The sequence below is a fragment of the Erigeron canadensis genome, chromosome 9 (genome assembly GCF_010389155.1).
Source record: "Erigeron canadensis isolate Cc75 chromosome 9, C_canadensis_v1, whole genome shotgun sequence".
In the NCBI taxonomy this organism is placed as follows: domain Eukaryota; kingdom Viridiplantae; phylum Streptophyta; class Magnoliopsida; order Asterales; family Asteraceae; genus Erigeron; species Erigeron canadensis.
In genome coordinates this window covers 37514774-37584632 of record NC_057769.1, presented here as the reverse complement: position 1 = coordinate 37584632, position 69859 = coordinate 37514774, and the positions used below count along the sequence as shown (strand labels likewise).

Below are 69859 nucleotides of genomic sequence, written 5' to 3'. Positions count from 1 at the left end.
AGCTATAAAAACGACATTATATGTCAACTGTATGTTTCCATGTAGAAAGCAAATTTGATTTTAGAAATGTGACCATACAACAGGAAACATGTTATTTTTGGAAAGCTTGTTCAAGGAATTGATGTACTGCGAAAGATCGAAAATGTGGGCGATGAAGATGGAAGACCGTCCGTGACTGTGAAGATCATCTATTGTGGCGAAATAAGCGAGAGTGAGAATCAAAGCTCTGGTATGGGGGATGAAGTTTCTCGTATGTAGTTGAGATTCATACTGTTCTAATATACTCCGTATTAGTCGTCTATGGATTTTTCATCTATTTGTTTTGAAATTATGTTTATTGCTTGTATAGATAAGAAGGCAGCTAGCAAAAAGTTGGGTAAAGATGTTTCGTCCGAGGTTCACAGCCATGAAGTACGGAAAAAGGGTAAACATAAAAAATTATCAAAAGAGCGAAAGAAGAAGAGAAAAAGATATTCTTCATCCGAATCAGATAGTTCTTCAGACATGGAGTCAGATTCATCCGATTCGGAGGATGATTCTGAATCATCCGAATCAGATAGTTCTTCATTCTCATCTGATCTGAGCTCTTCAAGTGATGATAGGCGTAAGAGAAAGAAGAGATCGTCTAGAAGGGATCGGCACAAACGCAAAAGAAGGGATAGAAGGCGTGAAAAGAAACGGAGGAAGCGAGATAAGAAGTCTAAACGACGATCAAAAAGGTAAAAGTTATAACTTTAATGTAATATGAAGTTTTTTATAATATAATTCCTCATATATGTCAATGATAATTATATTACAATTTGATGGTTTCATACACAATTACCTTTGTAGAGGATTGCAACCAGAATATGTTAGTGAATTTCATTAGTCTTAGTAGAAGAGTAATTATATGCATAAAGAGTCGTTTTTTGACGTACATGTTTTGCTATTATCGAATATCCAAGTACCCGTAAGTATTGATTCTGGAAGATTGATATATGGAAAAGCAGGTAGTTTCACCATGGCATGTAGAAATGTCACAGTTTTTGGTGCCCAAAAAGGGTATCGCTGCATTTGTTATATGTAGTACAGTTCTTGTACTATTACTGTAAAAAAAGCTTATATGGCTACAATTTGCTGCTAGCTTTTTCTTGACAATCTTCAGAAGAGTTTACTTGTATCCATGTTTTTCATTATGGTGTGGTTCTTTTTTGTGTTTAAATTTTTGTTTGTTGTACAATAGCATCATTATTTTACGTCATGTATGAATTTCAGGACATCTGATAATGGCGATGGTAGTGCAAGTGAAAGTGAACACGAAGCCGAGGATAACGGTGATGCTAAAAAACCTAATCAGAAGCATAACAACTTGGCTAAGAACGCTGGTACGATGATCAATTCTTCAATGCTCTGACATACGACACATATCTCTTCTTTTTCTTTGAGCTTTTCTCTCCATGTGTGTGTGTGTGTGTTATAATAACCAACATTTACAGAAAAAACTTATAACATTATTTTCTCTTTGCTCTTAAAAAATATCTAGATGGAAATCAAGCTCTGTCAACTGAAGCTGAAGATGGCACTGTTCGTCACAAAACAGGAGATGGATATGATGCACATGAAAGGGAGGAGGGTGAATACCCGAAAGAAAACGGTGATCGGCCGAGCAATGGTGTCGATTTTGTGAAGGTAGCTGAAAGACCTGATGTAGTAGATGACCAACCACACAATTCCAGGTCTAGTTTCACGTTCTTAAATTTAACCGTAACTACTGTTTCACCCATTATATTCTGTGATTTTTCTTTACTTAAAGTATTTATCAAACAGAAGTCCTCGAAGGGCCTTGAGCAAGAGCATGAGTATCAGTCCTAAGAGGAGCCCTAGTGCAAGCCCAAGGCGCAATCTAAGCAGGAGCCCGAGTGTCAGTGGTTCTCCCAGACGTGCCACCATACTCAAAAACCGTAGTCTGAGCCGAAGCCGCAGCCCAGTTAGAAGCGACAGTATCAGCAAGAGTCCACTTAGAAGCATTAGCAGAAGTCCAGTGAGGGGACAAAATGTACGAAGCATTAGCCCAAGCCCAGTTAGATCGCGAGATCCTAAAAGTGTTAGCAGGAGTCCCACACCACCACCACGAACATCTTCAAGGAAGTCCTCAAGGAAGTCGGTTAGCAGAAGTCCTGTTAGATCTTCGAGAAGAAGTTATAGCAGAAGCCCAGTGAGATCCTCGAAACGAAGCTTGAGCAGAAGCTCTGGCAGGGCCCCGCTGAGGAGGAGCCCTAGTAGGAGTCCTGTCAGAGCATCTTTGAGGGGTAGTAGGCGCAGTTATTCTAGGAGCCCTGTTGGTGGTCGTAGGGGCAGATCACCTTTAGGTGATCGTGGAAGGAGCCTATCTAGAAGTGCTTCACCTAATGGGTCACCCAAACGTATTAGAAGGGGTAGGGGTTTTAGTAATCGGTATTCTTATGCGCGTAGATACCATTCTCCTGATCGCTCTCCAGTTAGACCTTATCGGTATGGCAGGAGCGACCGTGACAGGTAACTTACAGTCATTTGATACTTTTTACATACATACTAATAGTTTTCTTGAGACGGATAGTTTTTCATCATACCAACATTTACTTTTTGGCAATTTGTTTCCGCTATTTCTGTAATACTTGCTATCAGCACAATAATAGATATCATAACTTTTGATATTAATTTATATTTTTTAATATTATTGTTTAAAACTAGCAGATTTTATGCATTCAAAATGCGCATCACTTTTAGGCAATTTTTTCTGTTATTGTTTTAATAGCTGGTTTCCGATTGATAACAAAAATCATAACTTTCGAGATTAATCTCTTTTAAGTAAAGAGTAACCTTCATTTTTTCTAACCAATCCTCCTAACCAATCCTCTTAATAATCATAACCTTCATTTAATGCCAAGTGTAATTCACTAATTCTCTTTCCTAATCTCATTCTTTGATTGTACCATGTGTCATGATCATATCCTGAGGATTTTTAGGAGGATTTTTTGATCATTTTCTTTTTATGGTTTTAGCTGGTTTTGTGTATAAAATATACACATAAGTTTTGACTCTTCCAAAAGTAAAGAAGTATATATGTCTCCTGTTTCTACTAGTTTAACCTGATCACTTTTTTGAGCTTAAAAATGGGAGATAACACAGTAACCCAATGTGTAAATGAGTTGACGTGCCCGTCGCCAGATGACGGAACAAAACTGGTTATTCTAACATATACTTTTTTCTTATAGGTATTCAAGCTATAGGCGCCGCAGCCCACTGAGAGACAGAAGTCCGCCCAGGTATTTTGGAATAAATGAAAAGTTTCTAATAAAATAAGCCATCACGCGTTCATATATGTCCCAGTGACAGAAAGATCCATGACCTACATCTCTCATCATTGTGCTGTTTCTTTAAAATAGAAAAACAAGGTATGTCACCTGGGCGTTGCCCTGGGAGACATTACTTATGCTAGACTTTTTGGGTTAGAATTACTATTTGGTTTACAATTGATCCACTTGTTATGTATACAGCAAATATGAGCCACTCCAAGCATACTTTAAAAATTATATTTGTCATCCAAAACAAAATGAAACAGATTATTTCATGCCTTAAACTAGAGGCCCAAAACATAATGTAACAGATTTTGCCAGGTCCAAAACTGGAGGCCCGTTACTGAAGTTTTGTCAGCCCCAAAACCACAGGCCCTTTACTGTAGTTGGCATCATTCGATGAATCGAATTTAATGTATGTATATAATTTGATTTACAGGTATAGAGGTAGAAGAAGTAGAACCCGAAGTCCAAGCGTATCACGCAGCCCAGTGCGTTATCGTCGCCGTTACAGTCGCAGTCGCTCTCCTGTTGAGACATCAAGATACAGGCCATCTCCTCCAGTTGAAAGGAGAAGGGCACCTCGTAGCAGAACGCCGCCCTCTCGAAGCAGGAGCCCATATGAACCCACGTCTTCACCCTCACCGTCTCCAAGAAAAACCAGCAAGTCAAAGTCGAAGTCAAAATCCTTATCTAGATCAAGGTCTAGGTCACCTTCGAGAAGCCCGCCTGCTAAGAAAGGACTCGTCTCTTATGGAGATGGTTCTCCCGACTCTGGTCAGAAGTAAGGAGGATTTTTGGTGAGATGGGATGAGGTCGAGGGATTCACTTTTGCTGTGGCTTTTGATGAGTTGTCCGGAAGTATCGGATGATTGATAGACTTTCTATTTAGGGTGTGTTTTGAATAATGGACTATATTCTGCATTTGTTTTCTTGTGTCTTGTATTTCTCATATGTGGAGGTGCTAGACTAGTTAAAGACGATTGGATGTGTATTCACTATTCAGAGATTTAGACCCGAGAGGATTATTATGCTTTTTTTGAAGCTTCTGTTACATTGTCATTACTATCATTACTATTATTATAGTCATGGTTTGCTTAGATATATAACTGTTACCATAGTTATTGACTCGGTATTTTGGACTTGACTCGAAATCTGATTTTTAGACCTGTGAATCGAAACATAACTCAAATCATAAGAGTTGGGATATTTAAGTTTTTATTGTAGAAATATAGTATTGTATTGATATATTAAGCTAAAAATAGTAACATTATTAAAATTAAATCAAATTTGAAAGCATATAAAAGAGTTATGTTTAAAAAAAATAAAAATAAACTAAAAGTAAAAGAAATATTTTTGTGACTCGTGAATCGGAGTACGACTTGTACCGACTCGCAAAACAAAACACGAATCATGCTACGAGTCTGGAGCAAAACGAGTCATATACTGAGTCGCCTCGTTTTCACTTGATTTTGACTCGACTCGTTATGTATGGTCTCATATGTGCATCGAAATGCATGACCATTGTGATATCCATGGGGTGTCCATGAAGTCATTTTAAATGCTTGTAGTTTTGTTGTCTGCTCCTGGTATGTCTGTCTATTGATATGTGCTCCGATGTTTTAGGAATTACGTGAAGAAATCGTGATGTTTGTTGGATTTTGATCTTTTAATACGGTCAGATCAAAACAGTATTTTTTTTGTTCTTTTTTTAAGATTACACTTGTGAATTGTGATGTCTTTTGAACATATTGAAGACACGTTAAACCGTAGAAGTACATGTATTATTATCTTGAGTTAGTTTCATTACATACCCTTGAGATATATCAAATTATCAAGTTTTATCCTTTTACATTTTCATCATTACATCTCTCTATAGTGACTTTTTGCATCATTATACTCCAACATATGATAATGTGTATTCGGTAACCCCTCATGTATATTGCACATGAAGGTATTTCAATTTTTCAACCAAATCCCTTTCACTAATCTCAATCAATATCGTCTTCATCTTAAAAAACAACAGATATTTTATATATTGTTTTTCTTTCTTTCTTTTTGCTACAACTAAAACTAATACCAAATAATCAAAAACCATTAAAAATCACAATATAGCATCAACAATAAGGATTCAAATTATTAAGGGAAGACTGAGGTGATTTTACTTTAAAAGGAAAAAAAGAATATTGTTCTGTTGATTAATAAGGGAAGTTTTTTTGGAGGGATTTTCTGTTATGGGGATATAATTTTTATATGGATTGATTTTGGTGGGAAACTGTTTTGTTGTTCGTTTTTGAAGCAGAAGAGGGTTTGGGCTATTAATATGGTTTTGGGCTTAGTAATGATGGAATGGAATTGGGCTGAAGCATATGGGCCGATTGTTTTTGAAGTACTGGACTAATTGTGATGAAGTTTTGAGGTTTTGCTAAACGAAGCCCTAAGGGCTTTCGTTAATGTGCATTAATTAGTTGTATACTTACTATAAAATTCAGGGGTGAACTTTTAATATGGAAATGTACAATCTTTTTATGCACGTTATGTGAAGTCCTAAGGGCTTTGTTTAACATTTTCCTTATAATAAATTGTAATAAGCACTTTAAGTTTTTGTTGGTACAATCTTTTTATGCACGTTATGTGAAGTCCTAAGGGCTTTGTTTAACATTTTCCTTATAATAAATTGTAATAAGCACTTTAAGTTTTTGTTGTTTTTGTCTTTAGTTTTTAGTTTTAACATTGGGATGTGCATTAAGAGTTTGTAAAATGCAATCCCCTATGAGTATGCCCATAGTTTTATTTGTATGACTTTTTGTTTCTTTAATAATATTATTCAAAGGGTAAATACCCTTTTACCCAAAAAAATAAAATAAAAATAAGAATTCAAATTGAAACTGCACAATATTTTATCCACAATATATGTCATCATCATCCATTACATATTCACATACATACATATATATATATAAATAATCTATATATACATTAACATACATACATGAAAAATATATGTAAGATCTAACACCACCATAATACCAATATTGTCGCAGCAGTCATCCTAAACAACCACCACAGTCAATTACCACCACCACCACCTCAAACAAAGGAAGATCAAAAGAATTTTGAAGAAGATTCGAAGCAAAATGTCACCGCTCAGCACCGAAAGGAGGTTATGGAGACATTTAAGTTTTTTCAACGACCCGTTCCCATTAATTTAACGAGGAGAATTGAAAGCACTAATCAGTTAACGTAATCTTAGATGGAAGGGTTTGGGGAATTGTTTTATGTCGAGGGCGGGACAACGACAACGATGAGGAAAACGAGGATAACGAATAGTTTAAGTGATATCATATTGTTTTTTTTAAGTGCTAACGTAATGTTATTGTAAAAAATATTAGGATCATATTGTTTTTTTATTAAATTTTGATGGAAGGGTTTGGGGAATTGTTTTATGCCGAGGGCGGGACAACAACAACAATGGGGAAGACGAGGATAAGAAGTAGTTTAAGTGGTATCATATTGTTTTTTTTTTTTAAATGCTAACGTAATGTTATTGTAAAAAAAAATTAGGATTGTATTGTTTTTTTTTTATTATTATTATTAATTAAGACCGTATCTCTTTAAACTAGGATTGTATTGTTTTCTTTTTCTTTTTTTTTTGTTTTTCTAAATTAAGATCGTAATGTTTTTTAAAGTGTTGTAATGTTTTTATTAATAATAAAAGTGTGTATTTAAATGTGTTTTTATACGAAATAACAAAATAATTGATGGTGTAACGAAGTTTTCTTATAAATATAGATAGAAGTCTTAAATGATATGTTGTTGAGTTGGCCAAACAAGTTCCAAGAAATTCACATTCCCCTTAACTCAATTCAACTAGATATTAATATACATAAATTAGTTTTAGAAAATGATAACTTTTAAAAAATAATAACTTAAACATCCCCTTAACTATTATGTATATAAACACACGTAGAAAAATCATAGAACAATAATCCTCATAATTAAATAACCTAATAATCTTTCTAAACATGTGGAAAAATCAGGGTGCAAGTATAGGAAAAAGAATTAGTGGATACCACATGTGACCTTCTTGGTATTTTATGAGGATTTTTAGGCTAATCTTTAGGAGGATTTATCATTTCCATTAGATAAAGATATGTGGCAAAATCGGAAGCAAAATTAAAAAAAAATAAATTATGCTAATCTTTTACAGTATCATTTTCCGTAATGAAATCCATCTATTATTATCATTTAATCTATACTATCTATATTTATACTATATTATAAAACAGATCTACCCTGTCTACATTTTAAGTTTCAACATTTGCTTTCCAAAAATGCCCCATATTTATTCTATATTTACCTAAAATAACTATAATACCCTTTCTCTTTCCTCAAATCTCAATCAATCATTTTTTCTCTCTCTCCTCCATAAATCATTTATTCCTCCAATTCATTCAAAATATTTTATCTCAAAAACCGTACATCGATAAATTATAAAAATTATATGGTTGTTCTTAAAATTTCATGTTCTTTCATTAGAGATGTCGTTCGATATACTTTCGACGGATTTTTAAATCCGAGGGTGGAACCCGGTTAAGGCATTTAGCTATCACACTCTATGACCTATCACACTTTGTGACATATCACTCCCACCATCTCACCGCCGCAATGCGCGGGTACTTACTCTCGTAAAGCAAAAAGCCTCTGTCTAAATTTAAGTTTCAACATTTACTTCTCTAAAATGTCCCTCTATATATTATATATTTACCTAAAATAACTATATTATCCTTTCTCTCAGCTCGAATCTCAACCAATAAATTTTTTTTTCTCTCCTCCATAAATCATCTATTCCCCCAATTCATTCAAAATCTTTTATCTCAAAAACTGTACATCGATAAATCATAAAAAATTATATAGGTGTTTTTAAAATTTAATGCTCTTTCATTAGAGATGTCATTCGATATACTTTCGACGAATTTTTAAATGTAAGGGCGGAGCCCGTACGGCTAAGACATTTGGCTATTACACTCTATGACCTATCACCTTCTATGACCTATCACTTTATGAGCTATCACCCCACCATCTCACCGCCGCAACGCGCGGGTAATTGCTCTCGTATTATAAAGCAAAAAGTCCTTGTCTAAATTTTAAGTTTCAACTTTACATTTCCCAAAATGCCCCTCTATCAATTTTATATTTGACCTAAAATAACTATATTACCTTTTCTCTCTCTTAAAATCTTAACCAATCATTTTTTTTTTCTCTTTCCTCCATTAATCATTTATTCCTCCAATTCATTCAAAATATTTTATCTCAACAACCGTACATCGATAAATTATAAAAATTATATGGGTGTTCTTAAAATTTCATGCTCTTTCATTAGAGATGTCATTCGATATACTTTTGACGAATTTTTAAATTAGAAAACAGAACCCGTACTGTTAAGACATTTGGCTATCACACTTTATGACTTATCACCCCCACCATCTCGCCGCTGCAACACGCGGATACTTACTCTCGTATATTATAAAGCAGATTCCCCTGTCTAACATTTTAAGTTTCAATATTTACTTCCCCAAAATGCACATTTTATCAATTCTATATTTACCAAACACCATTTTTCTCTCCTCAAATTTCAATCAATCATCTTTTTCCCCCCTCCTCCATAAATCACTTATTACTCTAATTCATTTAAAATCTTTTATCTCACAAGCCGTACATCGATAAATTATAAAAATTAGAGTAAATTACACTTTTCGTCCCTAAAGTTGTCACATTTTGCACTTTTCATCCCTTAAGTGAAAAAATTACAATTTTGACCTTAAACTTGACAGAATTTTGCAATCGACATCCCTTGGCCATACGACGTTAAGTTTCAGCCGTTAAGTCCCACACGTGCAAAACACGTGAGGGACGAAAAGTGCAAAAGGTGACTAGTTCAGGGACAAAAACTGAAATTTACATTATATATTGTCATCATCTTCATCTTCTCCGGCTGAGTGGCCGGAAAATTCAAAGGAAAACTTAAAATGCCAATATCTCACTCATTTCTTCGAATTAGACCACGAAACCACCACCAAATTTCTCAAAGTTAATTTCCACACAAATTCTAACCAAAAGATTTCAAATTCAACACTTGCCGGAAAACTCAAAATACCGTGGTTACAAAAACCGAGCGTAATAGAGTAACCTACCCTCCAATTAGATAAAACCGATGCCTTCCATAACGAGAGTCGTGCCTCCACTAAATCAAAACTGTTTTCCAACTCTTGAATAAATACCTTAAGACCCAAATATGTGAAAGGAAAAGTATGACTTACAATGTAGTTTATCCGCTAGCTTAGAAATTTCGTGTCATCAACATTGCTTCCATAAAGATTAGACTTGTAGAAATTGATTTTTCACTCCAAAACAAGAAAAAAGACTCTCATAAGTCTGGTGATACACTTCACATTCGATTTAGATCAAGCAATAAAACGTCATGGTTTCATGTTACTGATTTTCTGTCTCAAATCGATATGGAAATCACAAGGTTTTATTCGCGATAGAATTCTTAGCATGTTGATGTGATGATTTCTTCATTTCGTTGAGTTTGGTCGACTTTTTTTTTTTCCAGCGAGATTTTGAGTTTTCCGGCAAGTGTTGATCTGAAATCTTTTGGTTAGGATTCGTGCGGAAATTAACTTTGAGAAATTTGGTGGTGGTTTCGTGGTCTAATTCGAAAAAACGTGTGAGATATCGACATTTTAAGTTTTCCGGTGAATTTTTCGGCCACTCAGCCGGAGAAGATGGAGATGATGACAATATATAATGTAAATTGCAGTTCGTCCCTGAATTAGTCACCTTTTGCACTTTTAGTCCCTCACGTGTTTTGCACGTGTGAGACTTAACAGCTGAAACTTAACGCCGTATGGCCAAGGGACGTCGATTGCAAAATTTTGCTAAGTTTAAGGTCAACATTGTAATTTTTTCACTTAAGGGATGAAAAGTGCAAAACGTGCCAACTTTATGGACGAAAAATGTAATTTACTCTAAAAATTATATGGGTATTCTTAAAATTTGATGTTCTTTTATCATTTGATATACTTTCGACGAATTTTTAAATCCGAGGATGAAACCCGTAGGCATTTAACTATCACACTTTATCACACTTTATGACCTATCATCCCGTTATCTCACCCCGTAACTAGACTTTCGTCATTTAAAAATTTTTGGAGGATTTTTATATTACAAAATCCATTATTACACTTAGTAGTGAGTACTATATAAACAGCTAAAAAAGACAAAACATTGATATCAAGATTCATTCATTCATCATACAAGAATGGTACATTTTGTATTTAAGACGACACCCATCATCACACTTCATTGATTATTAAGATTCACGATCTTGATCAGATCAATTAAAAAGTTTGAAACTTTAATATCCGGGTATCTTTTATTTCTTGATTGATTTGAAAAAAATGGAAGCAAATGCAGGTTTAGTGGCTGGATCTCATAAAAGAAATGAGTTGGTCAGGATTAGACATGATTCTGATGGAGGGGTATGTGTTTTTTTTTCTTTTGAAATGCCCTTTTGGATTTTTACTCATTGTATATTCTACTCTCTGTGTATAGATCTAAGTGGCTTATAAGTTTTAAATGAAATCAACATTTTTGGATCCAAGTTTGTTGCTTTTGTTTAGATCTGAGTTTTTAAGTTTTTAGTGTGAATAAGCAGCTTAGCAATGACTAATGAGTGATAGTTATAATTATTTTGACTAATTAGTCTTGACACTGCTGACAAGAAAATTCCCATTCTTTTTTTTTGGTTGGATTTTAGATCTGAATCCTGATTGTATTACTTTAGTAACTTAGCCACATTTTGATCATGTGAGGAACTGATGGTGCTTCGTTTTAGAGCCGTATTACTCTACGACGTTGATGGTAATGTGGTTAACTTTCCCCGCCTTTGACGGCATTGGGTATTGCACTATTGTAATGCTGCCGCTGTTTAGTAATTAACTTTAACATATTGTGAATTGTTAACAAATTATCATCTTCTCCGTTATTTTTGAGTAAAAATTATATTCGATGGGTGTAAGTGTATCTCCTTCAGGAACTTGTGTATGATACAAATTCTGCATTCGTAGCTGCCCTAATGCCTCGTTCAATAACTTAGCGTTGCAATGTGGGAAGGTTTTGAGCTGTGAGGGGATTTTATTTGTATAGTGTAAGTTGATCTGTAGAAATGTGATGTTCCAAACAGTGTTTCTGGTGGGAATATAATCAATATATGATGTGCTTTATGTTTATGTGTTCGTTTTCTATTCTCTTTCAGTAAATCATCTCTAAAGATATTTCTAGTACGCTAATATTTGCTAGTTGTAACATTGATCAGCAGCCGAAGCCATTGAAGAATTTGAATGGGCAGATCTGCCAAATATGTGGTGACACCCTCGGCCTTACTGAGAACGGTGACATTTTTGTTGCTTGCAATGAATGTGCCTTTCCGGTCTGTAGGCCCTGCTACGAGTATGAGAGGAGAGACGGAAATCAAGCTTGCCCTCAATGCAAGACTCGTTATAAAAGACACAAAGGTAAGTTTATGTTCATCATGAACTTGTTATGGTTCACTGTAGAGGTGGTGGGTCGGGCGGGTTGGGTAACATGTCCAAATGGGTGATATTAGTACACGGTGAAATAGATCTGTTTAGGTCAACCTACAAGCACTTTATGTCATTTTTATTCATCGTTATATAGGACTAATGTGCTATGTATGATCCATATTATCATTACTTTACAAGAATAATTTAACTTTTCAAATAGAATGATTAAGGAGGCTATATACATACAGTAAACACTTTGGACGACTTTTGACCCGTTCAGCAGTTTCTTGTATACCTATTTCTTTCTTTTACCTATTATGCTTGTTATAAATTAATTTTTAACACGATTTAAGCCATGCATAACTAAACTTGGTAAAAGTTGCCACCTTTCATTCACATTTTGATATTTGGTAGATGATTTCGTTAATAATAAAATATGAATGTTTTAGGGAGTCCTCGTGTTGATGGTGATGATGATGAGGACGATGTTGATGATTTGGAGAACGAGTTTGATTATGTTCAAGAAAATGGAAAGACGAAGCGCCAGTGGCAGGGGGAAGATTCTGAAATTTCTTTATCTTCTAGACACGAACATCAACAACCAATTCCCCGTCTCACTAATGGGCAACAGGTAAGTGATGATTTATGTGGATGAATTGTCACAATATGATATATAAGCATTTCTATATCACATGAAGTTACTAATTATCTTTTATAACCACGATGTTATTTTTAGGTTTCTGGTGAAATTCCAAGTGCGACACCAGACAATCTGTCTGTAAGAAGTACATCAGGCCCATTAGGCCCGGGTGATAAGCATGTCCACTCACTTCCATATATCGATCCCAGGCAACCAGGTATGGTTTTGACTACTATTAACCACAAATTTTCTTCTTGTAAACGGTACTTGTACTAACAGTCCCCTTTAAATAGTGCCTGTAAGAATTGTGGACCCATCAAAGGACTTGAACACTTATGGGCTTGGAAATGTCGACTGGAAGGAAAGAGTAGAAGGGTGGAAGCTAAAACAAGAGAAAAATGTGATGCAAATGTCAAATCGGTACAATGGTGAAGGAAGAGGTGGTGAGATTGAAGGCACAGGATCGAATGGAGAAGAATTACAAATGTAAGCATCTGCCATGATTTTAGGTTACTTAATATCTAACGACAATGTTATAAATAAGTTGGCCCATGCACTTGTAATCATGTCTTAATGAAGCAGTATATATTTAAACTTTACGATACATGTTGATGGGAATTTTTGTGTCACAGGGTTGACGATCCTGGACAATCAATGAGCCGTGTGGTGCCTATTTCATCTTCTCATTTAACTCCATATCGTGTTGTGATTATACTGCGTTTGATTATCTTGGGCTTTTTCTTGCAATACCGTCTGACTCATCCGGTTAATGATGCTTATCCCTTGTGGCTCGTATCTGTCATTTGTGAGGTGTGGTTTGCCTTCTCTTGGCTTCTCGATCAATTTCCAAAATGGTCACCTGTTGAACGTGAGACCTACCTCGACAGGCTTGCGTTGAGGTAAACGGCGTTCAAGTTTCATTTCATTCAAAAACTATTGTTTCTTATATTTCCCATTGAGGCTAGAACTGGAACGTGTTTCCTTTGGCCTATAAAGACTTTCCAGTTCTGAGTCTGCATGTTGCTCAACAAATTGGTCCGAAATTTTCTTTATGACATACATTTGGGATCTTTGTGTGCTCAATTTTATAGTTTGGTACTTCTTACCGATGAAGGATAAATTCCCGAAAAAATTGAAAACTGTTTCGTAGATTGTCAAACGAGAAAACATTGCAGCTGATGTGGTACGTACAAAAAGGGAAGTTGTTTCATTTCCTCATGAGACAACAGGATAATCCAATAACTGGATGATATTCTTTTCCAAATTTACCCCAATGTAATGATTTGAGAGTTGATGTCGATTTTTAGGCTGTGAAGGTTGTTGGTCTGAGTTTCTTATACAAAATTGTGCATAGATTGTTTTTTGATCCGTCTGTTGCATGAGCATTGCTACTTTTGACTCAACATGTTGGTCAACAACAAGCAGCTATTAATGATTTCAATAGTGACTATTTTGTGGACCAAATGCAATGGGATCAATTTCTCATAGTTATAGTTATGGGCAAGTAGGTAAACTGTGGTTTATCAGTTGATAGTAAAAAGGGGAACATTTTGCAGTTTTCATACGAATGTCATGACATAAATTAATGCAGCATCTCAAAGACAAATCTATAACGGAAATTTGATCTTATGTAGGTATGATAGGGATGGAGAGCCTTCACAATTGGCACCTATAGACATTTTTGTGAGTACAGTGGACCCTTTAAAAGAGCCTCCCCTCATCACTGCAAACACGGTTCTATCCATTCTTGCTGTGGAGTACCCTGTAGACAAAGTCTCCTGCTATGTATCAGATGATGGTTCGGCAATGCTCACATTTGAGGCTCTTTCCGAGACGGCAGAATTTGCAAGGAAGTGGGTCCCTTTCTGCAAGAAACATAGCATCGAGCCCAGAGCCCCCGAGTTCTATTTTGCTCAAAAGATAGATTACCTGAAGGACAAGATTCAGCCTTCTTTTGTCAAAGAACGTAGAGCAATGAAGGTGAGTTTCATATCATAAAATGCAAGGTTGCACACAAGTCTTCGACTATTACAAGCTAGTTCCCCAGATATATGTAACTGTGCTTCAAAGTACTTAAAATGCCCTGAATCATATAGTTAATACTATGACAGAGAGAATACGAAGAATTTAAAGTGCGGATTAATGCGTTGGTTGCAAAAGCTCAAAAGATGCCCGAAGAAGGTTGGACAATGCAAGATGGAACTCCTTGGCCCGGAAATAACCCCCGAGATCATCCAGGAATGATCCAGGTATTGAATGATCGTTGCTGAAGCTTTGGTATCATCAAAGTTAAATTTTTAATTATTTATTATAATTATTTCCATTTAATATGATTAAATAGGTGTTCTTGGGACACAGTGGAGGCGTTGATACTGATGGCAATGAATTACCTCGTCTGGTTTATGTTTCTCGTGAGAAGCGTCCGGGCTTCCAACATCACAAGAAAGCCGGTGCCATGAACTCATTGGTTTGTAATTTATTGTACCATGTTAAAGCTTATGTAATCGTTCAAAGTCCTTTTAAATTTTAAGTATTTGCAACCGTTTTGGTAAACCAGATTAGGGTTTCTGCTGTCTTGACGAATGGTGCATATATTTTGAACGTCGATTGTGATCACTACTTCAATAACAGCAAAGCTCTCAAAGAAGCCATGTGTTTCATGATGGATCCTGCTTATGGAAAGAAGACGTGCTATGTTCAATTCCCGCAAAGATTTGATGGGATCGATTTGCACGATCGATATGCTAATCGCAACATCGTCTTCTTCGATGTGAGTTGCCTGCTGTTCTTAACAGTCTTGTTTTACTTTACAAAGTCAAATATAAAACTTTTTTTTAGTTCAAATCCTGACATGGCTAGTTTCTTGATATATGTCTGCAAATTATTTTTATGTTATCATCCTTCTATACAAATAAATGCAATAACCATTATTTTTTTCCGCAATGAAGATGTCTGTCCTTTTGTTAAAGTATAACATCATTTTACTTTTGTAACTTAAATTTGGACTCCGGTTAACTTATTTTCATTAATATAACTCGTTTTTACAGATCAACTTGAAAGGGTTGGACGGTATTCAGGGACCAGTTTATGTGGGGACGGGTTGTTGTTTCAATCGACAAGCTTTGTACGGATACGATCCTGTTTTAACAGAGGCTGATTTAGAACCAAATATTATAGTTAAGAGTTGTTGTGGCTCACGGAAGAAGTCAAGAAGCAGTAACAAAAAATACTACGATAAAAAACGAGGAATGAAAAGAACCGAATCAAACACCCCAATGTTCCACGCCGATGATATTGATGAGGGTGTTGAAGGTTTGATTATTATATTATAATCAATGTTTTAACCATGTTTGGTCGTCAATTTTCTTTCATTGGTCCCGTTGATGTTGACTATATTGTTTGTTGTTGAAGGATATGATGAGGAAAGATCATTACTTATGTCTCAAAAGAGCTTAGAGAAGCGGTTTGGTCAATCTCCTGTATTTGTTGCTGCGACATTTATGGAAATGGGAGGCATTCCGCCCACTACCGATCCTGCTATCCTTTTGAAGGAAGCTATACACGTTATTAGCTGTGGTTATGAGGACAAAACCGACTGGGGCAAAGAGGTAATTTTGCATCAGATAGTATAATATACTGTTCATATTCAATCTACTCCCAAGAAAATTGTTCACTGGAAATTTCAACCTAACATTGTTATAAAGCAATAATCTTGTTCTTTTGTGTTTTATACATTCAGCTTGGATGGATTTACGGGTCTGTGACAGAAGATATTTTGACGGGATTTAAGATGCACGCAAGGGGATGGATTTCAATATACTGCATGCCTCCCCGTCCCGCTTTCAAGGGTTCTGCTCCTATCAATCTTTCTGATCGTCTGAACCAGGTTCTTCGGTGGGCTTTAGGTTCAATTGAGATCTTGCTGAGCAGACATTGTCCCATTTGGTATGGGTATAATGGTAAATTGAAACTCTTGGAAAGACTTGCATACATTAACACCATCGTCTATCCTCTCACATCACTCCCACTTATTGCTTACTGTGTACTTCCGGCTGTTTGCCTTCTGACCGGAAAGTTCATCATTCCTGAGGTATGTCAAATACTCTAAACTTCATTGACTATCCAAACATACTTATTTTGAACTTTATCATTGATGCATTCTTTGACATCTGACCAAGTTTAAAGGTGAAAATAAGATCTTGTCATTTTTTTTGTATATAAAGTTTAGTAACCTTTTGACCTAAAAAGAAAACTGTGTCACTTGTGAACTTTACAATATCCATAAATGGTTGTATGTCTTCGATGCAGATAAGCAACTATGCGAGTATGTGGTTTATTCTTCTCTTTATCTCGATTGCTGCCACCGGTATCTTGGAGCTCAGGTGGAGTGGGGTGAGCATCGAAGACTGGTGGAGAAACGAACAGTTTTGGGTCATTGGTGGTACTTCAGCTCATCTTTTCGCTGTCTTCCAAGGTTTACTCAAAGTTCTTGCTGGGATCGACACTAATTTCACGGTCACGTCCAAGGCAAGTGATGAAGATGGCGACTTTGCCGAACTCTACCTTTTCAAATGGACTGCCCTCCTCATCCCGCCCACCACCGTTCTTGTGGTTAACTTGATTGGGATTGTATCTGGTGTTTCATCAGCCATCAACAGTGGGTATCAGTCATGGGGCCCCCTATTTGGGAGGCTGTTTTTCGCCATCTGGGTCATAGTCCATTTATACCCATTCCTCAAAGGTTTGATGGGTCGCCAAAATCGAACCCCTACCATCGTGATTGTATGGTCGATTTTGCTGGCTTCAATTTTCTCCCTTTTATGGGTCCGCATCGATCCTTTTACGACAGATGACTCGCTTGATGCAATTCAAGGTCAATGCGGGATCGATTGTTAGGTATATATATATTATACCAAGTCATTTGGCACATCAATGTAACACATACTACTATATAATTATTCTTTCTTTATTATTGAAGTTATAGATATTTCACGTTCGTTGAACTAAAGGGAAGTTTTGTTAATTCTATCTATTAATGTGCTTGTAGAGGCGTTATGAGATCACTCTCAATTGTTCATTAGAAATTCAGGTTCTAATTAAATCATGCCATTTTGTCATGGTTTAAAATTTGATAATTAGTCGTGTACACATCTTTGGTTCGATTCTTAGATATCACAAGATTTAGGATCCTCTTTTTTGTTACTATAAAAGCATTGTGTTTTGCATATGCCTTTATATATGTTGTGTTGTGCAACTATGATGTTTTAGAAGGAAATCATCTATATCTAAGAATGAAACAAAATTATACACAAACAACGATGACTACTTTAAATGATATGTATATATATCGTCGGAAATAGGTAGCTAGGAAAAGTACGTACGTAGTTCAATCTGATTACATAAAATTAATTTACCCATCGATATGATCTATGCCACTCCAAAGGAATTGAAGGCATATATATGATCATTTATCAAACATATTTTATATGCATATGATTAAAACTACACAATTAATATTACAGCTTAATTAAATTATTAGAGTAGTACGTGGTCGTCTTCGATCGAGATCGTGTCATATCCTGAAACAAATATATTCAAGTTAAAAAAATGAAAACACGTACGTACAGTTAATAAAACGATGACTGACGACTGAAATAACGGACATAATTAAATATTACGAGTATTATATAACAAAAGAAGTAGAAAAATTAATATTATATATATTGTTATATATGTTTTTAATGAATGACTTACTGTACGTATTCCACGTTGATTTTAGCCCGTGGAGATTTGGAAATAGCAGAGAAGGCGTCGTTAGACAAGAGAATGGTACTGGAAGGACATGGCCGGCTGCTTGATCTACTTTTTGAGCAAAAATCCACCACCCGAACATCAATGGTGCCGTCTTTACATGGTTTGTTACTCCCGCTAAGACATTTCAACCGGTAACGCCTGCCACATGCTGCCCCGTTGTCCCACAGCCCTTCGCTCACCGATACAAACAAGTTCCCTGATGGAAATTGGTCTGCTTGGTCCCCGTTACACTTGGTTGCTACGCACGTACGATATTATTCAAAAACAACTTATTAATACAAAAATTAATAAATCGTGATTGATTTCTTCATTGTAAGTCCTTTAATCAATGTAATACTACTATTATAGGGGTGTTCGTCAAGCTGGTTAAACCAGACCAAACCGCAGTACTTGGATGCGGATCGGATTGAGTTGTTAAAGTCTGGTTTGGTGATTTAAGTTTTGAAAAAACCAGGTTATTTGGTCCGGTTACCGTTTTAGCAAAGAAAAAACTACGGAAAACCAGATGCATATAACTATACTACTTACGTGTGTAAGGAGGGTCATATGAAGAGGCAGTACCAATGTCCCCCAATGCATACTTGAAGTTGCATACAAACATAGTAATAAATATAACTATGTTGGCTGTGTCCATCGCTAATTAAACACACAATCCACTCGATCACACTACGTACTATACGCTTCTTATTTATTTTCTTAACTACTTAATATATAATAATTAACTATATATATATATAAGATGGATGGATGCACCTCTCCTTGGATATGACGTTAATTTATACCGTCTCATGATCTCTCACCAGCCACTGCTACATGCATGACTTCATCAATTAATAATAGTGGCGAGTCCTTGAACTATAGATTACTTTGATAGTGGTGGTGTTGATGAGACTAGGGACCATTTGGTTATAGTGAGACAACTTTTGAGGGTGGAGGACTTTGGACACGTGGCATTTATTGATTGGTTGGGGTGATATTAAAGTGATGTTATAGAGTGCAAGCTAGAGGGGAGAGTGTTGGACGATAGAAATATTCCATCACTTTTGGTTTTGGGGCTTAATCGGCTAAAGGGGGTGGTGTAGGTGGCAAGATTTGGGCGACAAGGAAGGAAAAATCCACTCCACTCCGTAGAGCCTTAGTTCAACTTTTTTAAAAAAAGGGTTTATTTTATTAATTTATATGGTTTCTTCCAATTAATTAAACTGGATGTGAATTAAAAAAAAAAAAAAACTCCCCAGTACGGAGACCGGGGTTTTCACATAATGAGCTTTTCCTGAAACTAATGTTGGATATGTCATATATGAACATGTATATCGCTGAACCTAAATATATACGAGTATATTGTTGGGATATGCTATAGAAACCCCACTAAGAAAACCCTATAACATTAATTTCTAGTCAAATTTTTTATTCATTTATGTTTTCAATGTTTTATTTTAAAAAAAATTATATCAAATATTAGCATTAAATACAACATATTAATTATGTTCAAACATTACATTTAATGATTTAATACATCAAATTCAAACTAATTAGATATCTTTATATATATTAATAATATTAATAACACAATTATATAAATTTTATGTTTTTTTAATTATTATTATTTTATTTGTTATTATTATTATTATTATTATAAGTTATGTGAAAGATCAAAGGATTGATTACAAAGCTAAGACCAAGCTTCTCTTTCAAAAGTCAATCAGTGTGAATATTTAGGATATTAAAATATTTGAAAAAAATAATTATGTTAATAAAAGAAAACTATTATAAGTACTCTCATATATATTAATATGAATTAGTTTGTAAGTTTAATTTTTTGTTTCGCCTATACAACGTTTAGATTTATATGATCAACTTTGTCCGTATAAAAGAGTTTTTATCAATGTAAGTGATTTGATATTTTAATGTCATTATATTTGGTATTGTTTTTTAATAATTTATTTTTTTGATTTATGTTACATGTTTGATTTTTACATTTTTATATAAAAGAATAATATGTATACCATAACATCAAAAAAAAATTTCCTAATTTTATTTCATTAACACAATATATATATATATATATATCTTAATAAGTTTTTTTTTAATAGTGGACTTTTATGGAAAAAAAATTTTATTAATAATATTACTCACACAATTATATATAAAGATAAAAAAGATATTTATATAAAGTAGGGTAATATGGTTATTTTAGTTTCTTAATTACTTAAAAGGGAAGTACAGTTTATTTTATATAGTAGTATAGATAGAGGGGTTTTTTTAGACACTCTCATATATTGTTTATTTAAAAAGAAAATTAGTAAATGTGATGATGGCACGAATTTTTATAGCAAGACAAAGCCTAAACTAAATTCCAAGAAAGATCAGTAATGTCTTCCTACTCGGGGTTAATCGATGGCAATAAACACCCTGTACGTATGTATTACATAGTGGTAACATAGTACAAAAGTATATCCTATATATATAAGATCAGAAATAATGTCACGTGCTTTTATTAGATTTTTCTATGTAAAGAGATGAATTTAATTCTATAGTCCCGTAGGGATCAACGTACGTAGATAAACAACAAATATTGCACTTCATACAACTTCACATCAAACCTTTTTTCTATAGGTTTGGCTAAATAAAGTAGCTACAAGATATTGACACCTAGCTACCAGCCTACCACTACTTGGTTTATTTAAAAAAATGTCCACTGATTTAAACATAAAACAACTTTCATCACCCTTAATAAAACATAACCTTAAAAGTCAGTCAAACTTTGATAGTACTGGCAAATCTCGAATACTATTAATAGGTCTACTTACATTATCTATACTAAGGAGATGCATACGTGCATGAGATTATTAATAAAGAAGATTGTTAGATCACTCCCATCCACAACCTTTAAGTAGGTGAGTCAATGAAAAAAATAAAAAAAAAAGTCACATAAAACATCAACCTAGACTTAAAAGGAGTCACTATATCACTTTATGATTAGTTAAAATTTATTTATAAACCTTTTTGATTTTTCTTTTAAATCTTTCATTTTATAATACTTTATAAAAATATAAAAATATGGTATTTTCTATTTTTTCTTTACGAATATTTTAACATAAATTTTGTTAAAAACAATAAAATTTCAAAAATATGTTTTTGGATACAAAATCTTATATTAAAATATAACTTTATGACACTTGTTATTGTTACATTAGTTCAATATATTATTGGATAAAAAATCTTATCTTTTAAAATTTTTGATGTTATCTAACTTTTTTTTTTTTCTTATAAAAAAAAGTCAATTTTGGTCTATAAATAGTGTATAAAGATATGTACTTGGTTGATTATCTTAATAAAAGTTTGATGTTATGTACTTTGTTTAATAATCTATGTTTACGATGGTAATTTAGTTGATTATCTTAATAAAAATTGTATCATTATTGTTATATTTTTCGGTTCTTTTTCATGTTAAAATTATTAATTTGTAAAAAAATTTTAGAATATTAATATTCTTATCGAATTAACAAAAACCATAAATCATATTAATTTAGTTTAAAAATAATATAAGTTGAGTTGTGAATGTGGTAAAAGGTTGAGTTAAGTTAGGTTGGGTTGTTTAGGTGGAAGAGAGAGAAATTAATTTTTTACTAAAGGTTGTATTAATGTAAGTTGAGAGTGTGGATGGTCTTAGAGCATCTCTCATGGAGGTTGATGAAAGTATTTTATGGAGAAAAAAAAATCTTTTATATACTTAATACCATTAAATGCAAAGAATTTTTTACTTAAAAGGTTGATAATGCTAAAATTTTTAAACAAAAGCTTATTCTTAATGTACATATAAAAAGCTTTTAGAAACAGATTTATATTTGAGTGAACTAGAAAAGCGCCCGTACGATGCAGCGACAATGGTGGTAGTGATGACGGTGTGTCGACGGTGGCAGTGGTGGCGGCGGTAGTGGCGTGGTTGTGAATGTAAATTAATTGATGTAAAAAAAGTTAATATGATTATTTAAGTGTTATATGATCTATGTTGTAAGTTATATCATTAAGGGTATTATATGTATATATGTGAAGATATTTAAATTAGTGAATAAAGAAGATGGGTAATATCGTCATTTCAAAGTCTTAATTACTTAAAGGGAGATGGTAGTTTGCTTGATATAGTAGTATATACTAGATAGTAGATAGAGGTCCGTCCGATGCGGCAGTCGTAGACTCGTAGTGGTGTGATGGTGGTGATTGGTAGTGATAGCAGCGAAGGTGTAAGTTGTTGATTTTAAAAGTAGATAACGTAGTTATTTAAGAGTTAAGGGATAAATTTTGTAATTGATTCATTAAAAGTATTTTTGGTAGACCATGTATTTCAACTGTTAGAGATGTTGATATATTAAGAGCATTTTGAGTATTTCAAAATTTAAATTTTAATACCATAAATAAAAGACACAATTTTAATAAATTTAGTTAGTTAATTAATTAGTTGATAAAATATAAACTCTAAAAGTTTTTTCCCTTTAAAGGAATGAAATCTATTAAAGAAATTAGAATTTATCAAAGGAATTGGAATTTGAAAGAATGGAATTTGACGGAATGTTTTTGATTTTTTGCAAATTAAAGCGTGTGAAGGAATGAGATTCCTTCCTCCATCCCTAAGTAATGGAGATTCCATCGAATGATGGAATGTTTACATTCCTAGGGAATGTGATTCCTCCTTCTTTGAACAACCGAACTCATTAAGGAATGGAGTTCAATTTCAATTCCATCAAATTCTGTAACAAAACGCTATATCTATATCTATACTATATTATAAAGCAGATCTCCCGTGTTTACATTTTAAGTTTCAATATTTACTTTTCCAAAATGTCCATATTTTAATTTTATATTTATCTAACACCCTTCCTCAAATCTCAACCAATCATTTGTTTTCTCTCTCCTCCATAAATCATTTATTCCTCTAATTCATTAAAAATATTTTATCTCAAAAACCGTACATTGATAAATTATAAAAATTATATGGGTTTTCTTAAAATTTCATGCTCTTTCATTAGAGATGTCATTCGATATACTTTCGACGAATTTTTAAATCTGAGGGCGGAGCCCGTACGGCTAAGGCATTTGGCTATCACACTCTATGACCTATCACCCCATCATCATAATACCGCCGCAACACGGAGGTACTTGTTCTCATACTTTTATATACTGTAACTTTTTAGATGGATGGATGTTTATCAAATCCCATTGTTGGGTACGGCGGCTAGCCAGCCGGTGCACACCTTTCTTACTAGTGGCATTCGATAATCCCCACTAACCAAAAACATATGGCCTTAATTAAACAGTTTTAACATTTCTTCTTTAATAATAAACCAAGGAAGAGAAAGTAATCAAGTCGTGTTTGAATTTAATTCTTAATGGATCAATAACTAAGATACATACATATTAAATGTTCATGAGTGAATTGTTGACTATGATTCTATGAATCAAATCAAATAATATCATATTTCATGAATTTTTCATACAAGAATAAAAAAAGCACCTGCTAATTAAGGCTTATACAGTGTTTAAAAGGTCAAAAGAGCACAAACTTGGATAATAATATTGTGTTAGATAAGATTCATTTCCTCTATGTATTTCCTGAACTATTCTCCCTGATTGTAACGCTAGCTCCTCGCTAGCATTTCATGTAAATAAAATCATGAAAAGAGGAAAATGTGTCATTTTTGTTGAGTATTCTTGTTGTAGTACGTCCCTTTAAAAGTTTCTTTTTATTAATTCGAGCTATCAAAATTGAACTCACGGTTCAAAAGTACTTAAAAACTAGTAAAACTTAAAATTATATTGATGATCGCACGATGCAGCGATAATGGTAGTCGTGGTGTAGTGATGGTGGCGGGACTGACGACGACAGGAGGCGGTGGCTGGTGGTGGTGGTTGCAGCGTCAAGTATATATGTTGTAAATTAATTCATTGAAGATATTTTAATAGTCCGTGTTTTTAATTGATAGGGATGTAAAAAGTATATGAATAACCACTTGGTCTTAGATCAAGTGGTCAATTAGGTCCCTCTTTGGAGATTTTGGGGGATGAGATGTTGGTTGGAGATCAGGGATCGAATCTCAATTTCCTATGGTTTCGGGCATTTACTTCTTCGGACATGTGTGGGCCATGTTATAGTACCCTTAATCTACAGGGATGTCTTTGGATTCCAACTTCTAGCATACTGCCCACTTGGATGTCACTGTTAGGGTTCGAATCACTAACCAACTAATATGCTATTCTAAGTGAAAAGTATATGAATATTTTAGAGTTATCAAAGTTGGAAAAAAAATATAAATGTTTTATATGGTAATATAAATATGGATAAGCATGATTATAGACTTAGGGCATGTTTGTTTTTCTAACCATTAAGTGACTGAATTGATTAAGTAACTGAATGAATAAGTATTGTCTGTATGAATTAAGTTAATACAGTTGTTCTTTGTTTATTAAGTCAAAAAACAAACATTATTAATCACTTAATAGATTAAGTATTTTTGATTAAATCATGACTTAATTTATTAAATCTCAAACAAACTCAACCTTATAGTAAGAAATAATGTCACATGTTCTTTTACCAGAATTTCCTATATGAATAAAGAATCAAAATTATAAATATAGTGATCAAAGTAGATTAACAATGAATATTGCATATTTATCATATCTAACTTCGCATGAAACCTTTTTTTAATAGGTCTGGCTAGTTAAAGCAACAAGATTTCAATATCCACCTGTTAAACTAAGTAATTATCTTATTAGTTATTATGATGTGGATGTAAAGAGTGACAAGTTTTATCACATTACCTTTTAACATGATTAAAGAAATAGTGAACTTTGATAGTGCTTCTATGTTTTGGTTTTATGTTTATAAAATGATGCACATGAGATTTTTATGTAAAAGAGTGGAAGATAAGGGTTTTATTTATTTATTTATTTTAAACTGGAATTTGATATATTTTAATATTTTAATCAATTGAATCACCATATCCAAATTAATTATATATTTTTTTAAAAAATTTAAAAAAATTATTATATGAAGATTTTACATTTAAACTTAAATACGAAACAACATTATATTCATTTTTGCTTATATAGAGAGGTAAATATGATGTCGTCTCACATCGAAACTTAAATGTAGAATCTTTCACACTCAAATATTTTATTTATTAAAAACATTGAACACAAATTAATTTTTTTTTAAAAAAAGTATTAAAATGTTAACATGTATAGTAAATGAACTAGGTTATATCCGGGCGTTGTCCCGAAGTATTTTATCTCTCATTGATTTCTCATAAATTATATGCAACAAAAAAGATGGCAGAGTTACAGGAAGGCCAAAGATGGTCATACCAATCCTATAATATGTATAAAGTTCTATATTTTCATTATTATTTTTTAGTATTAATGTAATTTAAAGCTAACTGACCTCCCACCAAAACATATATCTAGAATCTCATACGTTCATTATAACTCAATTTTAGATTATTGGTATAATTTATACACTAATTGACCTAAAGTTATGTCTTTGCCACTAATAGAACTTGAGTAAATGAAAACACAATTATTTATATATACCCAGCATGATTATATACGCATGTGCTGTGTGAGCTAATTATTTATAAATATAAATAGTTGATGATAGAAAGTCGATATATCTATACTACTTCTATAATATATTATAAAATAAATAACACTTTATCATTGTGTAATTGATCTAAAATTAGATGGTTTTCAATATGAACTCGAAAAATATACCAACTGAAACACATATTAATCTCATTAGGTTCCATATATATGTTATAAATAGATAGAAAACCGACATATGTACTAATTTATATACTCGTACTAAAAAAGAAATAAAAGAAATAATTAAAATTTATGAAATTAAATTTTTAAAAAATATATATATAATTAAAAAAAAGATTAAATTTACATGATAGAATACAAATATTGCTCATAATAATTTAAAATCTTGAATTGTCAAGCTTAATGGATCAATATATATTTCAAAAATATCCAAAACACTTCAAAAACTTTCAATAAGTTGTTTTATAATAATAAAAGTTAATATTTCAATTTATTTATTTTTTTAGAGTTTGTTTACCTATTAAGTCATTATAAATTGTAGTTTGTTTAACTATTAAGTCATCGAAAGCTGCTTTCTATAGAAAATTTAAGCTTAAAATAAAATATAGGAATGACAATTGATGTTAAATCCTTCAAAGAACTCAAATCAATTAGTATTTTTGGTTATCTAATAGATCCTCCTCCGGAAACATTACTTGGTCTCAGTGGAGTTGTTTTAGCTTTTGATCATTGTATTGTCATTCCCCTGTATCTTGTTATGTAATTCCTAGCTTCTCGCTAGTTCTTGTAGCAATAAAATTTTCACTGTTTTAATGTTCAAAAAAAAAAAAAATCCCTCACAAGACATTGGCTTTATATATGAAGAAAAATATTGCTTAGAGTTATTCTAGTTTTTTAAGACTAAATAGAGACGATAGATATTTTTATAATGATCTTATATTGTACAATAGATACTACCAAAATAATACTAAATTTCTATAACTACAAATATTAATCAACTTTGAATTTTTTTAAGAGCTAAATTTGGCAATGGATAATTTTTTAATGAGCATATATTGTAAAAAAAAAAATAATGTTAACTAAAAATAGATGTACATATTTTTGATAGAATTAAAAAATTTAAAACAACCTAGAGATCATTTAAAAGCAAAAGTTGTGAATATTAAATGTAAGTAGTAATATGAAATACTCGTAACAAATAAGAATGTAGCTCATGGACAAAGGGTGTTACCCTTGTTCCTGACTTCATGAGTTCGACACCCATGCACTACATGTTTAATTTTTTAGTGTTGATGTGAAAGCTGATGTATGCATATCTACACTTAACGTGGTGGCTGACATGTCACTTGAGTAATATGGAGCTGACGTGGCGGGATCAAAGAGCGTCACGTGAGCACTTTCTGATAGCCTTATATATATATATATATATATAGAGAGAGAGAGATAATGACTCATATACCAATCTACTTACTTAAATACTAGTCTTTTCGTTTCATTTTAAATTTCAAGTTTGAGTTGTAAAATCTTTATCAACTTTAATTTTAAATAAGTTAATATTTTTGCATGTGTTATATAATTGTTAATAAAAAAAATATATCATTGGAGTAAGTTTTGAATTTATTTTCTAATGATATATCAACTAATATATAGTGGAACCCATAAAAAAAAAATTTACAATAAAAATTGAAACAAAATAATTTTGAAATTTTAGAATGAAGTAAATCAAATTAATTGTTACTGTACTTGAAGTACGTATGTGATTAACTTCAAGTCATTAAGGCTGGTCACTAAGCTGTGTCGACAGCCTCTTCCACGCCTTGTCGACGAGACAAGGCTTAGGGAGGGAGTCCGTCGACAGGAGCTTCCTTCGACTTGTTTCGTTCGGACGATGACCATTGACGAGGAGGAGGAGCGTGGTGGTGGGACCTTGTTAACGTTAAGTTGTTTTTTTTTTAATTCAAACGGCTAGATTTAAAAAAAAAACCCTCCTCTATAAAAACCAACTTCTATTCAACCATTCTCATCTCATTCACTTTTTTTCACTCATATATTTTTATACATAACAACACACACTCCTTACATTTTTTCTAAATATGTCGAGTTCCGACAAAGATTCAGTTTCATACATGAGTAAATATACAATAGATGCGGAAATGTTAAACACTTTCGTTACTTTAATCGAAGATGAAGAAGCAGAAGCAGAGAGCCCGAGAATGGCAATCAGACCAAAAATACCGAGACGAACAATAACCAGAAACCATGTGGAAGCCTTCACACGTTTATACAATCATTACTTTGCCCCGCAACCCGTTTTTCCTGCTGATTATTTTAGAAGGCGTTTTCGAATGCCGAAAGAAATGTTTCTTCGTACAGTGAACGATATATATAACTTTGACGTCGTACAACCATTACCGCCCCACTTTGCATTCTTCCACAACGCTCCAACCGACGCTGTGGGTCGCCCGACATTAAACATTTTTCAAAAATGTACTTCCGCTATACGCCAACTGGCTTATGGTTCTACAGCCGACCAGTTAGATGAATACCTCGAAATGGGTGCTCAAACGTCTGCCGATTCGTTGAACTCCTTCTGCAAATGTGTTGTTCAATTGTATCACGCCGAGTTTTTGAGAAAACCAACACAAGAAGATGTTAACCATGTGACCGCTAAGCATGAGGCGGTACACGGTTTTTCGGGTATGCTTGGAAGCATTGATTGTATGCATTGGGCTTGGAGAAACTGCCCAACGGCATGGCAAGGCCAATACACTCGTGGTGACAAAGGACATCCGACGATTATGCTTGAAGCGGTTGCTTCGTATGATTTGTGGCTTTGGCATGCTTACTTTGGACCCGCCGGTTCGAACAACGACATCAACGTCCTTAATAAATCTGACTTGTTCGACCAGCTTCTCCAAGATAGAGCTCCTGCGGTAAATTTCACCGTTAATAGCCAACAGTTTACAAAGGGTTATTATCTAGCTGATGGTATTTATCCAGAATGGGCTACACTTGTCAAGTCTTTCAAGTGTCCCATGGACCCTAAGACCTCTAAATTCAAACGCTTCCAAGAGTCTGCAAGAAAAGACGTGGAGCGTGCTTTTGGGGTACTTCAAGGCTGATGGAGAATCCTTCAACAGGGTGTGCGTCCATTAAGTATTAACAAAATTAAACGCATCATGTACTCTTGTGTGTTGTTGCACAACATGGTCGTTAAATATAACGTGCGTGCAATCAGTCCTTTGGATTTGGAGCTAATTCCCGATAACCCGCCAACGCGTTCTTGGGACGAACGTGTTGACATTCAGTTACGTATGACAGAGGAGTTACGTGATAGGGCGACACACAACAGTCTAAGAGGCGCCTTAGTCGAGCACATTTGGAACTTGCCAGAAAACCAACGTGAACGTTGAGTGTATTTTGTTTTTTCTAGTTGTGTTTTTTTAATTAATAAATGTAATGTATTGTTTTTTTTTAAATAAATGTATTGTGTTTTTTTTTTATTAATGTAGTGTGTTTTTTTAATAAATGTAGTGTGCTTTTTTAATATTTAATTTTAAATAAATGTTGAATTATTTATTTTTTATGTAAATATAAAATAAAATAAATAAAATAAAAAGTGTAGAAGAGGTGTGGAAGAAGGGTTATAGGGAGTGATTGTGAAAGAGGTGAATGAAGAGAGAGAAAAATTGATGTGGCAGTGTGGAAGAGGTTCTAGCTTAGTATAAGGCCTAAAGATGATATGTAGCTAGTGCCTAGTCTATATTACTTTAAAACTAGAACTATTCTTTTCCATTTACAAAATTAAGCATTTTTTTATTTCTAAAATAGTTCTCTATTAGTTTTATCCCAAAATACTTTATAAAAAGAATTACTTCTCCCCTATAAGATTACGGGAACATGTAACCTTAAGGGGAATGATATATCTACAACAATTATTTATCATCCACAACAATATATGTTTTACGTAGCTGTAAACTGTAAAACATATACATTTGTTATAGATGACTAATGGTTGTTATAAATTTATCACTTCCCTTAAGCAAGGGAATAACAGCTTAAGCCTTACTCGATCAACCGAGGACATCTATAATATATGTGTGTGTAAACTGTAAACCAAGTAATTAAGTAAAAAAGAGTAGGTAGGTCTCGACTCTCGATCACAGGATTTGACCGATGCAGTAGAGCAGATGCAGAGAGACTACTCTCATCGGTGTACGTCCAATAACACTTGCAGCCGCTGGCAATTAAGGTCATATAGTGTCGATCGATCTGTCTGCAAAATATCATGATCATCCAGATAGAAACACATTCAAAAATAGATAATGTTTGCTTATTTGTGGATAAAGTTTATATCCTCTGCAAACTCCAGTATGTGTGTCCCAAGCTCTTGCAATGTCCTGAGTAACTAACCAATTCTTGACTCAAAATTAGATCTTACTCTACTTCATTAATCGCAAAAAAAAAAGGCACAAACAATTACTACAACTCTGTATGGACGTTAAAAAGAAAAATACGAGTACATCATTGTGTTAAGAATAAATGGAGTAATTATTTACTACTCGATCACCTTCTCACCAGTAGTCACCACACGAGCAAACACCGTCCTTGAAATGGTGAAAACGATTTGCATCCCTAACGATAATTTTTCGTTTGACAATCTTGGAAATGAACTTGACAGCGATATGACAATCTTCACAAACACGTAGATTCTTGGTTATCCGTATAGGCGTGAAACGTTCCGTGTTTATGATGACAAACACGATAGCCAGCTTCTCACTATGAACCGCAAGATGGTTTCCTTTATCTTCCTCCTCTATGTCATGAAGTGCAGAGTCTGTCTTCGGTACATAACCAATTTCTTTCATCTTCCCTACCAGTACATCCAATTCTTTGTATATCTCTTTAGATTGGGGATGTGATTGATCACCTGCAAGAAAGGTGTGAACTTGATTATGAAGTTCAACATTACTAACACCAGGCTCCTTCTTGACCCCTTTATCTCTCATTAGTGAACGGATGGTCGCTACATCTTTCCATCTACCTGCTTTTGCATAGATATTTGACAACAAAACGTAATACCCAGCTTGCTCTGGGACCAACTGAAATAAATGATCAGCTGCCACAAGCCCGATGTCCATATTAGAGTGAACCTTACAAGCACTCAACAATGCACCCCAAATCCTATCATTTGGTTTCACTTCCATATTTCGAATAAATTCATAAGCTTCATTGATTCTCCCAGAACGCCCTAACAGATCGACCAAACAAGCCAAATGTTCAAGCCTTGGAACCATTCTATATTCATCGGTCATTATTTTAAAGAATTGTTTCCCCTGATCTAACAGGCCAGCGTGGCTGCAGGCAGATAGGACCGGAACAAAGGAAATGGAATCAGGGGTGACACCCGAGTCCTGCATATCCAAAAACATCGACACAGCACTTTGACCGTCTCCTGCCATGCCATAGGCAGACACCATAGATGTCCAGGTTACAACATCTCGGGTTATCATCACATCAAAAACCTTCCTTGCATCATCTAAAGATCCACATTTTGCATACATATCAATCAAGGCATTCTCCACCATTAGATTGGGAACAAGCCTTTTCCTTTTTACATACTCATGAATCTTTCTTCCTAACGATAAAGCTGAAAGATCACCACAAGCAGGCAAGACACTAGCAACAGTAATCGAATCGGATTCAACTCCATAACTTTCCATTTCCAAATAAAGATTAACAGCATCTTTAGGCATAGAATTACTAACATACACAGCTATCATAACATTCCATGAAACCAAACTCTCTCGTGTGTACTTCACAAACATTTCCTTCATCAACACAACGTTTTCAACAAATGTTGAGCTCGTCACAGCAGGTGAAAGACTAGCCATAGTCCCAGCATTCGGTCTCAACCCACACCCTTCTTCCATCATTACCCTACACACGTCCAACGCATCATCAAAAAACCCATTTTGCGCATACGCGGCAACCAAAGAATTCCATGACACAACGTCTCTACATCCCATTTCATCAAACACTTTCTGACTATAATCCAACCAACCACATTTCCCATACATCGTAATCAATCCATTCCCAACAAAAACATTAGAATCCAGACCTTTTTTAAACACGCCAACATGGGTTTGTAATCCGACCGGCAAATTAGCAGAGGCGGAACACGCTTTCAAAACTTGTGGAAGTGTGAAATGATCAGGAGTTACATCAAAGTCAAACATAGATTTATATACAAAAAGTGCATTGTTATATAACTTATTGTTGACATAACTTCTAATCAGAACATTAAAAAAGATGACGTCTTTTTGAGGCATTTCGTCAAACAGTTGGTGGGTTGTTTTGATTTGGCCACATTCAGAATACGCTTTCATTAGTTTTAAAACAACGTGTGATGCTGAAGCAAGGTTTTGATGGATGATTAATCTTGAATGAATTTTTTTTAATAGTTTTATATTTGGGTATTTATCCAAGATTTTTACAAAAAATTCTGCTGATATTGCCATCATTCTGTTATTGCAATTTCTTGGATCATTTAGTAAAAACTTTAGAGTATACAACTATACATACATATAATTATATGATTTTCAGTAATTTTTGTGTTTGAAAATATTTGTAAACTAATAAATATTTTCCAATTATAACCTTAAAAATTAAAAATGGAGATAATAAATAATTGATATTTTTTCATAACTTTTTATGATATCTGATAGTTTTTAGTGGTGATCGTTAGGTACTTTAGGTTTGATGTTAAAAGGTCGGAAAGAATCATAGCATATCATACAGTATGTTCTTTTTTTTTTTTTTTTTTTAATATACTCGTAATAAACTACTGAGATGACTAAGCTTCAAAGTTTTATGTAAGGGAAACAAAATCATTTTTAAGTCTACAAATTGTTACTCGTAGGACGACGCATTATGTGATACCCCAACTAATAAATAAATAAATAAAGAGTGTCATGCGACATGCGTTATGAAATGGTAATTAAGACAGACAGAAAGACAATGGTTAAAATAGCGATCAGGCCATCATCATCATCAAATATTTATATGTTTTCTAATTATAACAACACTTATCATTGGCTTATACGTACTACAATGGAATTATAAGTGCAGACTTTGACTTTACAAAAAATAGAGAAAAACAAGTCAATAAACAAATTAGTACTATATAAAAAAGGTCAGGATTCATATGTCGTCAGTTATTGGTTCATCTGTCATCTTGAAATAATGCCTTGGATACAGGATTACTACAAGGCATACTCCTATCACCTTTCTCTTGTCCAGAACCGATCAATGGAGTCTCACAAACAACACTATAACTAACCCTCCGCTGTTTCTTCCTTTTGGATTCCACTTTCACTTTCATGGACGTCTTTGGCTGCTTGGGAGCCCAAACCCTCTGCAAATCAGGCATTCGGCTCGTGAAAGATACAAACCTTCTGGCCCTTTCTCTCCTCTCACGAGCCTCGTTTAACTTGCGTGAATGATCATCTTTTGCACGTTCTTCATGACTTGTGTCTACCTTTTCAAGTGGATGGGAAGGTTCATCCTCTAAACATAATGAATCTTTAATCCTCTTACTTGCTGTTACATCTTGTCTATCGTATTTATCTCTCCAAGAATGATTGCTATCCTCGCTGTTGAACATGAGAGCTTGAACTTCATCTTCTTCACCAAATGGCAAAAGGTCCATTTGATCATATATTTGGTCCACCACATCTCCAAGATTCTGTGAATACCTGAAAATTTGTACTTACATTTTCATTTCACAGAATTCATAATGCCAATGGTACCTTTTTTTATATGTCAAATGATCAATGGGCTATAACTGGTTACAGAAAATTTTTAAAATACACTTTTTTTATATGTAAATATGTGTACCTCGATTTTATCTTTCTCTCAACATAATCATAAAGACTCAAGTCACCATGAAAGCCTCCTTCCACAAGGTACTGTATGATCTCCAAAAGCGAGCAAATTTGTTTCACAAGTTTCATCTTCATAAACCCTGTGATGCTTCCTGCATATTCTGACTGAAGTATCTCAAACCGAAGCAAAACTTGTAACTCATATCTTGATTATATTAAGGAAAAGGTTAGGATAAATGAAAGTATACTATTTAAGATACACATAAAACTAAATGCATATGACAAAATGAAGGATACTCTCGAACTATGTATTCTGAAGTAGAACCCGTATTATCATCAGTTTGTTCCTTCATATGTTTGGGATCACATAGCAATAATTTAATGATTTCAGAAACTTGCATAGTACAAGACTCGGATTGATTTTCTATTATTTCATGCTTTTGACGTAACCAATAAATGGACGAGCGTACAAGTCTCTCCGCCAAGACCTTCAAATCCACTCCATCAGATTCAAGCACATCCTGAATCATCTTAGGTAAATTACTGAAAAATGCTTCTGATGTTCCAGAACATGATGCAAAAGCATCATCATCCAGAATTCTCGACTGATCAGAGCAAATAGGCATTGACAAACACTCATCACCTTCTTGGTAGCTTGCAGCTAAATTTTCGTTAGTATCGGTGTCTTTCTGATGATATGAATCTGAAACCCTTTGGCGTGATCCATGTGACATCTTCTCGTGAGACAAGGTGTGGTTTTTCACTTGGTTCATCCAGCATTTCAGAAACTTCAACTTCTTTGACCTTTTTAAGAAATTTGCAAAGTAAACCTCAGCTAAATCCAAATCCAAACACTCATAAGCAGCCTTGCAAAAAGAGCTCCAGGTGAGATCACGATATGCATGCTTTTTCATCTTTCTTCTTTTTCCATCACTTTGATGAACATATTTGCCCGATGTACTGACCTTTCTAAAATCAGTGTCACCTTGAGGACCAGTCTCATTTATGAAAAGATTTAATCCACCAGCCTTTTCAATAGAATGATGGTTATTATCAACAAGCATAAGGACAGCAGAATGAATCGTGAATGGTTTGAGAATCCCCGTGTAAGAATCTCCTTTACTATTCGATAAAGATACCAAAGCACAGTAACCTTCATTACATAGAAAACCAAGAAAAATCTGCCAAATTGGAACACCATGTTTCTCAAATGGCTCAAAATTCCCACCTGCAAGTAGTTCGAGAACCATAGCGGCAAAAAAACTATCTAAGCCATCCTTCCCTTTTTTCCCGGACACCACAGTTTGAACTAAGAAAGATTGCGAGGAAAATTCTGTAAACCTTTCACACTCGGTATACTTGCTAACACCCATGACATGCATCTTCACACATCCATCATTCAAGCCAACCGTAAACTTGTCTACAAATCCAACATCCTTCCCGACTTCACTTATTGTAGCCGTATTAGACGACACCCTCACACTCAAAAGTTCAATGTCACAACATTTACACTCTAACGGCTTACCACTGACATCCAAAATCTCAAGACTCAGCTGCCCACGTATCCTCTTACTTAACCTACTACATTCATCTATAACCTTACTCGACATCACAATACTCGGATACACCAACCCAAACGACACAAGTGCAGACCCTAAAACAATCATATCGGTCGAACAAAACCCCCATCCGAATTTCCTAATCTCATCCCCAATCACATCACACTTTCCTACTCCATTAACGTGTTTACAACTTCCCACATCAATCCAACAGAAATGTATATCTTTTCTATCAAACAAATCATTCACAACACGAAAACTATCACGAAAATTAGCTCGATAAAGGTCCAAATTGTGAACACAGTCATCATTCACATCAAAACACAAGTAGTCGGCTAAGGCATCGACGGAATTACAAACAGGGGACAATAATATTATCAAATTATTATTAGTCTGATTACCTGAAGACACGTCACCATCATGACCGTCGATATCCAACTGCCAGTGATACTCATTCCCCAGCTGCAGCAACGAACTAACCGTATTAGAACAGCTCGGAGACGAATACGAGGATTCTCCGGAAATGGAATGGAGGGATTTGGAGAGGGAAAGGAGGGTCTGGGAAGGGGAATCGAAGGAGAGGGAAAGAGAATTGTGATCGGGGAGGATGCGACGGAGGGCGGTGGCGGAACGGAGAGGGGAGAGGGAAGATATGAAGAATTTGAAGGAAAAAAGGGAATCAAAACATAAAATGCGTTTTGAAAGGGTGAGAACTGAATTGATGTAATCAGGGATTTGTAGTAGTACAGGGTTAAGGTCAATCAGAAGGAGAATTCGTTTTGGTTTATTATTAGCGATAATAATTGGGGAGGAAGACATTTGATTCCAGAATTATTATTATTATTAGGGTTAGGGTTTTGAGAATTGGGGGAAAATAAGATCTATCTATCTATCTATCTGGTGGGTGGAGATAAGATATCATAATAATAATAATAAATTGAATAAGGAACAAGTGGGAGCGGGAATTTGGAAATGGCGGGAGAGAGAGAGAGGATATTTATTTCCCATTTGTTTTTTTTGAATCTCAATCAGTCGCCGGCAGTTTATATTTTACTGTATCCTCTCTTACTTCGGCCCGTTCCCGTTATTGTAAGTTTGTAACCTATAATCGTTAAGGTTTAAAACTTTAAATCACATCTGACTATCTGTGAGGTAAAGTATATTAAATGGTTGTTCTAATCTTATCATAAAATTCAGACGTCAAATTTTAATATTTCTTTATTTATTTATGTAAGTGAAACTCTTAAAGCTTCATTTAACATTTTTCTTTATTTAATTACAAACATTTTACAATTTAGATAAACAAAATCACAGCATTATCAAGGTGGTAAAGGTCTGTTTGTATTTTTAACCATTAAGTGACTATATCGTTAAATAATGTTTATACGTAACAAGTTAATACAGGTTTTCTTATTAAGTTAAAAGCAAACAATTATGATTGGCTTATTGTATTAAGTATTTTTTTTATTAAGTCCATTAACTTATAAACAAACAGGACGTTATATTTCCATCTGGAATGTCGCTATTACACCCCGACAACTATGTCATGGTTGCCCCAACTGAAAAACGTCAAAAAGTAGTGATTTGATCGGTGTTAACCCCACTTGATATATACTCGTATATTTTTTAGCGGTTATTTATCTTTTAGAATTTGTGATGCATATGTAGATGATATATAGTTCAACCGTTAAACCAAACATGCTATATATCTTTGAAAAAATATATATTTTATCTTGATTATCATATAATATGTCTTACTTTTTATAAAAGTTATACTCTTCTCAATACACGTTTGGAATTTATCTTAAATTGTTTCCTACAAGTCGAAGACTTGAAGCTAGATAACCATATTTTCGGAAAATCAATATAATGAGCACTAGTAGTATAAATCAAGACTAGATGTACGTCTTCACAATACGGCAATGATAGAGACAACATAGGCGGTAATTGTGACGGCGAGTACTATTTTTTTAATTTAGAAAAGTTAACATAGTTATTATAGGATTTAAGAGATAGACAATTTTTTAATATTTAATATATAATGAATAAATAATTAGGCTCTCATGTTTTTTATAATTTAAAAAATTATCGAGAGGGATTTAATCCAAGTTGGGTGTATAACAACACCACATTCACTTCTCCCATAAATTATTTAACCAAGAACTTTTTTGGTAGACTATATGTTTGAGTTGTTAAGGGGGAAAAAAAGGTGTGTGTGAGATTGGTGGGGAATGGTTTATAAGGGTCAATGGTGTAGTTAGCAAGTTTTATCGACTAACATCGGCTTTTTAGTAAAGTTATAGCATATGTATCGGCAAGTTGGATCAATTAGTTTTGGCCGACGCTAGTGAACGTTGGTGCTGCCAAAAGATACGGAAAGATATGTGGGACCCCCAACATAAGAAAAATGTGGCAGCATCCACATTATTCGGTTACTTTTGGCATTACTCCCTCATATTTTGCAATAAATTAGTGGATTTTGACAAGAAATTGAGAGGATACGTGACACATTTCTATTGGCTTAAAAATTAGCCAAAACTTGAAAAATCTTTGCCCCTAACAAAATATAAAATAATGATTGCTAGTATAATTGCCTAATTTAATCCCTTCTATTATGTCTAAACAAACATTTATAATTGGCTCCTTTTGTATTCTGTCCAAAAAAAAAAAAATGAAACATTTAGAAATCTTTGGTGAAGTGTTTAAAAACCTCGTTTCTTAAATATCATTGGAGGTTATCTAAACTTTGGAATTTGTTACAATATAATCATATAAGCAATCATGGACATGGTTGCAATGTCTATTTTCTTGTTCGTTATTCCCAGTTATGAACTTATGATTCCCTGGCTCAATTTAGCATGGTAGGCCTATTTCTGTCTTGTGTAAGATTGGGTTGTGCAAAATATGAAAAGATCAAACTATGATTTATTAGGTCTGGTAGTCTTCCTCATTTCCTCTTACAATAATAAATTTCCAAACTCTTCCATCAATTTTCGTACTATACTACTATTCGCTTCTATTTTCAAAAGATCATGTTGTATTTACTTCAGCAAGGTAGTTTAATTTTTCCTTTTTATAGAAATTTCCTCCAAAAATATATTATCAGAGTGTAGTAAAACACTACCCATGACCCAACCACTTCATTAGTTATTACTGGGAAGTGATATTCGTACTACAGAATTTAATAAATTTAACACTGTTATGCATTACACACTTGTACAGTATGCTATAAAACATATACAGTAGGAGAGTGATATATCTACATCAATTTTTAGCCAACTACAACAATCGCATATATTTTACAGCACAGTGTACAACTGTTTAATGCATGGATTGTTGTGAATGGCTAAATTTAGTTGTAGATATATCACTTCGTAAGGTAAATTCATCGAAACTTGTGCTTCCCTATTAGTTTGGGCCATTCCAAAATTTATACCCTTCACACATCCTTACCTAGAACTAATTTTGTTGCTCCTATTAGTACAAAGATCCTATATTAGATGCTAACGTGGGTCCTAAAAGACCAAATTTTGTTGTAGTGTAAAACGAACATGAAGAATTTTGGAGAACTTTGTTTCGTATTTTCCCTGATCTAATAAAAGGAAGAGAAAATGATCTCAATATCCAATTTTTCTAAAAAATATATCAATATACTTAAGTTTTTTTGGATTTTCACAAAATACCCAACAAAATCGTAATAATTTTCAAAAATCGCAATGAGATTCATAAAATCACAATAAGATTCCCAAATTCGCAATGAGATTATATAAAATCGCAATGAGATTCCCAAAATCGCATAAAGATTTAACATAATCGCATAAAGATTTTATAAATCTTGTAAAGATTTTGTAACATTCAAAGTTCTTTATGAGATTCTAAGTTCTTTATGCGATTCTGAAAATCTTTATGCGATTTTCAATGTATTTTATGAGATTTTTAAAGTTCTTTATGAGATTTTCAAAGTTCTTTATGCGATTTTCAATGTTCTTTATGCGATTTTCATCATCTTTATGCGATTTTCATAATCTTATTGCAATTTTTCAAACTTATTGCGATTTTTGTGAGTATTTTGTGATAATCTAAAAAAACTTGGGTAAATTGATAAACTTTTATAAAAAATTAGGTATTGAGGTTATTTTTTCTAAAAAGGAATACATTTACATTGATATCTTTACAACAATAACTTTTTTGAGGCAATTTTCTTACTCTCTTTCACTTCTCGGTGTTGAAGACGAAAGGCATTGTTTTCAATTTAGTTCGCCCTTTTTCCTTTTAAGAGCCAACAGATTTGTCTTCAAACGACTTCTTAAATAGTCTAAGGGGGAGGGAGCCGAACCCTTTAACCTTTTCATCTTCTTTCAAATAACCAATCAAATTACTCCACCTCATTTCAACCTTCCAACCTTTTTTCAACCTTTTTTTAGTGGCAACCGAAACTCCCAACCTTTTTTTCACATTTTAATAATTTATCCTTAACATTATAAACTTTACATAACTAACCCTTTTTAATTTATATCTTTTATTAATAACCAAATACATTACATAACACTTAAAAACACACACGTACGTAATAAAAACACACAATGCATAACTTAAAAATAACATAACTACTCTTCATTCTCATCATCGTTGATTGAGATATTTCCTCTCCTTCATAAATCATTTTATTCCTCTAATTCATTCAAAATCTTTTATCTCAAGAACCGTACATCGATAAATCATAAAAACTATATGGGTGTTCTTAAAATTTCATGCTTTTTCATTAGAGATGTCATTCGATATACCTTCGACGAATTTTAAATTCGAGGTCGAAGCCCGTCAGATAGATCACCTCCATCACCGTCATAATGCGCGAGTACCTTTCTCTCGTCAAACAAAATTACTTCAAGTCTTCAACCACTGTTGTTGAACTTTGGTAAATGATGACATAAGTTCTGAAACTAATTTTTTATTTACCAAGCATTATTACGGTTGTGTTGTTTTTTAGAGAAAAAACAAAAAGTGGTCCCGCTTATATTGTTTGCTTTCAATTTGCTTTCATGCTGATATCGTTTATTTTATACATATTTATTTTACATATTTATTTTATATGATATCGTCTTTTTTATGTTTGAATTATGGTCATTTCATAAAATTTTATACTTAATATGTAATTTATTTGCTTGAAGGTCTATGTGCTAAATGAAGAGTTTTTGTGAAGATAAATATTTGAGCCGAAAAGATGTAGAACAAAAGAAGACGTGAACAAAAATATCACGTACGGGCTTGGGCGCTTGGCTAGGAAATAAACTAGTCTATACACTTGATGGCTTAATCTTCACATGGACATCAAGCCCAAAATAAATGGAGCCCATACTTGGGTAATAAGTCAAGATGCTTACAACAACATAAAAAATAAAATAAAAGATAATATATATCATTGATCATTTAATTGGGGAGAATTAGACATGAAGTTGGAGACTTGGAGGTCGGTGAGTGTGGGGCGTGAGGTGCTTAAACGAATAACTGAATTACGTGTTGCACAAATCGTGTGTAAGCATTTGCAACCCAGCACATCGTAGTGTTTTGGATGACCTTTTCCCTAAAAGAGCCATGGAAAGGTCAAATTAAGTAAATGTATACCATTTTTCCATATTAGAAAGCATAAGTGCCATTTACTTCAATCAAAGAAACAGAAAATACGAAGCCAAGCGTAAAAGTGTTCACCTGGATATATACCAACATATATGGTTACACAAGTATTAAGTCGTAATTGGACGACTACAAATATGACACGAGGCCGATACTCTGACTTTAAAGAATTACACCCATGATAAATCAAAAAGCTCACATGTTAAGACCACCAATTTCAAACTTTTAAAGCAAAATAAAAATAAAAGAAAAAAAAAAGAAAAAACGGCAAAAACTACCTTGACGACAGGCTGGCTCTAATACCCTACAAGCATTAGAATGAGCCGTGAAAAAAAGTCACTTGGTTAAGAGCAACAATTCAACAAATTTGACTCGAAGAGTTAAAAACCGAAAGTCCAAAACACAGGCATAACAATAAAGTCTTAACCACCTATCAAAATATTTTTAATAAAGTTATTTACGACATACATCCTTTAACTTTTTAAATAACTACATTATCCTTATCTACACCAATTATATTTACATTAATAACCACATCATCAACGTCGCCGCCACCCATCACCCCCATTACAGCTACCTGCCCATCACCGCCGTTACATTGTGTAGGTACCTGTCTAAGTTCACTCATAAATTAGGTTAAAATCGTCAAATGTAACATACTTTCAGAAAATAATATATATTTTTAATTAGAATAGTATATATATCTTTCTATCCAGAAAAATAATCGTCTAAGTATTATATTTTTTTCATAAACAATTATGATAAAAATATTTTTAAATATTAATACTAACATTTTAAGCGGAATATATTTATATTTAACTTTACACCACCAAAAATATAACGTCATATTTTTAATACAAAACGTTTTTTAAACAATTATATTTTAATATGTCAATATTATAACTATTACAAATAAAAACTTAATATGCTTATTGTTTATATTATGTGGAAAATAATAACCAACTCCAATTAAGTGGGTTGGTCAGGGGTATATTCTACATCCATTATGTGGGATCCGGAGGTGAGTTTTTTCTAAGGTCTCGGGTTCAAATCTTGTGTATCTCAAGGTATTATGGTGGTTAAATTTACCTCCAACGCGTCTGAATTGAAACTAACTTTAAATAATAATAATAATAATAATAATAATAATAAATGTGGAAAATAATCCATAGAAAATAATAAGGTGATGCCCAGCAAATGAACACCTAGATATGTTCAAAAAAAAAAAATGAACACCTAGTAGATATGATATAACATCAATAATTCAATAAATATTATAATATTTAAAGTATTTATTTTTCATGTTTCCAGGTAGTATCTTTGTATAATATTATATACCCCATTTTAGGTGAATTGAGAAAACATGGAGCTGGATATTATCATGAGCAAGTTTGTACCATGTCTTCTAGGAATTCTTATGGCTTTGTTATCTTCATCTTTAACAGATTCACAATTAGTTGGAAATTTTCTCCAGTGCCTGTCTCAAAACTCAAATGTAACAGATTATGTCTTCATTCAAGAAAACACAAAATACACATCTGTTCTTGAGTCAACCATTATAAATCTTAGATATGCCACAACTACTACCACCCCAAAACCATTTGCTGTAATCACAGCCTTGTCACACTCACACGTACAATCTGTAATACTTTGTTCCAAAAGTTTCGGTCTAAGAATCCGAATTCGAAGTGGCGGGCATGACTATGCAGGTGTTTCATACACTTCATATGACCATGTCCCTTTTGTTGTTCTAGACCTTCAACAACTACGGTCCATAACTATCGACTCGGCTGACAAGAGTGCCTGGGTTGAATCTGGTGCAACAGTTGGGGAACTGTATTATTGGGCGTCCCGGGCTAGTCAAAACTTTGGATTTCCAGCTGGGATTTGCCCAACTGTTGGGGTTGGTGGCCACTTTAGTGGAGGGGGGCTGGGTACGATGGTGAGAAAGTATGGACTAGCGGCTGATAATGTGATTGATGCCAAGATTGTTGATGTCAACGGGCGACTTCTTGATAGAAATTCCATGGGGGAAGATCTGTTTTGGGCTATCAGAGGAGGCGGAGGTGGAAGTTTTGGTGTCGTGTTAGCTTGGAAGGTGAATCTTGTTTACGTTCCTGAGAAAGTTTCGGTTTTTAGTGTTTCCAAGACTATAGAACAAGGAGGTTCGAGTCTTTTTAATAAGTGGCAGTACATTGGGCACGATTTGAGCCAAGAATTGTTCATTAGAGTTATAATACAGCCGGCTTTAAATGAGGCAGGGAGCAGAAGTATGCAATTCACATTCAATTCGATGTTTCTTGGAAGTGTTGATCAACACGTTGAAACCGTAACAGATGGCTTCCCTGAACTGGGATTACAGAAACAGGACTGCACTGGAATGAGCTGGATTGAGTCGATACTCTATTTTGACAATCATCCAAAAGAAGAAAGCATTGATATCCTTAGGGATAGGATTTCAGAGTCCAAAAGCATCTTCAATGGTAAATCCGACTACGTGACAGAAGCAATACCCGAAGAAGCATTGGACGAGGTATGGAAATGGTGTTTGGAAATAGACAATCCGATGATCCTTATAATGGAACCACACGGTGGAAAAATGGATGAAATCGAAGAAACAGAAACTCCATACCCTTACAGAAAAGGGTATTTGTATAACATACAATATTTTGACAGATGGGATAGCATTGAATCATCAGAAGAGCATATAAGCTGGATGACAAGGATTTACGAGAATATGACACCGTATGTTTCAAGGAACCCGAGGGCTGCTTATGTCAACTACAGAGATTTGGACCTAGGTACAAATGATAACACGGAAGCCATGATATGGGGAAGCAAGTACTTTAGGGGAAATTTCAAGAGATTGGCAATGGTGAAAGGAGCGGTTGATCCAGACAACTTCTTCTGTTTCGAGCAGAGCATCCCACCTCTTCTTCTAGGTATAAGTAAAGGGACCGGCAACAATGGTTCTTACCAAAGCTTGTAGTAAAGTTATGTGTTGTGAGACCATGGATCTTATACGTACGTATTTGTATAGTCGATTGTTTTTATATATTTATTGAATAGTGAAACATTAATTATAAGTCATTTTGGGTCAATTCTGTTGTTATTATAAGTCATTTTGGGTCATTTTATTTTATCTTAAATTTGAACCAATGAGTTTCCCACCCACCAAAATCTTGATCAATCCAAGAGCAGCCGAACAACAATGCTTAACCCTCCTACAAACATGCACCACACTCTTAAACCTCACCAAAGTCCACACCCACATTCTCAAATTAGGCCTAGTAAACAACACATTTGTCCTTACCAAATTCACACAGACTTCATCTGACCTCAATGCCATCCACTACACCAGTTCAAACATCTTGTTTGGCCCATTCTCTAAACCCCATTTATATGACACGTTTCTCTACAACACCATCATTAGAGCATATGCGCAAACCCTTGAATATAAGACTAATGCTATAGATATATATAAAAACATGATTTCTTATGATATAATGCCTAATAAATTCACATACCCTTTTGTTTTAAAAGCTTGTGCTGGTGTTGGGAGGTTGCGGGTTGGCCAATCCGTCCATTGTAGTGTTGTTAAGTTTGGGTTTGATGAGGATGTACATGTGCTGAATACCATGGTTCATATGTACTGTTGTTGCGGGTGTGTGGGGAGTGCGCGCTATGTGTTTGATGAAATGCCTAAGTGGGACTCTGTATCGTGGAGTGCGATGATTGGTGGGTATGCGCGGATTGGGATGTCGACGAATGCTGTTGAGTTGTTTAGGGAAATGCAGATTGCTAAGGTGAGGCCTGATGAGATTACTATGGTTGCTGTTTTGTCTGCTTGTAGTGATTTAGGTGCTTTAGAGCTTGGGAATTGGATCGAGAGGTCCGTCGAAAGGGAAAAGATTTCGAAAACTATGCAGCTTTGTAATGCTTTGATTGATATGTTTGCGAAATGTGGTGATGTTGATAAGGCTTTGAGGTTGTTTAGAAGTTTGGATAGGGCAACGATCGTTTCTTGGACTTCTGTGATTGTTGGTATGGCTATGCACGGTCGTGGTTTGGAGGCTGCTTCCTTGTTTGAGGAGATGGTTAATTCAGGGGTGGTACCAGATGATGTTACTTTTATTGGGTTGCTCTCGGCTTGTAGTCATTCAGGGTTGGTTGATGAAGGTCGAAAATATTTTGATGCCATGACTCAAGAGTTTCATATCATGCCTAGAATCGAGCACTATGGTTGCATGGTTGATCTGTTTAGCCGGGCTGGACTTGTGAAAGAAGCATTAGAGTTTGTTGAGAATATGCCGATTGAGCCAAACCCGATAATCTGGAGGACATTAACCGCGGCTTGTAGACTTCATGGTGAACTAAATCTTGGTGAAAGCATTACTAAACAGTTGATTAAAAAGGAACCATTGCATGAGTCTAATTATGTTCTACTTTCTAATATATACGGGAAAATGTCTAAATGGGAAGAGAAGAACAGGGTTAGGGAAAAGATGGGAGAGAAGGGCATGCAAAAGATACCGGGGAGTACCATGATCGAGTTAGACAACAAAATATACGAGTTTGTTGCTGGTGACAGAACACATGAGTTTTATAAAGAGATCAATGAGATGATTGATGAAATGCGACGGAAGATTAAGATGGCAGGATATGTTCCTACTACATCAGAGGTGTTGCTTGATATCGGCCAAGAAGAAAGGGAAGATGCTTTGTATAGACATAGTGAAAAACTTGCCATTGCCTTTGCCCTTTTAAAGACTCCACCAGGGACTCCTATACGAATTGTGAAGAATCTACGGGTTTGTGGTGACTGTCATTCTGCAACAAAATTCATCTCTAAAATCTATAACCGGGAGATTATTGTAAGGGACAGAAACCGATTTCATTACTTCAAAGATGGTGCATGTTCATGTAAAGACTTCTGGTGAAAATTTGATGAACTTCAGCAAGGTACTAACCGTATACATTTACTTTTCAAAAGTTTCATGTATTTGTTCAAAACAACATAACTGACCAAGCACTTAAACAAATACTATAGAAAAGAACCAACATATACATGTCTACTTATCATTTCCTTCCCTTCAGGGAGGTGTTTATTACATATGCAGAACTACAACAACTAAAAGCTCGATCTTTACCAGAACCCTGATCTAGTTAGTTCGGTTTTCTGATTAATGGTGGAATGCTCTGCTCAAAATGGAAGAAGTTTTCTGGATCAACCACACCCTTCACCATTGCCAGCCTTCTGAAGTTGTTTCTAAAGTACCTGCTCCCCCATTTCATGGCTTCCGAATAACTTGTGTTATTTGCATTGGCATGTTTACCTAAATCCAAATCCCTGTAGTTCACATAAGCTCCCCTTGGATTCTTAGATACATATGGTGTCATATTTTCATATATCCTTCTCATCCAACTTATATGCTTTTCTGATACTTCACTGCTTCCATCTTCCCATTTCTGAAAGTATTGTATGTTATACAAATATCCTTTTCTATGAGGGTAAGGAATTCTTGTGTCTTCAATCTCATTCATCTTTCCACCATGGGGTTCCATTATAAGAATCGGTTGGTCATCCTCTAAACACCATCTCCATATCTCTCCCAAATTTTTTTCAGGAATTGGTGTGTTCACATAGTCTGATTTACCACTAAAATAGCTTTTAGACTCGGGTTTTCTATCTTTAAGAACATCGACTCCTTGTCCTTGATAATTGGCATGATAGAGTACCGATTCAATCCAACTCATTTCACTGCAGTCCTTCTCCTGTAACCCCAATTCAGGGAAGCTATCTTTTACCGTTTTAATGAGCTGATCTTTAGTTCCAAGAAACATAGAGCTGAACAGATACTGAATTGTTCTTTTCCCATTATAAGCTGAAATAGGTTGTATTATAGCTCTAATGAACAAATCCTGACTTAAATTGTGTCCTACGTACTGCCACTTATTAAAAAGACTCGAACCTCCTTCATCTAAAGTCTTGGAAAGACGAAAGACGGTAACTTTTTCAGGAACATAAACAAGATTTACCTTCCAGGCAACTACAACACCAAAACTTCCACCACCACTTCCTCTAATTGCCCAAAATAGATCTTCTCCCATAGATTTTCTATCGAGAAGTCGCCCTTTAACATCAATAATCCTAGCATCAACAGCATTATCAGCTGCTAGACCGTACTTTCTTACCATAGCACCAAAACCCCCTCCACTAAGGTGCCCACCAATCCCTACAGTTGGGCAAAACCCAGCTGGGAATCCTAGATTTTGACTTTCTCTAGATACCCAGTAATACAATTCACCAAGAGTCGCTCCGGATTCAACCCATGCAGTCTTTTGACCCAGGTCTACTTTTATGGACCGCAGCTCTTTAAGGTCAAGAACAACAAAAGGGGATTGGTCATATGAAGTGTATGAAACTCCTGCATAGTCATGACCACCACTTCGGATTCTGATGCGATATCCGAACTTTTTGGAACAAGTTACAGCAGATTGGACGTGAGAATATGTCAAGGGTGTGATCACAGCTAATGGTTTAGGATTTTTAGAGGTTGAAAATCTAAGGTTTATGGTGGATGACTGCAGAACAGATGCATATTTTGTGTGTTGTTGGGTGAACACAAATTCTGATGGTGTGGTCTTTGCATCTTTAGTGAGGCATTGAAGAAATTTATTATCTGCTGGTTGTTGTGAAAAGGCCGAAGAGAATAAAACCATAAGAACCCCTAAGAGACATATTGACAGAAATTTAGTGTTAATACTCAAGTTCATATTTGCTTCTAAGCTATATATATATATATTGTTAGTTTTTCGTTTAATTTCTGCAGTTCTGCAAACTAAGGTGGTATATATAGCCAATGACCGTCACCCTCGTCCAAATAATATTACTAATATATGCTTATTCGGTAGCTTAATTGGCGAACCTTCATAGTTCATATGCATATAGTCAGTACTGAATGATTATATAGTTATCCCCTCTAGCATCTATAATTGGAAATTTTGGCCAAATATAAATAAATTGGTTTTGAAAAGTTCAACCTTGATGATGTGTTGTTGTGTTAAGTTGTATGCTGGACATCGTTTTTGTCCTAAACAAATGTATGAACTCCATTTATTTCTTTTGAACAGATGGTCCTTTATATTTTCATTTTTTTAAAGAAAATACTCGTATACATATACAGAATACAATAGTCAACACTGTCTTTTTTTGAATGCATGGCATCAATGTAAATTTACCAACCAACTTTCCCTTTAGATTAAGGAGTTGCGGATAAAATGATTTATGAAAGAGAGAAAAAAAATATGATTGGTTGAGATTTGAAGAGAGAGAAAGGATATTATAGTTATTTTAAGTAAATATAGAATAGATGAGAGAGACATTTTGAGGAAGTATTTAAAATTAATATTAAAAATTTAAGTTAAATGTTAAAATCTAGAGAAAATTTGCTTTATAATATTATATAGATGATGATTTGTATACGACTATAGAAAAGATGTATATTGTGGTTGATGACCGAAAACAAATTCCAAATTTCTGAGTCACATTGTACCCCATTTGAATCTATAAATTAACATGAAAATAATTTGTTATATAAGTGGTTGTTTTAAAAATGGAAAAAGATTAATTTTTTTTAAAGTATTAGCCTATTAAGTTTCATCTTATCATCAAATTATTTGATACGTATAATTCATTTATTATTATTTTTCATTCTTTTTTATATGTTTAAGAAGATTGTCAGGTTGATCTCTTTTACTTAAAAGATGTATCATCACTCTTTGAAAATATATGCTGAAAATATGTAATAAAATCACATCATTAGAACCCATATGAGTAATAGTACTTATAAGTTTGGTGCTGATATTATATATTGGCTTTCATATATCGTATATTTGTATTTCTTCTAGGCTAGGCAAATACACTACTTTTAGTTTTATGGGTATAAATTTATACTGTAGTATATATAGAGTACATATATATAGAACTTGGGTCCTTGATTATGTGCCATCTGTTCACGGAAGACTAGACTGTGTGAGCTGTGACAATTGTAATTGAATATATGTCCACGTATATGGGTTGTATGCATATCAGTTCCACATGACACGTTTATGGAGAAACAAACCTGTTATAGAATAAACTTTATATTGTTCGATCAAATATGTTTCTGTTTACCATCTCTCATGCATAGTATACAAGTCGATCGGATGCTTTTTACAAAGTTTACATTGCTGAAATTTATTTCATATATATATTGTGGTTTAAAATTGTGATTTGTGTAAGAACAATTAATGTTGTAGAGAATTTTGAAAAACAACTTTAAAGAAAAAGGTTGTTTATACGGTTTGAGTATTAAAATAAAACAAGTAAAATATTTTTTTAAATAAAAATCGTTGGTGGTTAATTAAATTTTTCATGAATCAGTGTTGTGTTATATGAATAATCTTCGTACATAAGTTTTATCATGCATAATAATCTAATAATTAAAATTTTATCTTATTTATTTTACTCTAATATGAGTACTTAATTGTTCTACGATTATCTAGCCCTATATATTTATATTTTCAACTTATCTTTTTTCATCTCAAAACAATATTCATGTCATCTTACTTTGATCTTCGATCAATTTCGTGCATATGAATATACGAACCAATGCAACTTGTAATGCTATATATATTTTCATACATCTAGCTGGCTTATATATATATATATTCCCTTCAAGAACAAGTTCATTAACGTAAACGATTAACAACCATATATATATATATAAACGATTATAACAGTTTGATTTAGAGGGATATGTTAATTAGTAGTGTACGTGTACGTTGATCCCTTGATTGATTAATTAGCTCATAGTTAGAGGCGGGATGCTCTGCTCAGAATAGAAGAAATTGTCTGGATCGACCGCGGCTTTCACCATTGCCAGCTTCTTGAAATTGTTACTAAAGTACTTGCTTCCCCACCCCTTCATGGCTTCCGAGTAGCTTGTGTTATTGCGATTTTTACCTAGATCCAAGTCTCTATAGTTCACATAAGATGCCCTCGGGTTCTTTGACACATATGGTGTCATGTTTTCGTAAATCCTTCGCATCCAACTTACATGCTTTTCAGATGCTTCAATGTTGTCCCAACTGTCGAAGTATTGTATGTTATACAAATACCCTTTTCGATGAGGGTAAGGAACTCTGGTTTCCGCGATCTCGTCCATCCTTCCACCGTGTGGCTCCATTATAAGGACCGGGTTGTCTATCTCCAGAGACCATCTCCATACATCTTGTAATCTTTCTTTGGGTATCGGTTCTTTCACATAATCTGATTTACCGTTGAAGTACCTTCTGGCATCGGGTTTCCTGTCTCTAAGGACATCGATGCTTGTTCCTTTTGGATAATTGTTGAAATACAGTATGGACTGGATCCAACTCATTTCACTGACATCGTTTTCTTGTAAACCCAATTCAGGGAAACTTTGTTTAACAGTTTCAAGGAGTTTTTGGGCTCTTCCAAGAAACATGGAGTTGAACAGAACTTGAACTGTTCGTTGTCCTGCCCCGTTTGTCGTAGCTAGTATTATGGCTCTAATGAACAAATCTTTGCTTAACTTGTGTCCTACGTACTGCCATTTGTTGAAAACATCCGAACCACCTTGTTCTAAAGTCCTGGAAACACTAAAAACCGAAACCTTTTCAGGAACTTGAACAAGGTTCACCTTCCAAGCGACTACAACGCCAAAACTCCCTCCCCCGCCTCCTCTGATCGCCCAAAACAGATCTTCCCCCATGGATTTTCTATCAAGAAGTCGCCCGTTGACATCAACAATCTTGGCATCGATTACGTTATCAGCAGCTAGACCATACTTTCTTACCATAGTACCGAACCCCCCTCCACTTAGGTGCCCACCAACGCCTATCGTGGGGCAGATCCCAGCTGGGAATCCTAGATTTTTACCTTCCCGGGACACCCAATAATACAATTGGCCAATCGTTGCCCCGGACTCCACCCAAGCAGTCTTCTTACTTGACTCGATTTTTATGGACTGCAGTTCTTTAAGGTCAAGAACCACAAAAGGGACATTGTCGTCGTATGTACTAGTGTATGAAGCTCCTACATAGTCATGTCCACCGCTTCTAATTCTCATTCGATATTTGAAACGTCTGGAGCAAAGTACTACAGATTGTACATGAGAATATGTCAAGGGTGTGATTATAGCAAATGGTTTCCGAGTTTTAGAGGTTGAAAATCTGAGGTTTATGATTGTTGACTCAAGAACAGATGAAAATTTTGTGTTTTGTTGGGTGAACACAAAATCTGTGTTTGTACTGTTTGAGTTCTGAGAGAGACATTGAAGAAAATTATCATCCAATGAATTTGAAAATGATGAGGAGAATAAGATCATAAGAACCCATATGAGAATTGGAACAACTAATTTAATATTGATGAGCTCCATATTTTGTTATTATGAGGAAGAGCTTAGTTGATAGTTTGCTTCATTTTATTCTAATAAATGAGGTGGTATTTATAGAATGATTTTTGGATGCATATTAATAAAAATAAATGTATTAAAAAAATACATAATTTTTTTCGATTTAATAGCATCAATATGTTATTAAACATTTAAATAATGATAGTTAATTATACAGTATGATAGTTAATTCTCACTGGAAACCACCTATATAATAATACATGTTTTAACAAGAGATATACATAATACACCTATATAAGAAGTGATTCAACTCAAATGCATTTCCAAGTATTATAACTTGTTGCTTATTCAAATTAACTTCCTAGAGACCATATACTAAATATACTTTGATTGGAAAGACATATACTTTTTTTGAAACGTGAATTTCGCTGAAAATTAACTTCGTGTTGCGATTCGATAGCGAGAGGTCTAGCATACGTTGTCTTAATCGGATTCGCGCTAGAGAGCTCCCTCGAAGTAGAAATGCCTATTTCAAATACCCGATATGGGGAAAAACCCCCTACTAATCCGCCCGAAGGCACGACGATTAATAGGAGTAAACCCTGTCCCTTCAGACTTGAACTTGGGTAAACCCAAGACAAGCCCTCATAAAAAGACTTCCTTATGTCCTTCCCAAAGCTTGAACACAAGACCTTATATATGGGGGATGGTCTTTCAACCATTGAGCTAATGCTCAAGGACGGAAAGACGTGTACTTAACTAGTTATTATTGTAGTTAATTAGTAATTAATTAACCTCTGTCTTTGAAATATATGACGGCCAAACAAAATTTATATATAACTTTTAGCTAGATGATATAGTCTTTGTTTCTTGGAAAATTCTTTGGAATGATATTTGATGTAACATTTATCTATTAAAAAATACTACTTTGGTAAACTGGTCAACAGCAAGGCTTTTTCGATCACCAACATTATTAATAAATTGTTTGTCATAGATTCAAGAATATACATACATATATAATATAGCAAATGATATATCTTTCTAACTATGTCTTAAAAATCTTATGATCATGACACTTATTAAAATTAAAGGATGGAATTAAAAAAAATAATAAATGGATTACATTTGTCATGTTTTAAAGTTTTTTGAAAGATTATTAGGATATTTATGAGGATTTCCCAATATAATATATCAAAAGGTGCATGTATTATGTATATGATCATATGACTGTATTCTCTTGTTCTGGATTAAATCATAGTCTAGTTTATTGTTTTTCTTTTCCAAAACAATAAGATTCCTATCTTTTCTCAATTTAACGAGGGTTGATATTGGAAAATCAGAAAGATCAAAATGTCAGGTTTTGTAGGATGTAGGGAATGAAAATTGCGAGTGACATGATTACTCAAATTAAAGAAGGTACCCACGGAAGCAAGCAAATTGGTGATAGTGATCTCTCCCTCACCTATTTTCTATTTATGTTTTATTTTTATTTTTAACTGAAAAAAAAGTTGAGGGATAAGAGAAGAAAACAAAAAGACATTTCTTGTATAAGAAAGGGAAGCATGTGAGAAGAGAGAATGTAAAGTAAGGGAGGGAAGGGGGAAAATATTGTACGGATATATAGGAACTTTTTGAGGTTCTATTGTGTTTTTAGTGTTTTTGGTTGAAAAATTTACAAAATGAGGAACCTTGTATTACTCAATAGTTCAATAGTTGATATTAGTGTTAATAAAAGTTTACTTTTTTAATAATATTACTTGCTATTACAAATGCAAAATGAAGTAGAATAGTGTTGGAAAATGGTCATTGCTTTCATATTGGTGGATAACTACTAATGCCAAGTTGCCAACGAACAAGTAGCAACTAGCAAGTGGTGGGCTGTAGAAGATGGTATGTATATATGGCGCATATGAGCTCATATCATTGTAGAAAGCGTGTCATGACCAGCCACGGAAAAAAGAGTGCGTGTGAGCTCATCATCATGTTACAACAACAACTAACTTATAGTCAAGTTTTATGACCAACAAAAGGGCCAATTAAGGGGCTCTTCAAGTCGATCTATGTGCATTATCTCTTCAATTCGTTGTTGAATGTCGATTGAAATTAATAACTTGTTAATAGAGCATTAGAGAGTGTTTGTTATTGCGTTTTGAGCTGATTATTGTGTTTATATAAAGTAAATAATGAAAAAAAATTGGAAAAAAAATTAATTATATACGTTTCCACATGAAAAAAATGCAATATACAGGTTAATTTTGAGATCGGTTATTACTATGTATATATATAGCTCTTGTTGGTAAGTAGGCTTTTCTAAAGACCAATTAATCTTGAAATCAGTTATTACTATGTATATATATAGCTCTTGTTTCATAAATACATATGCATTTATCATTCAAAAAATGTTTAGAGCTTTTGGGTTTAAATCTTGATGTGAGAAAAATACTAGCTAGTAGCATTTATGGAGACCGAAGTTTTCTTTGAAACATGGGTTCGAATTCAATAACTCAAATTTTAAGTTTGTGAAAGATTGAAGTTTAAAGTTTGAAAGGCATATGCAAATGGAATTTATTTTAAATCAAAGAAGACATTAATTTATTTAATTAAATAATGATATTTTGATGTTGGATTACGTACTATACCGTTATACGAGTAATATAAAGGTACGTGGATTGGGTCAAAGTCAAACACAAGATAGCGTGTATAATATAAAGGTGTGGATTGAATAGGGATACAAAGAAACCCGTAACCGTAGGGGAAATTTAAAATCCTAACATTTTTATGTAAAGGTGTGGATTAATTGATTGAAGCATAAAATATAGAGTCATGTAGGTTGAGGCCTTGAATCTTACATTAAAAGTATTCATATATATGTATAGCATATTGTGTTTGACTCGTCGTAACAGATCACTTGACCACTAAAAGACAATATCAACGTTCAACGATTCTTAATTAGTTGCTATGTCAATTTTCATATCCCATTTTTCTAAAAATAACTTTAACGACCCTCACTTTGCATCAACATATGTAATAACTTAATTAGTTGATCATCAATATACTATATTTGAACTTTACATCACACCTATCAAAATCTTTTAACACGTACGCAATAACAATTAATTCTATACGCGTACGTACGGCGGCCTTGTATCCTCGTATCAACGTACATTAATTATAAATTGGATGAGCTAGCTAGTGTGACAAACAGGTTGCACTAGGTTCTGTGAAAGAACTTGTCCCGTACGCATTATTGCAATACGCAATCGTGTGTTGTGTGTTCACAGCGGATGTTATGTTTATCCGATCCAAAGATATGCCAGAGCATGGTACGTTGCTGCTGCAATCGAAATTTAATGCGGTTCGAGAAATTGATGTCCCTTGAAATAGCTTGTAGCTTATGTCACTAATGTTAACCCCCGACGACTGCATGCGCATATATATATAATACTTACTCGTAATTAATTAAAGAGATCAAATATTATGTATCCTAGCTAGTAACTACTACTGTGTACGTACATAGTATTAATTCTTCTTTAGTTAAGTGAATACATAATTTGTCGTTAAATTAAAAATTAAGATACGTATTATATATATATCAAGATCGATGGATGGAGAGGTTACGTACCCCTTTAGGACAATTATGTTTGCCAGGGCAATAGTATTGATCAATGAGAATTGGGTTATACACTTTGTGAAGATTGATCTGCTCGAATGTGATATCTCTAGCATACCCCGAACCTCCCTGCAGCGTACGTACATATATTATTATTATATTATACAGTACGTTAGTTCATAATAATTAAGCTAGCTAGCTAGCTAATTTCATTAAGGCTAGCTAGCTTTCGATTCACCTATAGATCGATCGATGTGTTTTATTATTTCTAATAACTGGTCGATCGGTCAAGAAGGTGAAATTGTAGGGTACGTCAAAAAGTTAAATAAATATTAGAACTGGTTGAATGCATGGGTTGAACGGGCTGGGAGTGACCCAAACCTTCAAATTTATTTATTTATATATTATATATTATATAATAAAACATTATTATAATATTAGTATCCAATAATATTTGTTGGTCCACCCGGTTTTGACATGTAGTAAAAATTACACTATATATATATGATTAAAACTCGTTTCAACAAATTACTCTGTATATAGTCTCACCTTTTTCTTTTTTTTTTTTGCCACCTCTAGCTAGCTAGAACTAGATCATGTGACACTTTTAAATATTGACTAATATATATACCTGCCATGTTTTGATTCTTGCTCCATTTTGTGTTCCAGAAAAATTGCATTTTCGCACATATACACCTTCTACTGTACTATATTCCCCATTCATGCCCAAGCTTCCGATACTACGTACATACAAGATCGATAAATGATATACGAGTAAATCACAACTAACATGCATTTTTTTCCCTCGATCTGGATTTTACCTTATACCATGGCCCGGCCCGCAATCTATGCCAGTAATATCGATTTGAGATGATCCATTGCTTAGGGCTATACAATCATCACCTAATAACACAAATTTAACTTTGTGATCACTTCTAGCTAGAATAAACACATAATCAAGTACTTAAACAAAACATTTAATAAGAGTACGTACGTAGTGTAATTAATTAAATAATTAAAGGTTTACCAGTTTTGATCACTGAATGTTGAATTCGTATTTGGGTTGAGATTGATATGTCTATACCATCCGTATTTGGGCTACTTGCAGGTGCAAGTATGTCTAAATGTGAGAGGCTCGCATTATTGCATCTGGATAGACCAATATGGTTTCTAGGGCTGTCCCGATGCTTAAGTTGGCTTAGTCGTAGACCATTGCAATTTTCAAAATGCAATGCCTGCACACATATATATATTACATCATTTCAGATCCATGAGTAGCGAGCTTATTATTATATATCTACAATTAACTAGCTAGAAGCCTATATATATATGTGTGTACTTATATAATTAGAATTTTAATTTCTTACAAACTGCGCACTTACCGATGGTGGCACAGCACATTTGAATGCATTTTTGATCTGTAGAACTATAATAAGTTACTGCTAGCTAGTAGTATAATGTAACAATATTAAGTAGTAACTTATTGGTAGTAGATCGAACATATATGCATGAAAAAGCTAATTATTAAAAAATTCAATTCCGTATGTAGTCGTACATCATAGGTCAAATAAGATTTGGTCCACCAAGCGCGACCACGACCGTTGATCATACCACCACCATCCATAATTAGACCGTTGACATTCGAAAATAGTAGCCATACCCCGGTTTCACAGCCGTTCCATGAGTTAGGGTCTTCTGGGGCGATAACCATACCACGTATCTACGAAAAAAAAATAAACATATATATATTAATGGTTTACATGTTAAAAGAAATGATTTATTTTTATAGATAGCACTACTCTCTCAAAATTCATAAGAGCTCGATCGGTCATTAAATACCTGGGTCAAACATATATTTTACTTTTTAACTGTTTTTACTAAAAACTTTTTACATGCTATACTAATTTTACTACCTGGAAATGGATAACAGGGGACTTGCATGGGCCTTGAAAGTTTACTGGGCCCACTAGGAAAGTTTTGCCTAATGGGATAGTTAATGTTGACCTTTGTCCGTCATCATTACATACACCTTGCCAAGCTCTTTCAAAAGCCTAGCTTGTTCACAAAATAAAACAAAAACAAAAATAACACTACATATATATATATATATAAACATGCATTCTGTACGTAAGACAACTTAATTAATTATAAACATGCATTCTAGGAAAATTAATTAAAGAAGGCTCAAGTCGATCTCAATTCCTGATCATCATACATACTATATATATATACATACCTTTGTATCGTCGGCATTGCCATCACCTTTAGCGCCATACTGCATTACGTTGTAGTTACCACCAAAGCTCCGATGCAGCAAACAAAACAACAAAGAGACGAAAAGAAGTAGTAGTTGTTTGGCCTAATATATATGAACAACATAACAATTACTTATAGGCATTATAGCATGCATGTATTTCAAAACCTAAAAGTTGAATTAATGAAATAGAACTCACCATGCTCTTTTTTAATTAAATATGTTTATATATAGCAAACACGTACTCTTCCTAATTTAACTCTCTTTTTTCATAAAATATTGGTGAGTATATATATACACATATCTATGTATATTGAATGAAGTGGGAAAGTATATAGCATTCAAGATGTTGGCTTTTAATTTAAACTTTCAAAACTTCCAAAATACAAGAAAAAATTAATATCTAACATTTACATGTGAGATAAATCATAAATCGATCAGTTGACATTCTCCATTCTTATTATTCTTCTTGAAAGAAGTTCTTTTATTACTATTATCTAAAAATCGTTAAAAAGGAAATAAAAATAATTTATGTAGCACACAGCTGGTTTCATTTGTTAACTTGAAAAAAACTAACATGATATCAATTCATTAATTTTTTTTCAATTAAGATCGTTGTGAGTTCAAGTCTCATGATCAAGATATACATATTAATTTGTCTTTCTTTTTCTTTTTAAAGATGAATTTCGTTAGAAACTTTGTGTCGCAATTCGACAGTGGTAGGTCTAGCATACGTTGTCTTAACAGGATCCGCCCCGAAAAGCTCCCTCGAAACAGTAATGCCTATTTTAAATACTAATCCGTCCAAAGACACGACGATTAATAGTGTTAAACCCTTGCCTCTTTCAATATTCGAACCTAAACACACTTGTAGACTTGATGTGATGATCGAGTGATTTAATTAGTACCAACATTATTAGCTAGGTATTATTACCTTTTTACATGGTTGATGACTTGATGTTTCGATAGAACAGATAGAAAGATGTAGTAGATGATTATGCATGCACTCCGAATCCTTTTTTGTCATTTATGATAAATCACAATTAGTGATCTTTAACTTGTTTTTCTTCTATTGTGGTTCTTTACTCTATCTTTTAATCTAACTATTCCCATAAGTTATACGTCATGTAGAAATCCTAATCCGTTTTCTATACCTATCATTTATGTTATCTTGAAAGTTCGACAAAAATTGAGGTGCAATAACATGTCTAAGTTTGCAAAACGGGAAACTTTGACATTGTTTTAATAAGTTGCTCCGTATGATTTATGTAAGAAAAAGACGAGATGGATACCCACACAATGCGACAGCGATGGCGGCAACGGGTGGTGATGGTGGTGGTGGTAACAATGTGGTTATAAATCTAAAAGTAATTGATGTAAATTAATGGTAGTGTAGTTAGTTTATGGTTAAGAATATATCTAAATAATTTTATTAAAAGTATTATAGAGATATTAGGTGAGATTATTTAAATTAATAAATAAAGAAAATAGATAGTTTGGATAAATATGGTTGAAAAATATTTGACGGATATATTGCTGAAAACTAAGGGTATTTTAGATATTTTAAAGGTAAGAATTGAAAAGAAGGGAATAAAATTTGTTTTATAATAGAATATATAAATAAAAACAGATTTGATGAGATATTTTTGGAAGTAATAATGAAACTTTTTATGTAGTGAATCTCATAAGAGATATTATCTTGTTAACTATTGGAATCTATATCTATATCTATAATTCCGTATAAAGAAAATTTAGATTAAGAAATTAAGCATATTTTTTTCTAAAATGCCCCTACTTAAACATAAAAATACCTCTCTTTTCTCCATTCTTTCTAATCATAACAGACTCTTATCGACATTCTATCACCCTCCGTCGCCGCCCTTCTTCTCCACCACCCCCTCAATCTCCACCATCGCCCTTGTTCTCCCCTTCTAGCCACCGCAACGCGCGGACACTATGCTCGTTATCGGAAAAGCAAATAAATGGCCAACATAACTTTCGTTTACAACTTCAGATCATGTAAATAAGACACATTATCACATCTCATCTAAACTACCATGTATTATAGAAAAGCAAAGTATTCCATATAGGAATAATCAAGTATCATAACACAGGGAAATTATTCTTGCAATTAGCTTTGATGATAACCTTATTTGATAGTTCGGGACTTTGGGTTCTAAGTTTAGCATGCTATGTAATCTTCTTTAGCTCTATGTTTTCAGATCCAACAAAACACGATAAAATGAGAAAATTTCAAGTCCAACAAAAACACGATAAAATGAGAAAAACGGATTCAGGATAAAGGGATACAGCCTACAGGGTAGTTGAAATTGGACTAAAAATTTCAAATATTTCTTCTTGTCATACAGTTCCTTGGAAGTTCCTTAGAAGATTACTGTAAAGAGTTGATCAACTATCTTCATAACTTGTCATATCTGGCTTTTATGTGGTTAATGAAAACTTGGAGAGATGCTTACTTAACGGCTCAAGGACTAATTCTTAGATATTCCTACTAGGTTTTTAATAGTCCAGTCTGTTATTCGCTCCTAACAAATTATCATGCTGATTCATAATCATAGCTTAACCTGCCAACTGTAACATATAACATAGAGCAATATTTTAGAAGGATATACCATACATACAGGTCAGCTGCAGCAATGTACCTGATGTATCTTGTAGGTTAAAAAGAACATATACTTTATGACAAATAAAGGCTCACTAACGAAATCTCAAGCAAAACCAAGGTCAAGGGAATAAGAAACTTTAAGAATGACAATCTAGATGGTACAAACTCGCTAAAATGCAAAAGTTACAAAAGAAATTGATCCTTGCAACATAAACAATGAATATGCAATGGCAGCCACCAATACCACCACGCTCATTGCTTTGATTACATCGCACCGTTGTTCCTATGAAGGCACTGCAAGAATGATCATCAGATGTCAGTCAACTAAAAATCACACAATGCAATGAAAGTTACTAAAAATTTCAATGAACTAGAAAAGATTAAAAAACTATATATTATTCAATCTTTTACATGCCAATCGAATGCTCAAAAATCTTTTATAAATATTTGCAATATATGTTAAGCTGAATGCTCTCAATAAAACACAATCAGACACCAATAACTGCAACTGAAACCCACCACCGCCAAAACAAGACCGGCTAAAAGAACCAACTAGGTGATAACATATAAACGTTCTCTAAATCTTCAAATCCATATAAAGAATTCATCATTATAAGATACCAGCTCAAAGAATTAGCCTATAGCTCAATTCTAGTAAAGAGGTTAATGTAAGCTTATTACTACTTAGATTATGCATTCACAGAAAACAAAACAAGAAAACACATTCAGGTTTTGCAAGGTTAACTTAAGCAAATTATTAATCCCTTTATGGTAACGGTGTCCTTTAACTTTCTTAATTCAGGCACACCCGATTTTAGATCAGTGAAATATAATAAATAAAAAACTAAACTAATAGATAATTAATACATACTGTATGTTGACGTATCGATCTGCTCTGGAAGTTCTTTTATATCAACTTCAAACCTTGCTTGAACCTACAATCAACCAAACAAAGATGGAATCATGCAGACACTTGGGTATTCAAATGTTGTAAATAAATCTATGGCTATTTACCTGATTTAGAACATCTGAGTCAGATGTAGATGATACAAATGTAATAGCAAGACCCTTGGTCCCAAACCTTCCGGCTCTACCGACCTATAAAAATATCAACACAGGAAATCACAAAATGAATCATTGACAAGAATAGAAGATAAAGAGCAAGCCAGTTAACAAACTCAAGATCTTATTTACCCGATGAAGATATGTGTCAGCAGAATCTGGCATGTCATAGTTGATGACGATATTAACACGTTCAATATCAATACCCCTACCAACTAAATCAGTTGCCACGAGAATCCTCTTGTGTCCTTCCTTGAAATTCTTATATCGCGTCAACCTGAAAACACACGAAACCGTCATTAAAGAGTTAAAAAGTGGACAGGTTGGGTTGAATGTGATGGGTTAGTGCCAGTCTGCCAGACACAATAGAGTTGTGTTTACTGTTGACCAGAAACACCACCCAATAATTCATGATCTTTAATAATCTAGTGTGTACAATTTAGTTGCAAATAATATATTATGCATATGAAACTATCAAATTAAAATACACTTTGGGCAACTTTTGCCCTTTCTACCTTTAGGTTATCTTTTTATTTCACCCATTTAAGCCATTATGTATATTAGATAAATTAACCCAGTTATATAACAAGTAACTATTTATGTAAGTCATTATCGCCTATCCTAAATTCCTACTCAATATTTTCATAAAAACATTCACAAATAAGCAAGATCACGCATGTCTAGGAAGCTAAACCATACCTTTCTTCTTGGGACATGCCAGAGTGTATGCAGATGGATGGAAAATTACACTCAACAAGTAACTTGTTCAACTCTGCAGCTCTACTTACACTTTTGACAAATATCACAACTTGATTGAAATCTAATGCATCGAGCAGGTCATTCAGTTTACGGTTTTTCTCTAGCTCGCTCAATTTGATGTAGTGCTGTCATAATGCAAATATTAGAAACACCATACACAAAAAGGAGCTAACAGCTATTAAAGGACCCAGCTCTTACCTGTACAAGACCATGTAATGTCAGCTTGGCTTCATCATCCACATAGATTTCCATTGGCTGAAAAAAACAGACGTCAGAAATCTGGTATCACAAAACATAGCGAACTCAAAATGCAAGTACAAAAGTGTCTGCAGCATACATCTTGCATAAACTTCTTGCACACGGGCCGAATTTCCTTGCTCAGAGTTGCAGAAAACATCATTACTTGTTTATCATGAGGGGTCATCTTGAATATTTCTTGCACATCTCTCCTCATGTCTGTGTTAAACATGAACATATAAGTTAAGATAAATGATACAGTGAAGTTCAAGATGTCATATTGTAAGTAAGTGAAAAGCACACCGAGAGACTCGAGCATCTTGTCACATTCATCAAGTATGAAGTGCCTAACATTCTTTAATGCTAGGTCTTTATCTCTGGCAAGTGCAAGAACCCTCCCAGGTGTTCCAACGACAATATGAGGACACTCATTTTTCAAAAGATCCTTGTGAACTTTGATGTTAACACCACCATAAAAGACCGCAACCTTGATATCAGTCAAGTAAGTGCTGAAGCGTTCAAACTCGTGGCAGATCTGTAGAACGAGATAGATAACCACACACATAATTAAATATTGAAAACCTAAGTAAAGCGGTCTATGTAACAGAGAAACAAAAACAAAGACTATAGAAGACTGGAGATTAAAACCATGCCTGATAAGCCAATTCCCGAGTGTGACATAAAACAAGGGCAGCAACTTGACCACCTACAGGTTCAATCTGCTGCAACGTCGACAAAACAAAAACAGCAGTTTTTCCCATACCGGACTTTGCTTGGCAGATGACATCCATACCCAGAATAGCTTGAGGGATACACTCATGTTGAACTGATGAAGAACCAAAGCAATTCGAGCTAAACAATCCTCATGTTCAAATATAAATTTACCAAAAGATTGTACCTCTCCAAATGATGCAAGTAATAGCAGTTATTTACCTGGAAAAATCAAACAGCAGGTACCATTAACTAGGTGCATATAAATTGCTTAACAAGTACAAAATATCAACACAATCTATTAAAAAATTATACAAAAGTAATGAAACCCACACACAGTAATCATCTTTAACGTTCCGTGTACAATAATCAACAAACAGAAACAGAAATGATTCGGCATTCCATAATTCACATTTGCGTTTATAGCACATATTGTGGTATTAATACCAGAGGATGACTTCGTGGATATCATAAATTGATGTAAAATTTTGCATCAAGTACCTAAAAACAAAAGAACCAACAATATTGCATAGCAATAGCAAACGCCCTCTTCTTATCACACACTTACTTCCAAGTATCCTCACCCCAAAATTACCAACACTTCATCTATAACATCTTCTGCCTATTTTTAAATACCTACTGTTGTGTCAACATTAATACAGAATGTAAGAATCACACAAAAACAGTGCCTTTCTTTAATAATGTAATTATCTACATTGACAGTGAATAGAGCAACATATGGTGTTCCAAATAAATACGATAATGAGTGCTCCAAAGATGAAACAACAAATACTATTACTGGACATTGTATTTAAATGGCTAATGTAGCACATTGAGTGTTTATAAATAATAATCGATTGGATGTTAGAGCAAAATTCTTACAACAATCTTAATGAAGATACATTGTAAATTTCAAGAGGAAGGTGATCTTTGTGAATAAACACAAGAGAGTCTATGCTTTCTATACCAGTAGACCAAATAATATTTATCTAGAATGAATTTTATTCGCATGGTTTCAAAAATATTATATAGGGGCTGTTTGAGATTGCTTATTCGAAAGATTCTTATTCCTTATCAGATATATGCAAACTATATGAGCAGTCCCAAACACAAACACTACATACAAAATAATAATTAGATATATAAAATACATCATATATAGCAAACTAAACAGGAACACCACATACACAAAATATATGAAATTTTTGAGAAAAATCATTACTTTTAATAAAATAAACTTAAAAAAAGGAACTTGCCTTCAGACGGATGCTCAAAACCAGAATCAACAATGGCCCGGAGGAGCTCTGGCTTCAAGAGAAAATCTCTAAATCCAGAGCTATGAATTCCAACATATCCCCTATAATATACATATTATACATATATAAATAGTTAAAATGTATATGATACAAACAGATCTGTTAATAAAAAAAAGAACTGACTTTTTAACGGATTCACCGTTGGCTTTAACGGCGGCGGCGGAATCAGGTGCTTTGTCGTCTTCTTCCTCGTAGTCAAGAAGCTCCTCTTCGTATTCATTGTCCTTAATCTCTGTATCTCCCATATCTATCTATGATAATTAAAAAATATATAAATTAGGGTTTCGAAAATTGGTTGAAATATTAAGTGAAATTGAGGCGAATACAGATATATAGCATATATAAACTGGAATTAGGGTTTAAAAAAAACTGACCTGGATTTAAAAGAAAGTAAGAATTTAGGGTTTAGAGAAAGACGGAGACGAGAGAGAGCGTTTCTGATGATGAAAAAAGAAAGAGGGATTTACGATTTAGGGTTTACTTTTTAAAGAGGGAGCGGGTAAATATATTGATAGTTGATGTAGGTAAAAGTATTAGTATTTGATCTAAAGAATTTAATAAAGATATTTTATAATATAGAGGGAAGTGATATTAGTATCACTTAAGTTGGTTGATTTATCACTTTTATGTATTAATTGTTTGTATAGTGTGTTGTAATATTTGTATAGTATGGTAAGTTAATTAAGATTGGTGGTACGAATATCACTTTTCTAATATAAAGGACGAATGGTGTAATTTAATATTAAGGGTTAATTGTGATTTAATTCATTAAGGGTGTTTTGGTCAATTCGCATGTTCCATTTTTGTAAACTTTCAACATTGGGTTATAATTTTTATATAGTAAAGGTTGGTTATTTTTTATTAAATAAATATTTAAAAAAAATTAGAGGATTAAAGAGGATGGAGTATTAGGCTAAAGGAGGGAGATTAAGGGTGTCAAGTATACCCTAACCCCCTCTTTTAGTTATATTATAGACATGTGGCAACCATATAAGCTGTCACGTGTAAGTTTTTGATTGGTCGGATACATACAATGAACAAGATTTGAAAATTCATTAAATATAATACACATGCTTTAATTTTATACACATTATGACAATTCGTACAAAGTTGTTTACATATTGAGGTACCAATCCCTACGGATGAGATGGATACTCGCGTAATGCAACAACAACGGGTGGTGCTAGTGGCGGTGGTGTAACGATGTGACTATTAATCTAAAAGTAATTGATGTAAATGGTAGTGTAGTTATTTTATGGTTAATGGATGTATCTTTTGTAAATAACTTTATTAGGAATATTATACAGATATTAAGTGAAAATATTTAAATTAATTAATAAAGAAGATATATAGTTTGGATAAATATGAGTGTAAAATATTTTAGGGATATATTGTGTAGATTTAGTGTGTGAGTTAGAAATGTGTTGAAAATTAAGGTTAGAAATGTGTTGAAAGTTAAGGGTATTTTGAGTATTTTAAAGGTGGGGAGTTGAAAAGAATGGATGACAGTTTGTTTATTGATATAGTATAGAATAGATAGAAGTATAGATATAGATATTATATGAAAAAAGATCACGTAAGAACTGGATTGAAAGAATCATGAAAACCTCTAAATTATAACTTACTCTATATTATATTATATTATCGATTTATTATATTAGCAACTAGATATGTAAAAACACGAATTGTAGAATAACCATTTTTAATATTTTTAAAAGGTAAAATAATGAACCATTGAGATAAGAAATGTCTTATTGGCTATGTTAGAAACTTGACAAGTTAGTTTTTTTTATGTTATGTTTCTATCTCCTTTATTAGGAGATTTAGCATGCTTGTCTTTTGGATTTACATTTTTTTTCCCAACAATAAGTTAATATTTTTTTTATTGGCACTTAAAAGAAGAGATTTTTTAACAACAATCAAAATTATTTAAAAAATTGTTAGGCAATACAAACAAAACATATAACAAAAACTCTAGCATGATTTTAAGATAAACAAACACGGAAACTATATAAAAATAAAAGATAAACAAACACGGAAACTATATAAAAATAAAAGAAAGGGGACACAATAAAATAGAAAGAAACGACGTATTCAGGATTTTGTTTAACTGGAGACAAAAAAATAATTACGAGACTCGTAAGAACCATTAAACAATACCAAAAAGTGGCAAAAAGCTCGGGTTGAAGGCATTTAACAACATTTGGGCTTTTCAAACAAAATTTTACATAGATAAACAATAGATTTTGGACATACCCGCACTATTCTACTATACCTGGTCCTGTATTGAACTAAACCAAACCCCAAGTGGATCATACCACAAAATACTGACAGAGACATTCACAAAACAGTTGTATTGCTTTATTATTTCACAACTAAAAATGTTATTTTCACGAAGCAAAATATTATTAAAGGGTTATTTTTATGATTTTGATCTAGCCTTAAAATATCAACCATCTTTTGAGATTATTTCGCAGGATAGAAAAGATTTGTGGTGTTTTATATAATATACAACAAAGGAAATCATGTGGTTTGTTCATAGAATATACATTAATAAATACAAATAATGGATAAAAAAAACAGAACAAACACAATAAATATATATATATATATATATATATGTTTTTTTATAAAATAAAACAAGTATCAAAGTAAAACAAATAAAACAATAGATTTTTCTTCACTAACGATTACCGTGCATCATGAATATTATCGTGCATCAATTGCTTTGTGAATCTTCGTGCATCAATTTAACCATAATCTAAAAGTCAAGATCTTGTCTTATTTGTTTTACTTTAATACTTGTTTTACAATACCCAACCATTTATAACATGTATGGAAATCGACCCGTATCAACTCATTTATTAAACATATTAGTCGTGCACACAACCTGCTTAGCCCAAATCCAAACTCAGTATTACTATGTGTAGTGTGAGCGGGACATTATTAAATCTTGACACCTACTATATTGCTTGTTAATGTTTATTGTTTAGTTAATGATACAAGCTTGAACCTTCCAAGGGTACAGAAGAATAATCAACTTTGTTCATTTCATGTTAACTAAAATTATTTAATCTATTGTGGGTCTCATGATAAAACAAAAAGAAACGTATATAACTAGAATGAGGTCTATACTTCTATATATAATCATTATTATCCCTAAAGTGACCAAACCATTTATAACAAATGATTTGACCCATAGTTTTATTTACTAAATTCGGGCCGGCCAACCGATGTAAACATGGCGTATATTCTTCAAAAAAGAACATTCATAACAGAATATACTAATACTTATATATGTACCCTAGATCATAACAAAAACTTATTATATAATATATTCATATTCATACACTTTATCCATTGTTAACCCCATCTATATATGTATCTATATATACATAGACATTAATAACATTCATATAACAATATTAGTCTTTTATATATAAACAAATTGGCAGACAAGATGCATTATAGGAAGCAATTGAAGATATTGATAGATGACATGTTACCAGAATGGAGAGACAAGTTTTTATCTTATAAAGATTTGAAGAAACAATTAAGCAAGATTTACCCTAAAGAAGAAGGGGGTAATAGTAAAAAAAGGATTAAAATTGATCCCGTGACGGTAGAAAAGGAAGTTGATAATTTTGTTAAATTGTGTCAACAACAGATTGACAAGTTTAATGATTTTTTTCTTGAGAAAGAAGAGTGGTATATTATTAAAATTGAGGTAATTCTTTTTAATTTAACTTCTATATATGAATGTTCTAACTTTGGTGATTTAATTGGCAATACGGCGTTGGTTGATAATAAGATGGTAGTTTTTGAAAGTGTAGTACAACCTATCATAGTTAGTTTTTGAAGTTTGGTTTATCAAATTAAGGTGAACTTTGAAAAAGCGACCCATACAATTGTAGAAAATAGGTAGAGCTGGATACATTATTTTGTTATAGTTTCCTCAACTATGAATAAAATTACTTGCACCATTATTGTAGCTTACTTCTCGTAGCTCAACTTTGGTTCTTATGGTTTATTTCAACCCGTATTGGTTGTTATAAGTTTTGAAACAACTGAATGACTACTCATTTTAGTAATACATGGAAATTTAGTACATCTAGTATGTGACTGTGACTAGATGGCGTTAGCTATTAAAACTTTGAGTCCGTGTCCTATTTGGACGGGCACGAAAAACAGGAGCTTTAGGAAAATTTGATAATTGAATGAATTTTTACAAATCAACATGCTACTCTCCTATGGTAAACATGTTCTGCGGTCTTGCCATTGAGTTTTAGTTGAGAGCTTAAATAACAAACACTCTTTGAGAACATATAGGGTTATACCATTATGTGCCTTGTTTCATTTGCATGAGAGGCTTATAAAAGCAAAAGTGTTATGTTATAGCCTACAACTATAACGTTCGTACGTCTATTAGTTGAACTAAAAAAAAAAACTCTCATATGTTATACGAAATTTCTGGATGGTCTATATGTTGTTGTACTAGTTATTGATCATTAACAAACATCCTACCAATGACCTTTCATCAAATGCGTACAAATGAGTCTTTGGAGACTCGCCACTTAAAGAAAGTGTGTATGTTTGACAGCTTTTAAAAAGCCGTTTCTAATAAGTATGTACAAATGTTAGATTATGTCGCAGAGCTAACCAAGTTGGTTTTATTTTTAACGGAATGAATTGAAGGTGCTAGAAGGTAACTTGGTTGCAGCCCATAATTCAAATGAAGAATTGATGAAAGAGCTAGCAGATTTACACGGGGAGATAGTTTTATTGTTAAATTATAGTGCCCTTAATTACACAGGTAATCTGTCTTTTCACTTTTGTAATCTTATTAACTAAAAATTAGTATTTTATTATTTGGGTCAACCAAACCCAACCGGTTTTCACCCATATTAAAATAACATGTGTTAACCTGTTACCCAATTAACCTACATATGTGTTGTTGCTAATTGTGGCCTACTTTCAACACCATCAATGTTTTGATATGAATTAAGACAGATAAATGTATGGTAAATTTCGCTTAAAGTTTGAAAATTGTGTGGCAACCATCTTAAACATTACGTACAAAATAAAACTTTACTTGTACTACTTTTGCAGGACTAGTAAAGATACTAAAGAAGCATGACAAATTCAGTGGTGCTCTCATCCGCTTGCCTTTTATCCAAAAGGTTGTAAATGAGCCATTTTACAAAACCGATGTACTTAACAGTCTCGTGAAAAAATGTTTGATGATGCTCGACCAACTTTTCTCCACGAATGAACAAGGATCATCTCCACCTACATCACCAATCAGAGAAGAAGAACCTTCACTTACAGTTCCAACAGAACTCGTTGACATCAAGAACAGGGAGAACACTTACATGAAACAAACTCTTTCAGCTCTCACGGTGTTGAAGGGGATTCGAAGCGGAAGCTCTACAGTAAACATGTTTTCACTACCCCCGATGCAATAGAGGAAGGAGATGGATGGAAGAGGTATATTGGAAAAAGAACTACTATACTATTCTTTAAGAAGTTATTGTTAAGTATAGTCGAAACTCCTAAACTTAATTTGTGTGGCAACTTGTTAATTTCTTGATGCGTATTATGTAATAGCTAGACTTTGGGTTATTTTCCAATATGTGGTGATGATCTAACTTTGTATGTCTCGATCTTTTGGGCCGGTGTGGAAAACTTTGGTCTAGCTAGACCTTTAAACTTGATAACTGAGCCATGAATGACACCTTATATGTTTGCTTTTGCTCGGTTCTTGGTTTGGTTTGGTCCACGAGCTAGCCGTTTCAAGTTTTTCATTTTTTGTATATGAACGTGGCTATTTAA

General features: G+C 33.6%; 13 protein-coding genes across 17 annotated transcripts in view; 6 read left to right on the top strand and 7 right to left on the bottom strand.

The window, feature by feature from the left end:
- The window catches only part of LOC122581038 (peptidyl-prolyl cis-trans isomerase CYP95), an 8040-nt gene extending 3622 nt beyond the window's left edge, over positions 1–4418 (top strand). For 3 of the 4 annotated variants that reach the window (XM_043753178.1, XM_043753177.1, XM_043753180.1), the window contains 7 exons: positions 84–250; positions 350–719; positions 1255–1364; positions 1523–1715; positions 1807–2514; positions 3234–3284; positions 3754–4418. In XM_043753178.1, the coding sequence (XP_043609113.1) occupies positions 84–250; positions 350–719; positions 1255–1364; positions 1523–1715; positions 1807–2514; positions 3234–3284; positions 3754–4102 (1948 nt within the window). In that variant the 3' untranslated portion in view covers positions 4103–4418. The remainder of the gene's footprint in view (positions 1–83; positions 251–349; positions 720–1254; positions 1365–1522; positions 1716–1806; positions 2515–3233; positions 3285–3753) is intronic. The other variant, XM_043753179.1, reaches the window with a different exon arrangement.
- Positions 4419–10625: 6207 nt separating this feature from the next.
- Positions 10626–17550, top strand: LOC122582628 (cellulose synthase A catalytic subunit 1 [UDP-forming]). 2 transcript variants are annotated; one of them, XM_043755046.1, is made up of 14 exons: positions 10626–10858; positions 11698–11893; positions 12352–12533; positions 12639–12759; positions 12836–13028; positions 13175–13441; positions 14177–14522; positions 14654–14791; positions 14884–15009; positions 15100–15312; positions 15590–15854; positions 15954–16150; positions 16282–16632; positions 16851–17550. In XM_043755046.1, exons 1-14 carry the CDS (start codon positions 10778–10780, stop codon positions 17436–17438), a joined length of 3264 nt encoding a protein of 1087 aa, XP_043610981.1. In that variant the 5' UTR covers positions 10626–10777; the 3' UTR covers positions 17439–17550. The 2 variants fall into 2 exon arrangements, with proteins under 2 accessions (XP_043610981.1, XP_043610980.1); XM_043755045.1 differs by having other exon boundaries at positions 11695–11893.
- Positions 17551–18054: 504 nt separating this feature from the next.
- LOC122583780 (EG45-like domain containing protein) lies at positions 18055–18990 on the bottom strand. The gene is made up of 3 exons (XM_043756154.1): positions 18885–18990; positions 18297–18594; positions 18055–18121 (listed from the first exon to the last, which is right to left on the bottom strand). The coding sequence occupies exons 1-3, from the start codon at positions 18988–18990 to the stop codon at positions 18115–18117; spliced, it is 411 nt and encodes a 136-aa protein (XP_043612089.1). The 3' UTR covers positions 18055–18114.
- A 9058-nt stretch (positions 18991–28048) lies between these two features.
- LOC122583779 lies at positions 28049–29077 on the top strand. The gene has a single exon (XM_043756153.1). The coding sequence runs from the start codon at positions 28049–28051 to the stop codon at positions 29075–29077; it is 1029 nt and encodes a 342-aa protein (XP_043612088.1).
- Positions 29078–30385: 1308 nt separating this feature from the next.
- Positions 30386–32479, bottom strand: LOC122582893 (putative pentatricopeptide repeat-containing protein At3g49142). Its single transcript, XM_043755322.1, has one exon. The coding sequence runs from the start codon at positions 32477–32479 to the stop codon at positions 30530–30532; it is 1950 nt and encodes a 649-aa protein (XP_043611257.1). The 3' UTR covers positions 30386–30529.
- A 497-nt stretch (positions 32480–32976) lies between these two features.
- Positions 32977–36273, bottom strand: LOC122581862. The gene is made up of 3 exons (XM_043754172.1): positions 34139–36273; positions 33855–34046; positions 32977–33712 (listed from the first exon to the last, which is right to left on the bottom strand). Exons 1-3 carry the CDS (start codon positions 36217–36219, stop codon positions 33181–33183), a joined length of 2805 nt encoding a protein of 934 aa, XP_043610107.1. The 5' UTR covers positions 36220–36273; the 3' UTR covers positions 32977–33180.
- A 6093-nt stretch (positions 36274–42366) lies between these two features.
- LOC122583968 (O-acetylstemmadenine oxidase-like) lies at positions 42367–44132 on the top strand. Its single transcript, XM_043756339.1, has one exon. The coding sequence runs from the start codon at positions 42395–42397 to the stop codon at positions 44018–44020; it is 1626 nt and encodes a 541-aa protein (XP_043612274.1). The 5' UTR covers positions 42367–42394; the 3' UTR covers positions 44021–44132.
- A 32-nt stretch (positions 44133–44164) lies between these two features.
- Positions 44165–46484, top strand: LOC122583967 (pentatricopeptide repeat-containing protein At4g21065-like). The gene is made up of 2 exons (XM_043756338.1): positions 44165–45993; positions 46129–46484. The coding sequence occupies exon 1, from the start codon at positions 44190–44192 to the stop codon at positions 45969–45971; it is 1782 nt and encodes a 593-aa protein (XP_043612273.1). The 5' UTR covers positions 44165–44189; the 3' UTR covers positions 45972–45993; positions 46129–46484.
- LOC122583969 (berberine bridge enzyme-like 15) lies at positions 46110–47754 on the bottom strand. Its single transcript, XM_043756340.1, has one exon. It carries the CDS (start codon positions 47752–47754, stop codon positions 46198–46200), a length of 1557 nt encoding a protein of 518 aa, XP_043612275.1. The 3' UTR covers positions 46110–46197.
- Positions 47755–49743: 1989 nt separating this feature from the next.
- LOC122582499 (berberine bridge enzyme-like 8) lies at positions 49744–51497 on the bottom strand. The gene has a single exon (XM_043754902.1). It carries the CDS (start codon positions 51474–51476, stop codon positions 49878–49880), a length of 1599 nt encoding a protein of 532 aa, XP_043610837.1. The 5' UTR covers positions 51477–51497; the 3' UTR covers positions 49744–49877.
- A 3144-nt stretch (positions 51498–54641) lies between these two features.
- Positions 54642–57343, bottom strand: LOC122583778 (probable polygalacturonase At3g15720). Its single transcript, XM_043756152.1, has 9 exons — positions 57299–57343; positions 56976–57113; positions 56618–56782; positions 56445–56480; positions 56090–56297; positions 55884–55965; positions 55694–55802; positions 55075–55191; positions 54642–54872 (listed from the first exon to the last, which is right to left on the bottom strand). The coding sequence occupies exons 1-9, from the start codon at positions 57341–57343 to the stop codon at positions 54642–54644; spliced, it is 1131 nt and encodes a 376-aa protein (XP_043612087.1).
- Positions 57344–60013: 2670 nt separating this feature from the next.
- Positions 60014–64504, bottom strand: LOC122581151 (DEAD-box ATP-dependent RNA helicase 15-like). Its single transcript, XM_043753316.1, has 12 exons — positions 64402–64504; positions 64151–64278; positions 63968–64068; positions 62654–62826; positions 62304–62535; positions 62101–62219; positions 61962–62018; positions 61704–61888; positions 61137–61281; positions 60957–61040; positions 60814–60877; positions 60014–60236 (listed from the first exon to the last, which is right to left on the bottom strand). The coding sequence occupies exons 2-12, from the start codon at positions 64270–64272 to the stop codon at positions 60226–60228; spliced, it is 1293 nt and encodes a 430-aa protein (XP_043609251.1). The 5' UTR covers positions 64273–64278; positions 64402–64504; the 3' UTR covers positions 60014–60225.
- A 2983-nt stretch (positions 64505–67487) lies between these two features.
- On the top strand, positions 67488–69507 carry LOC122583890 (SPX domain-containing protein 2-like). The gene is made up of 3 exons (XM_043756263.1): positions 67488–67754; positions 68723–68840; positions 69137–69507. The coding sequence occupies exons 1-3, from the start codon at positions 67488–67490 to the stop codon at positions 69490–69492; spliced, it is 741 nt and encodes a 246-aa protein (XP_043612198.1). The 3' UTR covers positions 69493–69507.
- Positions 69508–69859: the final 352 nt, after the last annotated feature.

Excerpts from the sequence above, each read along its gene's own strand:
- LOC122582628 (XM_043755045.1), top strand. The coding sequence starts at position 10,778 with ATGGAAGCAAATGCAGGTTTAGTGGCTGGATCTCATAAAAGAAATGAG. Across the intron at positions 13,029-13,174 it reads AATGGAGAAGAATTACAAAT|GGTTGACGATCCTGGACAAT; the intron begins GTAAGCATCTGC and ends TTTGTGTCACAG. Across the intron at positions 13,442-14,176 it reads CTCGACAGGCTTGCGTTGAG|GTATGATAGGGATGGAGAGC; the intron begins GTAAACGGCGTT and ends GATCTTATGTAG.
- LOC122583780 (XM_043756154.1), bottom strand. The coding sequence starts at position 18,990 with ATGGACACAGCCAACATAGTTATATTTATTACTATGTTTGTATGCAAC. Across the intron at positions 18,595-18,884 it reads ATATGACCCTCCTTACACAC|CAACCAAGTGTAACGGGGAC; the intron begins GTAAGTAGTATA and ends GTACGTGCGTAG.
- LOC122583890 (XM_043756263.1), top strand. The coding sequence starts at position 67,488 with ATGCATTATAGGAAGCAATTGAAGATATTGATAGATGACATGTTACCA. Across the intron at positions 67,755-68,722 it reads GGTATATTATTAAAATTGAG|GTGCTAGAAGGTAACTTGGT; the intron begins GTAATTCTTTTT and ends AATGAATTGAAG. Across the intron at positions 68,841-69,136 it reads TAGTGCCCTTAATTACACAG|GACTAGTAAAGATACTAAAG; the intron begins GTAATCTGTCTT and ends CTACTTTTGCAG.
- LOC122583968 (XM_043756339.1), top strand. The coding sequence starts at position 42,395 with ATGGAGCTGGATATTATCATGAGCAAGTTTGTACCATGTCTTCTAGGA.
- LOC122582893 (XM_043755322.1), bottom strand. The coding sequence starts at position 32,479 with ATGATGGCAATATCAGCAGAATTTTTTGTAAAAATCTTGGATAAATAC.
- LOC122582499 (XM_043754902.1), bottom strand. The coding sequence starts at position 51,476 with ATGGAGCTCATCAATATTAAATTAGTTGTTCCAATTCTCATATGGGTT.
- LOC122581151 (XM_043753316.1), bottom strand. The coding sequence starts at position 64,272 with ATGGGAGATACAGAGATTAAGGACAATGAATACGAAGAGGAGCTTCTT. Across the intron at positions 62,019-62,100 it reads GCAAGAAGTTTATGCAAGAT|CCAATGGAAATCTATGTGGA; the intron begins GTATGCTGCAGA and ends TGTTTTTTTCAG. Across the intron at positions 61,041-61,136 it reads CTGACACATATCTTCATCGG|GTCGGTAGAGCCGGAAGGTT; the intron begins GTAAATAAGATC and ends ATATTTTTATAG.
- LOC122583778 (XM_043756152.1), bottom strand. The coding sequence starts at position 57,343 with ATGCAGTATGGCGCTAAAGGTGATGGCAATGCCGACGATACAAAG. Across the intron at positions 56,481-56,617 it reads AATCTTATTTGACCTATGAT|ATCAAAAATGCATTCAAATG; the intron begins GTACGACTACAT and ends ATAGTTCTACAG. Across the intron at positions 54,873-55,074 it reads AACATAATTGTCCTAAAGGG|TCGTCGGGGGTTAACATTAG; the intron begins GTACGTAACCTC and ends ATGCGCATGCAG.
- LOC122581862 (XM_043754172.1), bottom strand. The coding sequence starts at position 36,219 with ATGTCTTCCTCCCCAATTATTATCGCTAATAATAAACCAAAACGAATT. Across the intron at positions 34,047-34,138 it reads TCAGAATACATAGTTCGAGA|ATATGAGTTACAAGTTTTGC; the intron begins GTATCCTTCATT and ends AATATAATCAAG. Across the intron at positions 33,713-33,854 it reads GAGAGAAAGATAAAATCGAG|GTATTCACAGAATCTTGGAG; the intron begins GTACACATATTT and ends ACAAATTTTCAG.
- LOC122583779 (XM_043756153.1), top strand. The coding sequence starts at position 28,049 with ATGTCGAGTTCCGACAAAGATTCAGTTTCATACATGAGTAAATATACA.
- LOC122583969 (XM_043756340.1), bottom strand. The coding sequence starts at position 47,754 with ATGGTTTTATTCTCTTCGGCCTTTTCACAACAACCAGCAGATAATAAA.
- LOC122583967 (XM_043756338.1), top strand. The coding sequence starts at position 44,190 with ATGAGTTTCCCACCCACCAAAATCTTGATCAATCCAAGAGCAGCCGAA.